Source organism: Sabethes cyaneus, chromosome 1 (genome assembly GCF_943734655.1).
Source record: "Sabethes cyaneus chromosome 1, idSabCyanKW18_F2, whole genome shotgun sequence".
NCBI lineage: Eukaryota > Metazoa > Arthropoda > Insecta > Diptera > Culicidae > Sabethes > Sabethes cyaneus.
In genome coordinates, this window is record NC_071353.1 from 95216116 (window position 1) to 95288204 (window position 72089).

At 37.1% G+C, this 72089-nt stretch overlaps 1 protein-coding gene across 1 annotated transcript; it reads right to left on the bottom strand.

The window, feature by feature from the left end:
* Window positions 1-22668: 22668 nt before the first annotated feature.
* Window positions 22669-41051, bottom strand: LOC128745974 (antigen 5 like allergen Cul n 1-like). The gene is made up of 3 exons (XM_053843030.1): window positions 41030-41051; window positions 22957-23479; window positions 22669-22894 (listed from the first exon to the last, which is right to left on the bottom strand). The coding sequence occupies exons 1-3, from the start codon at window positions 41049-41051 to the stop codon at window positions 22669-22671; spliced, it is 771 nt and encodes a 256-aa protein (XP_053699005.1).
* Window positions 41052-72089: the final 31038 nt, after the last annotated feature.

Here is a 72089-nt window from a genome sequence, read left to right on the forward strand (position 1 = left end):
GCTCTACAGGGTAATGTAAAGGTCATTATTAGTGACTACAAATAAAATGGATAACTTTTGCGCAGTTAATTAAGTAGATTTCAAGTTTTATTTCACCTGCTACTTATGACGTCAAAAAAAATCCCACCGCGATCTGGAATAGCTCCGGGAAAATGGAATCAGAATTTACCAGCATATTTTTTCATTAAAGGCCAATCTAATGTGGTTCTTTTAAGATTAGTGGCAAAAAAATCGATTGAAAATCAGATGAGATAGAGCCAAGAGTGTAACTGAAAGTACCTTCATTTTTTATGTCGGGGACGTAAAGGTTATTCTCGATCACTTTTCTCGGAGATGACTGGACCGATTTTAATGTTCTTAGTGTCAAATGAAGGTCTAGGTTGCCCATAGGTCGCTATTGAATTTCATACTGATCGGACTTTTAGTTCAAAAGTTATGTATAAAAATACGAAAAATATGGGACTTCATTATCTCATAGGTCCCTTAACTGATTTGAACCAAATTGATTGCATATGAAACGGGAGCCTTTCAAATCCTTAACTTCCAAATTTCATGACAAATAGGCTTGTGGTTTGAAAGTTTCATAAAGAAATGTGATAAAAAAGTATTTAAAACATATTTTTGTTACATATCAGACATGTGAAAGCACGCGCCGCTCCGCACGCCGTGCTAAAACATTCTACTTCGTTCATACGTCACACGCACCCGGTTTCAGTGCACTTCGCCGACTCTCGTACGAACAAATATGACTCCGCACATCGGTGCCAATTTTTTTTGTTAGGTTCGGTTTTATATGTGTTGAGTGGGCACGGAGCGGCACCGAGCGAAAACCGACAGCCGAGCGCCCCACTCTGCCTTTTTTTTTCTTTCTTTCGTGCTATCTGCGCAGCGCACTTATCTACCTATCCGAAAACATTCTGTAAATTTCGTAGCGAATAATATGGACATGAAAGTTAAAACGATTAAAGATTGAATTAACGAATTTTTAAACCATACTTTATTTGAATATTATATGCACATCTCTCAATTGAAAACCCGTTTTCGATTGAAATGCATAATTTAACCAAATCAAGATTTATAAAAGGAAGTAGGATAGCTTTTAACTCGCATGGGACATGCAGGGTCGCACATTAAATATTTCGGAACAAAACATAATCTGATGCTTTGTATAAAAATTACTTAGAAAAAAACTGTCCTTAAATCGAAAAATTACCTTGTTTCGAAATGTTTTCCTATAGGTATCATAATAAGCATTACATCGAATCAAAATCATTCTTACTGAGCAGCAGCAGCGGCGGATATGGAACACCACACGGCGTTGTGGAAGGCACCCGCTACCGTTCATAAGTTTTTACCTTATCGCTCCAAGCAGTTATATAGGTTTTTAAATTTGCGAGCGAAACGGCGTGCCAGTACACCAGCCGGCACTTGCTAGAGCACGGCAAAAGCACGGCAAGAGAACGGTGCCCGAACGTCCTGCCAACTCAGTGACGTACACCGAATATGAACGAATGAGAAAGACAGCAAAGAACGAAATCATGCAAGCCGTCATATGGCCCGTCGGTAGCACCGTGCTCGTTGGTGCCTAACCGAAAGCAAGGCACTTCGATCGGGTTTTCGTGTTGTCGGGGAGCGTGCTAGTATGTAGCAACGCCAGTGCGTTCTATTATCGAAAGCACCCAGTGTCGTGCGTATGTGGACGGGTGGCAACCGTGTCGCACCGGGCGGTGTTTATAACAAGTCTGCATATAAGTATTAATTCAATGGGAAATACTTCACAATTTATTGTTATTTGGAAATTACTGTTAGGATCAATCAAACAAAACCGAGTTATTGAAAATCGGATGATTCTTTCAAAAGTTATTCAAACTTTAACACTTAAGCACTGTATATTAAAACTTTCAAAACGTGCAAAGCCAAAATATATCAATCAAGGGTCGATTGTATATAATGTATGTATGTATACATGCGTGTATGTGTGTATGTATGTATGTATGTATGTATGTATGTATGTATGTATGTATGTATGTATGTATGTATGTATGTATGTATGTATGTATGTATGTATGTATGTATGCATGTATGTATGTATGTATGTATGTATGTATGTATGTATGTATGTATGTATGTATGTATGTATGTATGTATGTATGTATGTATGTATGTATGTATGTATGTATGTATGTATGTATGTATGTATGTATGAATGTATGTATGTATGTATGTATGTATGTATGTATGTATGTATGCATGCATGTATGTGTATACGTATTTATGTGTGTATATGTATGTGCGTATATGTAAGTGCGTACAATTTGCAGTTTTGTAATTTGCTTGAAATACAGGAAAAGTGATGAACACCAATTCCAGTTCAACTAACAAAACGGTTTGATTCGACTAATTTTGATTGAAATGAAATTTTGCTGATATGTTGGAAAACCATGATAAAAATCATAAAATGAGAGTCATCTCAAAACATGTTCCCTCAGATTTGTCTAAATTATACTCTAGATAGCCTAAATTATACTCTAAAATCTGGTGAAGTGCTATCGAAAAGAAATTTTGTTTTCAAATCGAAAAGTATTTGGTAGCACTGCTGTTAAAAAAAATAATATTTTTTTAAATTTCTTGGTCAATTTTCTTTGTAAATCTGAAGATGATTTTTTCTTAAACCAAATAATTCCGGAGATACAAGCAAAAGAAAATAAGAGGGTTTGACAAAAATTTCTTTTCTGTGAAAAGGAGGTGCTCCCATTAACCGTGGGAAGGAGCATTTAGTGCCAATTTCGGGCTTTTTTTTGACCTAAAACGAATAGTCTGACAAAACTTGCTTTAAATCCGTAATGGTCGATTACATGGTTCTCGGATACCTAGCGTAGGATTACCCTAGGACAGCGGTTCCTAACCTTTGCTGGTTCGCGAACCCTCTGTCGAAATTCATTATACTATTCTGCAGCGAAATAAATTTTTGACGAACCTTGGAGGTTCGCCAACCCCCATTTGGGAAACGCTGCCCTAGGACATAATTTTTAGATATTAACATTAACTTGAATTAACAATAACTTGAGAACTGCTGGGCCTAAGAAAAAAGTTTACATGATATATTCTGTTCAAAATTATACGTAAAATTTTATTTTGTTTGAGTTTTACTTAAAGAAAGTAAAATTTGGGTATTTTCGAAAAATTTGTCAAATTTTAAAGATAAAGTGTCCATATCGATAACACTTCACCAGATTTTAGAGCATAATTTAAGCTATATATTAAATATTGGCCTCATTTCTAAATACGCCTTTTTGAACAGTTACGCTTGACGAAAAAAAAAGTTTCATGGAAAATGAATCCTTACGTCTCAGACAAACAGACGTAACTCTTGGAAGAAAAATCTACAAAGATTATCGTACCTCACATTTAGCCTGAACTCTAGCACCATGTATGATCGACATTTTCAAATATCAAATAGCAACAGGAGTATCGCTCGAAGTAGCAAGTATTTTTTATGGGGAATTCCCTTTCTTTCGTCAAAAAGCGCCACTTTGACCAATACGGAGACATTCCCAACTAAGGTTAAATTTGAAATGACGGTTTAATCGGCACGAAGAATGGAAAACAAGTGTTATATCTGTTTGTCTGTGTTTACGTGGTATCCAACACATCAGCAAAATTGCATTTCAATTAAAAATAGTCGAAACAAAAATGGCTCTTTTTTCAGTGTTTTAAGCAGAAAGTGCTCTGAAACATTTCAATCGTAATTTTCTACTCTTACCTGCAATCGAAAATATTTGTGGCATTTTGGTTTCTGAATTATTGATTTACTACATATATTCATCCTGGAGTCTAGTAAGGAAAATACAATAGTTGCTCGTAGTAATTTGAAGTTTACAAATATAGCTAACTGAATTATAGATCCATATTCAGACACTAAGAAATCCCCTGCCCCTAATAGTCCACTTAATTTATGGACAGCCCCATATGAACTACTTTATACTGATATTTATGTGTATTGTTTATAAACATGCTAATTTTCACTGTTTAGATTTTTATCCTAACTTTATCTTTTTGGCACAATGTCACCCCCTAGAAGGGGTGAGATTGTGCCAAAGTTCATGCTAGTAAAATAAGGTTTCATTGTAACTAAACCATCTCTACGGTAGTTGTTAATTGAACAATTTAGTATAATTTTACAGGTTTGAAATCAACTTAGTTCCTAAATTGCGTGTATACTGAGCTAAAGAACAAAAACATATGCTCTTTTGGCACAATCTCACCCCGGATGACGGTATCCAACACATCAGCAAAATTGCATTTCAATTAAAAATAGTCGAAACAAAAATGGCTCTTTTCCAGTGTTTTAAGCAGAAAGTGCTCTGAAACATTTCAATCGTAATTTTCTTCTCTTACCTGCAATCGAAAATATTTGTGGCATTTTGGTTTCTGAATTATTGATTTACTACATATATTCATTCTGGAGTCTAGTAAGGAAAATACAATAGTTGCTCGCAGTAATTTGATGTTTACAAATATAGCTAACTGAATTATAGATCCATATTCAGACACTAAGAAATATAAAAATAATCTAGTAGAAAGGCCAGGTCACGCCGCTAGGTGGATTAATTCGGGTTTTTTTGCTTTCTTTCAATTTGCCTGGTCAACTTAACCGTCAACTGAGTATAGCGCTTGATCAGTTTTTAATGTGAACGCATTCATACCAACGCACAGTGGTCGGAAATTTAAAATTCTTGGCCAAAACCTCAAGATGATGAGATTCCATGTTTTTCGGGCTGCTGATTTCAAAAATGGTATTGAAAATGTGAAATTCAAAATGGCTGACCCAAAATGGCGGCTTTTTTGTTAAATTTTAAAGTTTTTGCTGTAAATTTCATCTAAAGGTGACTTTCAGGTCGTTAAGTTCAACAATAAAACTCAAAATGTAAAATGGCTGACCAATATGGAGGACCACTTTTGTATCTTTTAGTCCTTTTTAGTTTATATCTGGCTCAGCACGTTTTTGGTCCCTTTTTCAAGAAACAAAATTGAATTAAATAACAAATCAAATTTAAAATCGTCTTATTTACCCTATTAAAAACGCAAAATTCTATATTCTATTACGTTATGCAACATTACTTTAAAAAATAATATTAGTCGGAGTGATCATCGCTGCTACTTTTATCACCGACGCCGATTTTATCGCTGTCAGTGTCATTCAATGTTGTGTAGCCCAACAACGCGATTGCAAGCAATCATTCTTCGAAAAATATGTTCCATTATCTTCTCACTCGTATATTTCCTTGATGCATTATATTCATGTTGCGCGATTCCCAAGCTCCAGAATTTGTGCGGATACTTTCTAATGTTCAATAATACGTCTTGCAGTATTTTCGTCATTAGAATTGCCCAATCCTGGTTTCGAGCGATCAATAAGCAAGTTTGAATGCTTATGCATGATTGTATCTATAATTTCCATGTTTCAACCGGTTTCTTTTCAACATTCTGAGCGTACACTTAATTCGGCAAATAATAATGTGGCCCGTCTGCCTTAATTTCTCCTTTTGGAGATCCTGCTGCCAGTTATCCTCATCCATTCGTTAATTTGCAGAAGCTATAAAATGAATCGTAAGAGTTATTATGATTAATCTGTCACATTAAGAAGGATCAGGTGCTGTTAGAGTTAGTAGGATCGTTGAACTAGCCCCGTAATTGTCCTGTACTCGCGAAGTCTGTCGATAAAGAAAGGTAGTGTCTAAAGACGGTTATCCCCTAGGCTTTGCTCTGCACCATCAACGATTTATTTGTAAAGAACAGGAAAATAGCAAAAAATAAGTTAAAAGCTAGCACAAGTTGTTTGGAGCATCAAAAGCTCACACGTCCGATTTCGCCTACAAGTGCGCGTCAACACTAAATCTCCATTTTCTCGTGGAGTTGCAAATAGTTGCAAAAAAGCTACACACCCTTCGAACCGTCACAATCTGACGCTCATAAAGACATATAACATTCGACGGCACCTCGCGGCACAACAAGTAAATGCCAATTTCATTGCGCGCGGTAATTGAAAAAACTAGCATTTGCGAAGGAACCTTTAAGCGTTGTAAAAGTATATATATTACGAAAAAAAACTGAATTCCCACATAACGCTAATGAACTACATTCCTTCAGAAACGTTATCCATTTTGGTTGATTGTTAGTTGATAATGCGATAACGAACCACATGCGTTATTACCGAGAGCCACAAAACGTATGCAAGCCGCACTAGCGAAGAGTCTCTCATACACTAACGTTTGACAGTACGCCAAACCACAAATCTACATTATCGATAGTTGATATTAGTTGATATGATAAAATGACTTATTCTACGTGTAATTATGTCAGAATATGTCATGAATGATAACTTTCGATTTTGGAGGTTTTGGCCAGGTTTTTAGGGTTTCCAACCACTGTGCAACGGGGCTCAGATTAAAAATGTTCAGATTAAGGAACGTCATTCCAGCGGGGGTACACGGTAGTAGCCAGCGGCTGTAGTTTCGGTTCTGGTGCTCTCTCAGCTGCCGCAGCTGCAACATTTGGTGCGACGGGTACCACCTAAGGGGCTGCCTGGTAAATTGGGCGTGGTAGCAGTGGATTACGCAGCCAACGGCGGTACCGCGATCTGCTACCTTTCCATCTTCCCCGCCAGACCCAATAATTATCCATCTGAAAATTAAAAAAATAGCCGTAATTCTGGGCATTTCCACTGTACGAAATATATATATACTCGCCTAGATTCTCAGCCGTATAGACTAGATTCGCAGCATGTGTCGTGTTAGCTTAAGAAATTTATCAATTTACTTCACTCTTTTTAACGTTGCTGTTATACCTTTGGAATTCAAAATTCAATTGCCATCCGGAAATCAGAGCAGAGATGCCTGCTTTTTTCAAGAAGTTGCAACTGCTCGGTAACCGAATGTAAATTACTTGAAAATCAAGAAATTGATTCACGTGTCCCGGTCCCGTCCAAATATTATGTAACGTATCCGTAATCGCAAAAGTTCAAAACTGAATTCGGTAAAATTATACCGAAATCTAAAGGTCCAAACAGAATGCTGTGTCAACGCATTCGTCAGCGTAATTTGACAGTAAATCCATGGGAAAACTGTGAGAATTACGTTGACGAACGCGTGGACGCAGCATTCTGCTTGGCCCTTAATTTTTCCGAGCGTTCAGCTGTTTGTTTAAGCTGAATTTTTTAAGAAGTTGGTTTCAGAGAGGTGGTATCCAATGGGGTATAGGGAGAAGTCCTCGATGGTCAGACAGCCTCTATGTCCGGACACTAAGTTTTCTCAAAAACAAAGACTGATAAAAATTACATTACATTACTAGATTTCATGATATCCCGCATAAATGAAAACCATTACGAAAATGGTCATAACCATATCGTTATAATAATCATATTCTTTATAATCACCATAAGATCAAAGGTTATATAATATTTCAAAAACATATGTTTCAACTGTTTTACTTTACTTTACGATTTCCATTATTGTGCCTTGCAGCAATTTTACAAGACCTACGCAAATTCATATTATAATAATAATTATGCTGTACTTATAAATACATTGAAGATATGCTTATCAAGCCCAGGAAGGGTAATGACGAAAAACTGATGGTTTAAATTGCTAAATTGAAAACGTGTGTCGGACACACAGAAAATAATCACGCTAATAATTTTCACGTGAGATTTTTTTTTTCGAGTCGCGAAATCTGCTAAGCACCTGAGAAGATACGGTACTATCTGACACCTGAGAAGACAACTCAGGGAGTGGGGTTTAGGTATCCCGACTCCCTAATGGGGCGTGAGGAACCCGACACACTAAAACCCTTACTTGAGTCTCCAGCCTCAATCCTCCCAGGCACCACCTTATCGGTATTACTTCAAGGGGGCCATAGCAATGCGAAGTGGGTACACCTGTACCCGATTGATCAAAATCGGGGTACTAGACATTAACGGTCCAAAACTAATTTTTTTTTCTGACATATTTCTATATAAATCGTTAAATTTACTCAAATTCATCTAATTAACGAGGATCACGAGCCTTTTGACATTATTTCGAGAATCATATATCGAAATCGAAACTTAAAATATAAAATAAAGTACAGGCACAGACAATTGTACCCGGTTGATCCAGTGAGGGTTAAAAAATGGAACTGCTCGATAATATTGCTCAATTCGACTGCTCGACTTGATTGCTTGACTGGACTGCTCGATAGGATTTCTCAATTCGATTTCTCGACTCCCCTGCACGACTCATCTGGACTCGAATGTCCGACGACACTGCTCGACTGGATTGCTCAATTCGAATGCCCGATTCGACTGTGCGACTGTTCGACTGGACTGCTTTACTTGACTATTCAATTAGACTGCTGGATTCAATTGCTCTACTCGACTGCCCTGCTCAATTCAACTGATTGACCCGATTGCTCGACTCAACTGCTTACCTGGACTGCTCGACTCATAAGGAAACATCACTATCGGTCACAGGCTTAAAGCTTAACCATATACACCATAGTGTAGTCCTGTCGATCCAGAATATCACTGCACTGCTCGTATAGGTGTAGCCTTTGGAACTTTTTTGAGAAAACTTAACTTGAAATTTGTATGTGAATGTAACTCAATGGAGGCGCATGGTACATGAATATCCTACATACACCCTCAAGTAACAGAACAAAAAAAATTATATTGATTGATAAAGGATGATTTTATAATGCAACAAGCGTTTCTAAAATTACTTTTTTGTCCACCTGGAAGTGTTAATAAACTTTTCTCCTTGTTACGCTACACTTTCCATGTTATTTTATACCGCACTTTCCGTTAAACGGGACTCCACAGTTTGAAAGTGAGACTGCACAGAACTGTAACCAAATTGCGACATACTGAAGTAACTGTCGTAAGAAAGAGAAATAGCAACAACAGCAATTGGTATTAGGATAAATAATCCAGATTTGGCTGGCAGGCATAATAACAATTTAAATAATCTCTGACTTAAAGTATTAGTTGTGTTTGTAATCAATCGGAGTTTATCGCCACAATTTAAACTAGGAAACTCACATTTTACAACACCTTTCTATCCCGATGTTCGAGCACATCATTGAAGCAGTAGTGAAAAAGCAAAAAAATCGTACAAGATTCTTTTTCGTCAACCACGACGAATCTCCTTTCATTTACTACCTACTTATGCTACGGATACCATGTCGAGGCGTTTCCTAACAGATGCAATCCACCGACCAGAGAGCTTTTGATAAGTTAAATCATGAAATTCGATTGCCAAACTCGACAGGATGGGACTTGGCGGCACCCTACTGCTCTGGCTGAAGTCCTATTTGGCTGATCGGTTTTTGGATGTTAAAATCGGAAGATCAAGGTGGATTATATATCCAGCGAGCTTATTGTTACATCCAGTATTCCACAAGGCTCATATTCGTGCTATACTTCAACGATGTAAACTTTCCACTACGCAGTCTTGTTTGTGCTTTGGTACGTATCACATCGTTATCAGAAGCTAAAGAGCACGGCACTGATTTTGATTTTTTACCTTTGTTATACTATAACAAAGGTTTAAAAATTGGTCGAAAAACACGAAATAGATCCGAGGCCCGGAGGGCCAAATCACATATACCAATCGATAGGGTTCGACGATTTGAGCAATGTCTGTGTGTGTGTGTGTGTGTGTGTGTGTGTGTGTGTGTGTGTGTGTGTGTGTGTGTGTGTGTGTTTGTGTGTGTGTGTGTGTTTGTGTGTGTGTGTGTGTTTGTGTGTGTGTGTGTGTTTGTGTGTGTGTGTGTGTGTGTGTGTGTGTGTGTGTGTGTGTGTGTGTGTGTGTGTGTGTGTGTGTGTGTGTGTGTGTGTGTGTGTGTGTGTGTGTGTGTGTGTGTGTGTGTGTGTGTGTGTGTGTGTGTGTGTGTGTGTGTGTGTGTGTGTGTGTGTGTGTGTGTGTGTGTGTGTGTGTGTGTGTGTGTGTGTGTGTGTGTGTGTGTGTGTGTGTGTGTGTGTGTGTGTGTGTGTGTGTGTGTGTGTGTGTGTGTGTGTGTGTGTGTGTGTGTGTGTGTGTGTGTGTGTGTGTGTGTGTGTGTGTGTGTGTGTGTGTGTGTGTGTGTGTGTGTGTGTGTGTGTGTGTGTGTGTGTGTGTGTGTGTGTGTGTGTGTGTGTGTGTGTGTGTGTGTGTGTGTGTGTGTGTGTGTGTGTGTGTGTGTGTGTGTGTGTGGCTGAACCGAATCGTTCGCTATTACTTTTGTATGAAAGGTATTATTGTCTAGTAGATCACTATTGAGTTGTTTCGTGACACGACGTTTCGTTTAAAAGTTATAGCCAAAAATGTGAAAAATACGTGACACGGGTTTCTCCAGAACTACACGACCAATTACAACGATCTTAGCATCAAATGAAAGCCCTTATTAAAGCTAAATTATTCAGGATTTTTTAATTGAAAACAAACGAGTAGTTTAAAAGTTATGCTTAAAAAATCTGTTTTGACAAGGTAATAATTATCGCCTGTTTCTCAGAGATGGCCAAACCGATTTATGCGCTATTAGTCTCATTTGAAAGATAATATATCCTAATAGATCACTATTGAATGATTTTTTGATTGGACGTTTAATTTGAAAGTTATGAGCAACCGTATACATCACACCAAAATTAACAATAATTTATAATGATTTTAACCAAGATAATTTACCTAATTTCAATTATTTTAATATCAAACGAGAGGTTTTGACACTACGAATATACATGCAAAATTTCATAAGAATTGGTGGTACCGGTCAAAAGATATTAACCCTCGAACACTCGCGCCAACTTTTGTAACACAGTTACTCGCGCGCACAATAGCCTCAACCCAAAAAAAACGTGCGTACTAGAGTTTTGAATGGGAAAACTTGGTTTTAGGTTTATCCAACCTTTAGAAGAGTTTCTTGAAATTAAAAGCTCTATCGTCTGGTGGAATCTAAATTTTGATTAATCCCCCTAAAAGTGAAATAAATAAATTTATTTTTCTTTACTGTCAATATAACACATTGATGTGTTCTGCAAAGTTATAGAGCATATTATTACAAGAAATTTTACTAAAGACTGTAACCTTCTTTCTCTGCGGTGAAGATAGAAAAATCCTATTTATTGTATATGAATCAGTTTTTATATTTTTGCTCTTTTTGTAATTGTTGTATGACTTTTTCATGTATTACAAAGTTGTACAAATGATAAAAATAAACAACTTTGCTGAATATAGTATACCTCTATGTTTGCTTGTTTAGGAACTGTAGAACTTTGATTATAAAAAATACCTTAATTTTGACTACGAATTACAACGACTACGACTACCAGCAGACGGATACATTTTAAACATTTTACATTGGCTAGTTTTGCTGCATACAGACACCATTTTTCCGTATGAAGAAACGAGAGAAAATTCCAGTTGGGGTCAATTGCGGTACACCTCGCATACTGATTCTGCTTCGATTCTGTGATGTCGGTTTATGCTGACCTATTTTCCCAACAATTTAAATTATTAATGCATTGAATAATTATGATATTTTGCTCAGAATAAGTTTATTGAACAATATACGTTAGTTAAACAACGATTTGTAATCTTATAGCAATATGGCGTTGGAAAACCTACACGTGTTGTACAAAATACAAAAGCGTGAGTAACCGAAGGTTAATAAAAATTGACGAAAATTATTCAAGAAAACTCTATTGATGTGAATCAAATAGAATGGCATTACAGGAAATTATTTATAGTTCAAAAACCTATACACTAGACCTTTACAAGGCAATGTATATGTTAAAGAATAAGATTTCCTCTTACAACTTACTTTTATTTTCACTTCTCAGATTAATAACAACTTACTTATCCTTACTCAGCAATTTCATGAAAAAAGGATCTATCAAAATTTAAAAGTGTTCCTATTTTGTTCAAATTTTGTAAACGTATTCAATTTTCAAAAATTTTATGTAAACCAACGCATTACGCAACGTTAACTAATAGATGAATTATGTTCCGAAAACGTGTCGATTTCTATCTCAAATAGCAAGTAAGACCGTATAACAAAGGTTCCTTTCACCACTAGGTGGATTAAATCGGGTTTTTTTCTTTGTTACCACTTATTGTCTTGGAACAATGACGGATGCTGCAAATGTGGAGCACCGTAAGGAGCGCCGCATCAGACAATATAATAGTTCCTACTCCGGACCTTATTTGGTAATTGCTGAAGCTAAGAAAGGAAATTTGGCTATGTCTAAAATTGCCAAATCCATCATTAAAGTATTCAATTCGGATTACGTTCGTGCAACACCGATGTCGAAAAAGAAAATGAAAATATTAATGCGCACGCGGGAGGCAGCGAATAAGCTTTGTGTAAAGAAGTATAATGCAGTGAATTTTTCTATACCACAGCGTTTAGTCGAATGCATGGGAGTCGCTCATATTGAGCCGGAAGTAGATGAGGAGGATTTGTTATCTGCTGTGGCCTTCAATAGCTGTTACAAGATGGCAATCCAAAGATAGTTGAAACTCGGCGTGTTACAAGGAAGACGGACAAGGGCGTGTTATTCCTTTGTACACGGTGATTTTCACCTTTGATGGTCTGGCTATTCCCTCTCATGTAGAGATTAACAAGGTTCTTTACCCAACTAAACCATACGTATACCCAGTGCGTCAATGTTATAATTGTTGGCGCTTAGGTCATGATAAGCGCAACTGTAAAAGTGCAAAGCGTTGCAACAAATGTTTAGAAGCCGTGGATCAGGAACACGTTTGTGCTTCGGAAAATCCCCAATGCGTTAACTGCAATGGTTCTCAGCAAGCAAATGATGCTAAAAAGTGTCCTAAAATCATAATGATGAAGAAAAAAGACGGCGGAGCGTCAACAAACTTACTCTCAAGGTAGATCAGATTGGTTTATCGACAAAAAGTCTGACACGGAAGCAGGCGTTGACTGTGAAATACTGAATCATGAATTACTTCAGTGAAAGTATCGTAAATCAACAAAATCAATCTTCACTACAACACGTAGAAGGCCCAGCTCCCAAACGCAGCCGTAGATTGAAAGATGAGCTGCCCCGACTCGAGGTAAATATTTCGGAAGGGGTATGCAAATCTGTTCAGTCCGGTGTGAGGTCGGATAAGGCAGTTGAAATTCTTGCAAATGTACTGGAAGTCGACGCAGCTGATAAAGAAAGCAAAGGACATATTCTACTGATTCTATCACAAATTAACGGGGTAGTCAATGGCCACGTCAAAGAGTACCTCGACTCGTTGCGCTTATGATAATGTGCAACAACGGGCAGCCACACAAAAGAAATCCCGATAAATTGTTTGCAGTGGAATTGTAGAGGGTTAATTAGCAAAAAAGCGTCTCTTGTCAGCCTTTTCAATGACAAGGGAATCAATCTAACCTTTTTAAGTGAAACACATCTCGAACCGCAAGTAAATTTTAACATTCCGCATTATGTTGTATATAGAAAAGATCATAGGAGGAACTCGATGGGAGTAGCATTGGTTGTGCACAATAACTTGCAGCCAGTGGCAGTCGACCTTCGTGTTAATTGTGATATACAATATGTAGCGTGCCAATTCAAATGCAGCATAGGATTTGTAACAGCAGTATCTGTATATGTGCATCCACAAGCTGTGGTAAGACAAGAAGATTTTGAACGTTTTATGCGTTCCATTCCTACACCGTGCATCATAGGAGGAGATTTTAATGCTAAGCATGCACTGTCGGGAGATCAGCAGGAAGATTATCGTGAAAATTACTCAGTCAGGCACTGGAAGCATGTAATTTAGTGATATTGAACCAAGGTCAGCCAACACGATACGACGTGCATCGTTCATGGAGTTCAATTGATATTACTTTCGTTGATCCTGTGCTAAGTTTGTGCTTTGATTGGGAAGTTCTTGACTCATCCCATGGAAGTGACCATTTCCCAATAGTATTCAAGTTCAACTCTACAATTGTTTTGGAAAAACAAGCTCCCATCAACTTTAAAAAGATTGACTGGGAAAATTTCACAGATAAACTGGACCATCTGTTAGATGGCATAAAAAGCAATTTAACATACGATAAGTTTTTCAACTACGTGTGGGATTCGATCGTACAGTCTTCGCCAGCTCCTAAGCAAATACTTGGTATGAATAAGGATCCGCAGCCCTATTGGGATGAAGAATTGGCAGCTGCCAAATGCGCCACACGTGCCACTTTTAAGCACTGGAGGCGCACTCTCCCATTGGAAGCGTACGAGGAGCACGTGAATTCGGAACGGTATTTTAGAGCTCTAGTGAGAAGGTGAGAAAACTGAATATTGGCAATACTTCTGTGATAATTTAGATGGAGCTACTTCGGTTGAAACGTTATGGAAAATGGCCAAAAGGTTGAAAGGTCGTGTCAGTGCTAATAATCGAAGGAATGTTCCTGAGTCTATGCTGGAAGAATTGCTTGATCGATTAACACCGGGTTCATCGAAAAAACCTGCTATTGAATTTGATAACTACACGTCTAACAACATTGAAAGAGTGCAACAATTTTCTTTAGTCGAGCTGCAATCTGTGCTAAAAACAGTAAAGGACTCTGCACCTGGTATCGATGGAATTCCTTATTCTGTGATCAGTCACTTCTCGCGCTATGCATTAAGGTATTTATTGAAAATCTACAATGACATCTTCACAAATGGTTCGATTCCCCAAAGTTGGAAACTCTTCCAAATAGTAGCGATTCCTAAGCCGCACCAAGAATTGGTTAATGCCTCATGTATACGACCGTTAGCACTTGCATCTTGTTTCAGAAAGGTTTATGAATTACTAATCAAAGATAAAATAGAATGGTACATCGAAAATGCTAACTTGTTTCCTTTCGAAATGTGCGGTTTTCGAAAAGGAATGGGCACTATGGATGCTTTGCAAATACTTTTTGAGGAGACTTCTACGGCATTTCAATTCAAGGTAATTGTATGCAGCTTAGACCTCAAAAGTGCCTACGACAAAGTAGAAATCGATATTTTGGTCAACGAACTACGAGCTTTAAATGTGCAGGAGAATTTGGTGAAAGCAGTTTATTACTTATTCCAAGAAAGAATTATTACTGCCTCGTTGAGTGGTGGTAGAACGATACAACGAACGACATGGAAAGGATTGCCGCAAGGATCACCCCTTAGTCCTCTATGTTTCAACGTAATAATATTTTTTTTTTTCCATGTTGGGTATTTTTATCACTGCGACCATTTGTTTGATCTATTGTGATATATCCCCCGTTTTATTATAGCTATGTTGTCAAGATGACGTACCACTATCAGAAGTGATCGTCATTGTTTGACTAATAGCATTTGTCCAGCCCGGTGATGCACTTCGGATGAAGTGCACTACTGCGCTGGGAGTTGTTCTCCAAATATCAGAGGGTTCTAACAGCCCTCTTTCAAAGAACCTTAATCTTTTATTGAGAACTAGCTGACCCGACAAACTTCGTATTGCCACAAATTAACCTGTGTTGTACATAAATCATGAATCTCGGATGATCTTTGTCACTATCTCGAGTTTTGCAAGCCCCCCAGTGGGCGGCGCTTCCGACGGCGGGTCACTGGCAACACTCGCGACCGGCTCGTCCTGAATGATCTAGTGTTACTATAGATAGTTTTTGTGGTCTTGTTATTGATTAATGTTTTATGGAAGAGTCTCGAATTTCTCGAGTTGGATTAGTTTTTGAGTTTCGCAAAAATTTCTGTTTGTCATTGTTTTATTTGTATGAGAGTCCATATCCCCCTACCACAGAGGTGAGAGGTCTCTAACTATCATAAAATAAATTCAAGACTCAAAAATCTCCTACATGCTAAATTTGGTTCCATTTGCTTGATTAGTACTCAAATTATAAGGAAATTTGTATTTCATTTGTATGGGAGCCCACCCTCTTAAAAGGGAAAGGGGTCGTAATACACCACAGAAAAAAAATTCTGCCATCTAAAACTCTCACATGCCAAATTTGGTTCCATTTGCTTGGTTAGTTCTCGAATTATGAGGAAATTTGTATTTCATTTGTGTAGAAGCCCCCCCTGTTGAAGTGTGGAAGGATCCTAATTCACCGTAGAAAATATTTTTGCCTCCAAAAACCTCCACATGCCGAATTTGGTTCTATTTGCTTGATTAGTTCTCGAGTTATGGGGAAATTTGCATTTCATTTGTATTGGAGCCCCCCCTCCTAATATGGGAAGAGGTCCTAATTCATCACAGAAAAAATTCTTGCCTCCAAAAACACCTACACGCCAAATTTGGTTCCATTTGCTGGATTAGTTCTCGAGTTATGAGGAAATTTGTATTTCGTTTGTATAGGACCCCCCCTCCTAAAGTGGGGAGGGGTCCCAATTCATCATTGAAAAAAAAAATTGTCTCCAAAAACACACATATGCCAAATTTGGTTCAATTCGCTTGATTAGTTCTCGAGTTATGAGGAAATTTGTATTTCATTTGTACAGGAGCCCCTCCTCTTAAAGTGGGGAGGGGTCCTAACTCACCATAGAAAATTTTCTTGCTCTCGAAAACCTTCACATGCCAAATTTGGTTGCATTTGCTTGATTAGTTCTCGAGTTATGAGGAAATTTGTATGGAAGCCCCCCCTCTTAAAGGGGAGAGGAGTTATAATTCCTCTTATAAAGAGGGGAGGGGTCTCAATTCACCATAGCATAAATTCTTGTCACCAAAAAAAACACCCACATGCCAAATGTTGTTCTATTTGCTTGATTAGTTCTCGAGTTAGGAGGAAATTTGTATTTCATTTGTACAGGAGCCCCCCCTCTTAGAGTGGGGAGGGGTCCTAATTTACCGTAGAAAATTTTCCTGCCCTCGAAAACCTTCACATGCCAAATTTGGTTCCATTTGCTTGATTAGTTCTCGAGTTATGAGGAAATTTGTATGGAAGCCCCCCCTCTTAAAGGGGAGAGGAGTTACAATTCCCCTTATAAAGAGGGAGGGGTCTCAATTTACCATAGAATAAATTCTTGTCACCGAAAACTTGCTTGATTAGTTCTCGAGTTATGAGGAAATTTGTATTTCATTTGTATAGGAGCCCCCCCTCCTAAAGTGGGGAGAGGTTCTTATTCATCATAGAAAAAATTCTTGCCTCCAAAAACACCTACATGCCAAATTTGGTTCCATTTGCTGGATTAGCTCTCGAGTTATAAGGAAATTTGTATTTCGTTTGTATAGGAGCCCCCCCCCACTTAAAGTGGGGAGGGGTCCCAATTCATCATAGAAAAAAATTTTGTCTCCAAAAACACACACATGCCAAATTTGGTTCCATTTGCTTGATTAGTTCTCGAGTTATGAGGAAATTGGTATTTCATTTGTACAGGAGCCCCCCCTCTTAAAGTGAGGAGGGGTCCTAATTCAGCATAGAAAATTTTCTTGCCCTCGAAAACTTTCACATGCCAAATTTGGTTCCATTTGCTTGATTAGTTCTCGAGTTATGAGGAAATTTGTATTTCGCTTGTATAGGAGCCCCCCCTCCTAAAGTGGGGAGGGGTCCCAATTCATCATAGAAAAAATTTTGGTCTCCAAAAACACACACATGCCAAATTTGGTTCCATTTGCTTGATTAGTTCTCGAGTTATGAGGAAATTGGTATGGAAACCCCCCCTCTTAAAGGAGAGAGGAGTTATAATTCCCCTTATAAAGAGGGGAGGGGTCTCAAATTACCCTAGAATAAATTCTTGTCACCGAAAACACCCACATGCCAAATTTGGTTCTATTTGCTTAATTAGTTCTCGAATTATGCAGAAATTTGTGTTTCATTTGTATGGGAGCCCCCCCTCTTAGTGGGGGGAGGGGTCTCTAACCATCACTAAAACCTTCCCTGGCCTCAAAAACCTCTACATGCAAATTTTCACGCCGATTGGTTCAGTAGTTTTCGATTCTATAAGGAACAAAATACAGACAGACAGACAGACAGACAGACAGACAGACAGACAGACAGAAATCCTTCTTTATAGGTATAGATTTGTGTTTCATTTGTATGGGAGCCCCCCCTCTTAGTGGGGGGAGGGGTCTCTAACCATCACTAAAACCTTCCCTGGCCTCAAAAACCTCTACATGCAAATTTTCACGCCGATTGGTTCAGTAGTTTTCGATTCTATAAGGAACAAAATACAGACAGACAGACAGACAGACAGACAGACAGACAGAAATCCTTCTTTATAGGTATAGATTGCCGGACATCGGCATAACAGGTGTTCCGAGTCTTCTTTTTCTATGCCACAGAAGCGACATATATCATCTTGAAGTTTTCCCATTAGCTTCAGATGATATCGGCTCGGACAATGTCCTGTTATAAGACCAGTATAAATGCTAAGATCTTTCTTCGAAAGCTCCAGGATTTTGCGAGTCATTGAAACGTTTGGAGAGATAAACCGTTTCGACTGCCTAGCAATGAAAGTGTTATTCCAATTTGATTCCACTTTCGCACATTCCCATGCAACGTAATAATAACACGCCGCATCGGATTGGTACCGAGAGGAATTATAAAGATTGATTTTGCTGATGAAATTTCTATGGCTGTTCGAGGGAAAAATTTTGCTGGGAACTGTCGCTTATTGCAAGACACATTGAACGTATTGACACAGAAAATTGCTGATATTGGGCTAGAGATCTCTTCTCCCAAATGTAGCGTTATGGTCCTATCCAGAAGAGAGTTGGAAGCAGAGTCAATGATATACATTAATAGTGAGGCAGTGCAGTACGTGAAATCCATGAGACTACATGGGATGCATATTACCTCTAACTTATCGTGGGAAAAACATATTAAGCAAACTAAAAGTCGGGTTATGCCTTATATGAACTTTCTACGGAGTGTTGCCGGTCAATATTGGGGTGCACACCCGTCGGCACTATTAACTATATACAAATCATGCATTAGATCAATACTGGAGTATGGTGCAATATTTCTCGTTGGAATACCTAAAAGGCAAGCTATAATTTTGGATCGTATTCAGTGGGCTTGCCTTCGCATTTGCCTAGGTTCAACTAAAACTACACATACAGCGTCTCTGGAGGTTTTGGCTGGACTGATGCCTCTTGGCCTTCGGCGCGAGTCTGCTATCACGAAGTTCGTGAACAAAAAGCTGTCCCGTGAAGAGTGGTATCACCGGATAGCTTCTCCAGTGTTTCTCAGAGGCCATAAATTCTCAGCCATGCAAAATACTATATCGAAGCTACACCATTTTCAACCCCTGCAGTACAAAGTGCCTAGTTTACCTTGCTTCATGTTCACACCAGAGGTTCGAAGGAAATCAACTTCCATCGATCTCTCCGGCTATAATCTGCAACAACGACCTGGTGGGTTAACAGCGGTTGATTCAGTGGAAGAAACCATTCGGAAAAAGTACAGCGATAGGATGGTTTTGGCAACGGACGGTTCCAAAGATTCTTCTGGTACAGGATATGCAGTAGTCAACGATTTCGGAGCTGAGATAGAAAAAACTAAATTGGGTACAACGCAATCTATATACCTAGCGGAGCTTTTGGCAATTCGCTAAGCGGTTTACATAATTTCTCAACTTCCTTCAGGAAAATTTCTCGTTATGTCGGATAGTCTCAGTTGCCTTAAAAGTCTACAGTCGTTCAATATTAATCCATCTAATCCTATTGCGTAGTATGAAATTAAAGGTAAAATCAAAGAAATTGAATCTAGAGGGCTAGAGGTGACACTAATGTGGGTTCCTGCTCACAAAGGTATCTCAATGAATGAGTGGGCTGATAGAGAAGCCAAATTGGCGTGCACAGAAGGAACATGTGAGGAATACAACCTTTCTTATCTCGATATTGTTTTTCCAACCAAGATTTCTGTTACACAAAAATGGCAACAAGATTGGAACAACGGCATCATGGGGAGATTTTGCCATAGCCTTCAACCTTCGGTCTCTACTGAGCCTTGGTTCGCAGGAATGGTACTGAACAGAAGACAGATTGTTATTTTGTCCAAACTTATAAGTAACCACTCTCGACTTCCAACGCACCTGAGACGAAATCGAATAATAGAGGATGATCTATGCGAATGTGGAAGAGGCCCAGCTGATCCCGACCACCTGTTATTTACGTGTTCAAAATATGAAACCCAGAGGGAAAATATTTGGCGAGCGTTAATGAAAAGAAGGATCCCACCGGATCTGCATCGAATCCTGAAGGAAAAAGATACATACCTATTAACAGCGATTACAAGTTTCTTTATAGAATGTAATATAGATTTGTAGAATGTAGAAATAGTTTTATGTCCGATACCACTTGGCACAGCTATGTTTAAAGTAAAGCCATTGTTTTTAGTAAATAAAAAAAAAACTTTCCACTACGAGGACTCAGGCTCTCCTTTGCTAACGATCTTAAGATCTATCTCGCGATCAATATAGTAGAAGGCGCCGTTTTCCGAAAACGAAACGAAAATAGAATGGTGCTCAACATTAGTAAGTGTTCAGTTGTGTCGTTCTCCAGGAAAAAATCGGAGGGGTTGTGTACAAGACACGACCGCATATATAGGTGACGCAGGACTACGTAAGTCTCTTTGTAGTGATAGTAGCATGCAAATTCGCAACGCAAATTCATTCGATTCGCCCTCCGTCGCCTGTCATGGAAGCACCCGCTCCAATTTCCAAGATACGAAGCGTGCCTGATGCTAATTGGACTGGACACCCTAGCAACCAGGAGAAATCCGTGCCGAGTAATCCTTGTAGCTGATATCCTGTGCTTAACCAGGATCTTTTCGTAGCAGAAAGTTCCTCTAAGGACCGTTACGAAAAAAAAATTATACAGCAAATGGGGTCATCGCATCGTCGGGCTGCAACGAGTTTTCAGCCAAGTGTCAGCTGGGTTCGACTTTCACCTAACTTGTAACACTATTCGTCGGAATACCGAAAACCATTCATAGCAATGGGCTTATCTTGACAAATAATTAATACAACACAAACGAACTTTGTTTCTTACTGTTTTATACAACATGATACGTAACAAAGAAAAGATAAAGAAGAAAGCTTTATTCGGTTATCCAAACGTATTGTAAACATTGTTGAAAGTTTGCCAACAGAGAAGTTTGCTCCAATTATGCCACAGTATCTACTTAAATAGAAAGAAAATTTCATCCTGTATTGTAAACGAATAACTTGTAACGCAATTAACAAATTACTAGTAAAAGACAAGTTTAATAACAGTTCCAGGTGGACAAAAATGTAATTTTAGAAACGCTTGTTGCATAATAAAATCATGCTTTTTCAGTCAATTTAATTTTCTTTTTGTTCTGTTACTTGAGGGTGCAGGGTGTATGTAGGATATTCATGTACCATGCGCCTCCATTGAGTTACATTCACATACAAATTTCAAGTTAAGTTTTCTCAAAAAAGTTCCATAGACTACACCTATACGAGCAGTGCAGTGATATTCTGGATCGACAGAACTACACTATGGTGTTTATGGTTAAGCTCTAAGCCTGTGACCGATAGTGATGTTTCCTTGTCAGTTGCTTGATTCGATTACTCGATTGCACGGCTCGACTGGATTGTTCGACCCGACTGAACAACTCAATCGCCTGACTGAACTGCTCTACTGAACTGCTTGGCTGGAATGCTCAACGTCACTGCTCGACTGCACTGCTGGACGCGGTTGCTCGATTTGACTGCTCGATTCGATTACTTGGTTGTTCGACTTGACTATTTAACTCGACTGTTCGACTATACTGTTCGATTTGACTGCTGGACGTGAACTCAGCTCAGTATAAAATCTGCTTTTCTCAAACAGTAATCAAGTTTGTGTCCTGAAAATATATAAGTCAAACTTAAGAATAAAGGGTCTTCCAAAGATCCACAAGCCTGGCAATAATCTGCATTTTTGGTTTGACCAGTACGATCCTTACAATCAGATGCTATGGGTCATTCCACGCCAAGTGACCAAGAAAAAGTTCAAACGTGTAATCGACCTTCACGGATTTGAACCAAATTTTGCCAGATTATTCGTTTGAAGTCAGAAAGTAAAAATCCAAAATTTGGTGTCGGTAAGGAATCCCCTCGATTAATGGAAGCACCTCCATTTTAAAGAAATACCCGTTTTTGTTTAACCCTCTCATTTTCTTTTGCTTACCTATATCGCCAGCAATAGTTGGGTGTAGAAAGACACTATTTTCACATTTTCAAAGAAAATTAACTAAGGAATTCGATAAAGATATTATTTTTGAGCACCAGTTCTGGCAAATAATTTTTAATTCTGTTTGAAAACTACATTTAGATTTTTCTCTTAATGAGTACAATTTGGTCTAAAAAATTCCAGCTTCATCGTGTTTAAGAATCACTCATCGCTACGAGGTGTTCTTCGCCGATCGCGAGATTTTTAAAGTTTTATCCGTTTTAAAGCAAGTAAAGCCCTTATTTTTTTATGTAAAGCCAAGAGCAAAATTACTTTTTCTTTAAGCAGTGATTCTGTATGCAATGTAAAAATTCTTTGTCAGGCTTGTGGATATTTGGAAACCCCTTTATTCTCGAGTTTGGGATGCGGAGCCTTGTTGGTATATTACCAAAATGAAATGATATTACCAAAAAACATTCCGAGTTCTAAACATCGCTATAAATAATAAATGCCATGAAAAATGATTTTCTAATTTATATTTGTCATGTGAAATATTTCCAGATTTCGGTTAATTGCAGAGTCCAGGATAAGCATAGTTGGGCCCAGAAGAACACTGCGAGGCTGGAGCTCCTTTGGTGTACGTCGGTTGTCCGATTATATTTGTAAACGAATAATTGCATACGAAATAATCATTCGTCCAAACATTCCCATTATATGTTTTAAATGTAGTCATACCACAGCCAATCTTGATTGTGCGATCACTGATTATCTGCGTGAAATGACCTATTTGCGGCCTGTAATGATTCGTGATAAAATTATCAATTGTTAAGATGTACCTTAAAATATATAATCATACCCATAATAATATTTCGGATAGCTATCTACGTAAGAATAAGCGTACACATATTCGTTGAACCATGCATCCATAAAGTACTTGATCGATTCTGGTTTGGAGATTTGCAATCCAAAGTGTCTCAAAATAGCAATATTCTGACCCACATATTTACTCCAATAAGTATTACGACACTTATCATGACCGTATTCACATGATCGTGCATTGGCTTCTGCCAAATATTGTAATTCTAAATCCCACTGCAGTGTCGGCATGTTCGCAGCAGGAGCATATCCAGGTAGCTGTCCGCTGGCCAACTGAGCACGTTGCCTATTGTGTTGGTCAAGGATTTGAGCCTTGAGATCAGCGGTCATAGGTACTATTTGTGGTTGTTTTCCAGTACAACTGACGCCAAAAGGATATGAAGAATAACAGGCAACATGAGGACCACCATTTTGGCAGAGCGATGGATTGCAGTAATAGTTGGGAAAATAATAGGTGTTTGCTGGTTCTTGGTTTGTTATAGTTAATAACGCGAAGAAAAGTGCTGTAAAAGAAGAAATTAAGCTTAAAGCTTAGCTGATATTTAAACGTTATTAGTTAAATGCACGAAGGAACCTTATTATTGTAATTAATTTTCCTGAAATCCTCGGACTAAAATGCAAACAAATCCCTTGTACCACACTGATAATAAAACTTGGTTTATAGTACGAAAACGATCGTTTGCTTTACGAATTCATTCGTTGTTTTCTACCACGAAGTAGATTCGTAAAATCAATCCTGAATGTTTTGTACATAGTAACAAAGCTATATTCGTACGAATTATTGCATTATACAAAATGGTTCGTAGATTTTACGAAAGCACGAAAAGGCTGTCGATAAAAATAATACCAGATTTCACTATTTTCCGATCGGTGTCAGCATGCTATATTACCGACACCTATCGCAAAATAGCGAAATCTTTTTTATCTCTGAAAAAAAAGCTGATTTTTGATCGGGAAACGAACTAAGCTTGTTTAACTTCGCCTTCGTTGTTTTTGTCGATAATGATGCCAGACAACAACGGTGCATCAAATGGGTCTTGATGCAAGACAGCTACGAATGTGCTCTCGTAAAAATTACGAGCCATTCGTAATAACAACATTTGCGGTAGACAATAAACCTACGAAAGTTTTTAAATGGTATGAAATTATTTGTACCAGCTGCGAATATAGTTTTACGAATGTTTTTTCAAAAACAATACGAAATTATATTCTCAGTGCAGTAATAGTGGAAACTAAAAACCTTTCATAATTTTGGTCGATTTTAGTACAATTTTGAGAGAATTTCGATTGTCTATTGTTAAATATATATTGATTCGTCAACGTTGTAGAAGCACCTGCTAATGTTAAGAAAAGCAACATTTTAGATATATTAACGAATAGAATGTTATAATTTTGATAATTGTTTAAAGCCAACATTATGGCTCACCATATTATCATATAGCTCAATTTGAAACTGATAAAGTGGGCATTCAAATTATCTTTAAGTACTATCCCCCGACATAATTCCAATATTTATTTATTTACTAGCTGACCCGACAAACTTTGTATTGCCACAAATTAACCTGTGTTGTACATAAATCATGAATCTCGGATGATCTTTGTCACAATCTCGAGTTTTGCAAGCCCCCCAGTGGGCGGCGCTTCCGACGGCGGGTCACCGGCAACACTCGCGACCGTGTCGTCCTGAATGATCTAGTGTTACTATAGATAGTTTTTGTGGTCTTGTATTGACTAATGTTTTATGGAAGAGTCTCGAATTTCTCGAATTCGAATAGTTTTTGAGTTTCGCAAAAATTTCTGTTTTATTTGTATGAGAGTCCATATCCCCCTACCACAGGAGTGAGAGGTCTCTAACTATCGTAAAATAAATTCAAGACTCCAAAATCTCCCACATGCCAAATTTGGTTCCATTTGCTTGATTAGTTCTCCAGTTATAAGGAAATTTGAATTTCATTTGTATGGGAGCTCCCCTCTTAAAAGGGGAAGGGGTCGTAATTCACCATAGAAAAAATTTCTGCCATCTAAAACTCCCACATGCCAAATTTGGTTCCATTTGATTGATTAGTTCTCGAGATAAGAGGAAATTTGCATTTCATTTGTACAGGAGCCCCCCTCCTAAAGTGGGTAGGGGTCCAGATTCATCATAGAAAAAAATTTTGTCTCCAAAAACACCCACGTGCCAAATTTGGTTCCATTTGCTTGATTAGTTCTCGAGTTATGAGGAAATTTGTATTTCGTTTGTATAGGAGCCCCCCATCTTAAAGTTGGGAGGGGTCCTAATTCACCATAGAAAATATTCTTGCCCTCGAAAACTTTCACATGCCAAATTTGGTTTCATTTGCTTGATTAGCTCTCGAGTTATGAGGAAATTTGTATTTCATTTGTATAGGAGCCCCCCCCTCCTAAAGTGAGGAGGGGTCCCAGTTCATCATAGAAAAAAATTTTGTCTCCAAAAACACCCACGTGTCAAATTTGGTTCCATTTGCTTGTTTAGTTCTCGAGTTATGAGGAAATTTGTATTTCGTTTGTATAGGAGCCCCCCCTCTTAAAGTGGGGAGGGGTTCTAATTCACCATAGAAAATATTCATGCCCTAGAAAACTTTCACATGCCAAATTTGGTTCCATTTGCTTGATTAATTCTCGAGTTATGAGGAAATTTGCATTTCATTTGTATAGGAGCCCCCCTTCCTAAAGTGGGAAGGGGTCCCAATTCATCATAGAAAAAAATTTTGTCTCCAAAAACACCCACGTGCCAAATTTTGTTCCATTTGCTTGACTAGTTCTCGAGTTATGAGGAAATTTGTATTTCGTTTGTATAGGAGCCCCCCCTCTTAAAGTTGGGAGGGGTCCTTATTTACCATAGAAAATATTCTTGCCCTCGAAAACTTTCACATGCCAAATTTTGTTCCATTTGCTTGATTAGTTCTTCAGTTATGAGGAAATTTGTATTTCATGTGTATAGGATCCCCCCCTCCTAAAACGGGGAGGGGTCCCAATTCATCATAGAAAAAAATTTTGTCTCCAAAAACACCCACATGCCCAATTTGGTGCTTAATTACTTCTCGAGTTATGAGGAAAATTGTGTTTCTTTGGTACAGGAGCCCCCCCTTTTAAAGTGGGGAGGGGTTCTAATTTACTATAGAAAATATTCTTGCCCTCGAAAACCTTCACATGCCAAATTTGGTTCCATTTGCTTGATTAGTTCTCGAGTTATGGATGGAAGCCCCCCCTTTTAAAGAGGAGAGAAGTTATAATTCCCCTTATAAAGGGGGGAGGGGTCTCAATTTACCATAGAATAAATTCTTGTCACCGAAAACACCCACATGCCAAATTTTGTTCTATTTGCTTGATTAGTTGTCGAGTTATGCAGAAATTTGTGTTTCATTTGTATGGGAGCCCCCCCTCTTAGTGGGGGGAGGGGTTTCTAACCATCACTAAAACCTTTCCTGGCCTCAAAAAACCTCTACATGCATATTTTCATGCCGATTGGCTCAGTAGTTTTCGATTCTATAAGGAACATACGGACAGACAGACAGACAGAAATCCTTCTTTATAGGTATAGATTTACTATTTTATGGGGCATTCAATCGTTGGTTGGTTCGCTCCAAATAATTCCAATATTACTGGAACATCTGCACACATGTTTCTACACAGAATGATAAAACTCACATTCAACTCAATCTAAAATGCATATAAACTATTTTTATATTGTAAAATAACATATTACATGATTTGCAATCTTCCATTTATGTGTGTCCTAAAGGATGTGAATTTACAGGATGACTATGGTACTCCGCATTTATACCACTGCATTTAATTTATTAATTTGAATGGAAAGGAATGGCTTCCGTAATACGTGCCAAACAATTTCAAATTTTTCAAAATCTAAAAAGCCATTGATGGCCAATAATGTGTTTCTGAGGTCGTTTTAAACCACATAATAATGTCAAATAAATTTTCTTATAATATATTTTTCAAATCACAGAGCGAATTGCCATTTTTACCGAGTAAAGCAAAGCCATGGATATAAACGTCCTGTTGAGAACTTGACCCTTCTTTATCGACAGATTTCGCACCAGGCTGATAGAGTACAGGACAATAACGGAGCTAGTGCAACGATCCTACTGACTCTATAGCAGCACCTCCCAGTCGAGATTCGTACATACGACTACTGGCTTGTTAGGCCAGCATAGTAACCCGAGGCTAACTGGGCGGCATTTACCGAGTAGGATTGCCAATATACACTTAATGGGTCTATCTATAAATAGGTTGGATTTACCTTACCCTCTAACGGGTAAGACCGTCTATAGACGGCCTTCGCTTTTGGATCTCCAGAGCCGCATACGAAATTTGTTTTGAACTGTCAATACACTAAATGTGTTCAGAACAGATTTCTTGACATTTTGATATCAATATCACAATATTCTGGCTACGCATTCAAAAGTTATCCTCTTTTAATAACAAAAATTGCGAAAAATTTCCCTGAAAAGAATATTCCCTTCATTATTTACTTTTGAAGAAAAAGGACATCTAGAACAAAATGATTGATCTTAAAATTTTTCTATGAGTAAATTTCATGCTTTATTTCAAATTTGCAATAGGGTAAATGATTTTGAAATGGACCTAGTCGAATTCTGATCTTGAATGGACCTATTTTTAAATAAGAATTTTAGGATATAATTATCAAGTCTTTATACTGTATTTAGCTTTTATGTTTATCTTTAATCATTTCTGAACGTAAATATACTAAAATTAAATTAAAATTATAGCCAAAACTACTTTATTGCCGCGTATTTAAAAGTAGCTGTTTTTCAGCGTTTTGGCAGTCACCATAGAGTATTTTCAAACGGTTACTACCCGGAACCCTTCTGGTTTGAAATAAAACAATACTCTTAAAATTATGCTAAAATATGTGTAATTTCAATTTAAGTATTTAAAAGTTCAGTAAAACCAATAAAATCTTCAAATTCTTGAAAAATGTTAACCCCCTTTTTTGATCTTGAATGGACCTAGTATTGATTTTAGAATGGACCTAGTTTTGCGCTTCGAGACATCACTGCCGGTAGCTATCATTGCCTACCACCAACGAACACGCCGTTGTATATTCCATAAAACTGCTTGTTGTCACTATAGTATCTCCGTTTATAATTAATCTATAAGCACGGGATATTAAAAGTAGACTTGATTTATAGCCTAAATAAAAACTTAATTATATTGATAAAACTAACTATCACTCATCCTTTTTCGTAGTTGCTTCATAGTGTTTGTATATTGTAGCCTCTAGTTTTGAAACTAAAAAGTCTTCCTAATTAGTTAGCTAACATATGTCATTTTATGCCTAAAATAATATAAACTTAATTTGTACAAAATCGGTATTGTACAAAAATTTTAACCATCATTGATTAAAAGATAATATGGATCAAAAGATAAGAGGGATACTAACTGCCTTCTGTTAAGGGGGCATAGTACCTTTTCAATTTTTTAAAACCTAAATTTTTTGATTGATTATTTCGAAAGATTAACATTTTGACCATATGTGTTTGAAGTCGTTTGCATGAATTCCAAATATTGACAAAGTTACAGCTATTTGTACCACGCATGTCTGGAGCGATTAAGGGGGCATAGTACTTTTTACACCATATTTTTTGCCTTATTTCAAATATTTTTTTCTCGATAACGCGAAAAGCGAATCGATTCGGGTTTATTGCTTGCTAAACATTGCACTTTATACTAATATTTGCAGTTTTGTTTGCATATGTGAACCTCTTCCCCTCTCTCCTACGGCTCCTTGAACATGATCATTCGAAAAAAACATGATTTGCGGTACCATGGATTGGCGCTGGGGGGCTTATCCGAATTGAAAAATTCCAATACGACATGAAAGAATATTAAATTATCTCGTGTTTGACCCATCCTTTTTTTAAAATTCGAACGCATAACAAAATGGAGGACATTCAAACATAAAAGTAAGGTTTTTAGCCGAAAAAATTGACTTTAAACATTTCTAAAAAATACAAAAATTGTAATATCGAAAAAAGGATGGGTCAAACACTAGATAATTTTGTTAGCTTTGAAACAAAAAAAGAATCATGAGAATTGCTTCAGCCGTTCTTGAGATATTTATGGTACCGACTTTCAAAACCTGGTTTCGAGAAAAACGACGTTGAAGTTTTAATTCGCTGTGTAATCGCTCCAGACATGCGCGGTACAAATAGTTGTAACTTTGTCAATTTTTGGAATTCATCGAAATGACTTGAAACACATATGGTCAAAATGTTAATCTTTCGAAATAATCAATAAAAAAAATTCGATTTTTTTACATTGAAAAAGTACTATGCCCCCTTAAACAACGAGTAAAAACTTCAACGTCGTTTTTCTCGAAACCAGATTTTGAAAGTCGGTACCATAAATATCTCAAGAACGGCTCAAGCAATTCTTATGATTCTTTTTTTGTTTGAAAGCCAACAAAATTATCTAGTGTTTGACCCATCCTTTTCTTGATATTGTAATTTTTGTATTTTTTAGAAATGTTTAAAGTCAATTTTTTCGCTTAAAAACCATACTTTTATGTATTAATTGTCGCCATTTTGTTATGTGTTCGGATTCTAAAAAAGGATGGATCAAACACGAGATAATTAAATGTTCTTTCATGTCGTTTTGGAATTTTTCAATTCGGATAAGCCCCCAGCGCCAATCCACGGTACCGCAATTCATGGTTTTTTTGAACGACTATCTTCAAGGAGCCGTAGGGGCAAGGGCCAAATCTGTTCTTGCTTTTAATATATACGTTATTATTTTCCATGCAAAAAGGTACGAAAAGAAGACAAAAACGAGAGAATTTTTTTGGACGATTTTCGGAAACTACGAATTCGAATTTCCATTTCTGTTTCGTGCTAGAAGTGTTAAGTACTCTCATTTTTCGAGTTTTTCAGGCTGTAGAGCATACGGACAATTGATTTTATACTCATAGCCTACAAATTTTTTTAGCCCCCCGATTTTTCAAGCCAATTTCCAAAGGGGGGGGTGACAAAAACTTAAAAAATATTTGGCAAAGACCTTATATTCCGCCGATAAGTAAGCAGGTTGACTTCACATCACCTTTTGATCGACTGACAGATCGATTAAAAATCAGTTTAGTAAAATATTCAAAATCATGCAACCCGACTAACGTTGTACTACGTCATCCGTGGTCGCATCTTATACACAACCCCTCTGATTTTTTTCTTGGGGGATGTAAAGTTTTCTTTAAGCACCTCTCCCCTCTGACTTGTGACAAAATTAATACCTCCTTGTCCACCGAAATTGAGTGACCCTGAGATCTAAAATATTCAACTGTACCAGATAGAAAATAGGAAGGTTCACCTATTTTCTATCTGGTACAGTTCTTCATCGACTATCATTTAAAATTAAAACCTTGTATCTAACCTTACCTTTAAACCTAGTAGAATTACCAAGTCTAATTTTTTCAAGCACCATTTACAGTATGATTTCGAATTTGACAACAAATGCGTGTCGCCTATGTTGCCAAAATCGAAACCGTGGCAAAATCTAGACCATTTTTTAACTGAAAAAATTGCATATAAATGTGTCAAAAATTGAATAATTACCACTAATTAACGAATTTTTCACGATTGCAACGGTTTTATATTCAAAATGTTCGACAGGGGCTGTCGCAAACCTTTAGATAGTTTGCAGTAAGACGTAGTCCTACGTCAGTAAAAGTCTGACCTTTCGAAATATGTAGTCACTAAATAAAAACTCGAACCCCACTGTACTTAATAAACTACGTTTAATACAAGTTATATTACATATTTTTAATGAATGGTTTAAATTTTTGAAACTAATAGGCGACATAATTTTTTTATGACGTAGAAATCGTTTCAACCATATCTGAACAACAGGTAATAATAAATTTCCAATATACAAATGTCACACACAGATACATACATAACGCATATCAAGTCACTGAAACATTGTTCAATTGTTGGGCTGACATAAAAACAAGACCATCGGCGACTGTGATTGATTTCAAATTTTTCAACCGACTTTCATACCTTTCTAACAGAGTATAAGAAAGGTAAAAGCTGTTCAACCTTGTGTCCTATTAATAAATAGCAGTAGTATAGTTGTACTATTAAAAAAAAGTTCTTTGTTATTATTTTGTTCATTTACATGGAAGAAACTATGACAATCCAAATTTAGGTCCATTTCAAAATCAAAAATAGGTCCAATTCAAGATCATGTTGGGTCCATTCAAGATCAAAAATAGGCTTTGGATAAAAACGATATATTTAATAAAAGTTTCATCAATTATACATTTTTAAAGTACTGATAATGTAGAAAAACCCGAATTAATCCACCTAGCGGCGTGACCTAGCCTTTCTACTGCCACAATAATCATTATTTAATTTCTCAGGAACATCTATAATTAACTTGAGTATATTTTTAAATATCCGTTCCGTATTCCTCAAAATCCTTATTTGCCAGTAAAATTCACAACGTATTGCGTAGAATAATTCTATTTTCTTTCCTTGGGTGCGTAAATACTTGTAAGCGTCATTTATGTTATTTGATGAACACCTTATTTAGTTTTATAATCGGTCGGCCTTAACTTTTGGGTTTCAGAGCCACATACGAAACTTGTTTTGAACTGACAATATGAAATATGCGTTCATAGCATATTTTTATCTTTGTTATACAATATAACAAAGGTTTAGGAATTGGTCGAAAAACACGAAGTCGATCTGAGGCCCGGAGGGCCGTGTCACATATACCAATCGATCAGGTTCGACGAATGAGCAATGTCTGTGTGTGTGTGTGTGTGTGTGTGTGTGTGTGTGTGTGTGTGTGTGTGTGTGTGTGTATGTGTGTATGTGTGTGCGCTTCAATTTTCAATCGCCTATTTCTCGGAGATGGTTGAACCGATTCGTCTGCTATAACTTTTATTTGAAAGGTATTTTTACCTAGTATATCACTATTAAATGGTTTCGTGGTCTGACTTTTAGTTTGAAAGTTATAAGCAAAAATGTGAAAATTACGTGACACGATTTTCTCCGGAACCACATAACCGATTTCGTCGATCTTAGTACCAAATAAAAGCTCTTACTATTGCTAAACTTCACACCAATTTTTATTGAAAACAAACAAGTGGTTTAAAAGTTATGCTTAAAAAAACAGTTTTGACAAGGTTCAAATGATCGCCTGTTTCTCAGAGATGGCCAAACCGATTTACGTGCTATTAGTTTCATTTGGCAGGTAATATAGCCGGATAGATCACTATTGAATGGTTTTTTGATTGGATGTTTAATTTGAAAGTTATGAGTAATTCAATACACCACACCAAAATTAACAATAATTTATATTTATTTTAACCAAGAAACATAACCTAATTTCAATTATTTTAATATCAAACGAGAGGTTTTCACACTACGAATATATATGCAAAATTTCATAAGAATTGGTTTTACCGGTCAAAAGATATTAACCTTCGAACACTCGCGCCAACTTTTATAATACAGTTACTCGCGCGCACAATAGCCCAAAACCAAAGAAAACGAGCGCACTAGAGTTTTGACTAGGAAAACTTGGTTTTAAGTTTATCGAACCTTTGGAAGAGTTTCTTGAAATTGAAAGCTCTATCGTCTGGTAGAATTTGGATTTTGATTAATCCCCCTAAAAGTGAAATAAAAAAATTATTTTCCTTCAGTTTCAATATAGCACATTGATGTGTTCTGCAAAGTTTTAGAGCATATTATTACAAGAAATTTTGCTGAAGACAGTAATCTTCTATCTCTTCAACGAAGAGATCTTATTTATTGTATATGAATTTGAAAAATCAGTTTTTCTATTTTAGCTCTTTTTGTAATTGTTGTATGACTTTTTCATGTATTACAAAGTTGTATAAATAATAAAAATACACAACTTTGCTGAACATAGTATACCTCTATGTTTCTTTGTTTACGAACTGTAGAACTTTGATTATAAAAAATACCCTGATTTTGACCCCGAATTACTCGACTACCAACAGACGGATACATTTTAAACATTTTACATTTGCTGGTAGTTTTGCGGCACACAGACACCATTTTTCCATATGAAGAAACGAAAGAAAATTCCAGTTGGGGCCAATTGCAGTACACCTCACATGCTACTTGCTTCGTTTCTGTGATGTCGGTTTATGCTAATCTATTTTCCTAACAATTTAAAGTAATAATGCATTGAATAATTCTGACATTTTGCTCATAACAAGTTTATTGAAGAATATACGTTAGTATATACGTAATATACGATTTGTAACTATATAGAGAATAGTATTTCATCTTACAACTTACTTTTACTTGCACTTACCCTCATTAGTAACAACTTACACAGCAATTTCATGAGAAAAGGAACTATCAAAATTTATAAGTGCTTCTATTTGGTTCAAATTTTGTAAACTTATTCAATTTCCAAAAATTTCATGTAAACCAAACGTGTCGATTTCTATCTCAAATAGCAAATAAGACCGTATAACAAAGGTTCCTTTCACCACTAGGAGGATTAAATCAGGTTTTTGATATTTTTTTTGAGTGGTTTTAGCCCAAAGGGTAGATTTTTTTTGATATTTTGATATTAATACCATGCGTTCAAAAGTTAGCATTTTTGAAAAACAAGAGTTCAGAAAAATTATTATTATACTTCGTTTTGAAGAAAAAGGATATCTACAACAAAATGATTAATCTCAAAATTTTACTATTAGTTTGCTTGGCTTCAATTTTGCAATATATTTGAATTAGAAAAAATAACTGAATAGAGCATTAGATATGAAAAAGAGAAATTGAACTTTTTCTTAGATGGCGCTCCTTCAGATAATTATTTTTGCATGAAAATCAAAACTTGAGCTTCTTTTGAATGTACTTTCATGAAAAGATAGTCATTAGCTTGATCGCATCGTTTTTACAATGTTAGGGGGTTAGGAAAACGAGATGAGGTCGAAAAATAGTGCAAAAACTGCACCATAAACATGCTTGAGAATGAGAAATATGATCGATATGATTTCCAGTGCTGGTCATTTTTGATTTATTTATTAAAACATGATACATGACATAAGACATCTGTCCTTTAAAATGTCACTAACGAAAACAAATCGTACAAAGTTACTACCGTGCAACGTTTACTTCCTATTTTTCAAATAACATTTCTAAGCTCTAGTATCTATGGATTGAAAAGAGCATATATTGATGCGCAAAATTTGTATAAATTTATTTGGAAAAATCAACTCACTAGTATTTTGATCCTATAAAACACTATACTTATATACTTAAATTAACTGCTTTTCTCCGCTTTTTACTTTGCGTGCAATTGTGAGTAACAGCAAGTGAAGAAAATGACAATTGAAATCTAAAATCAAAGAAAAGAAAAAACTTTGCAATTGAATCCCGCTATTTAATATTTATTTGCGACAGATACGTAGTTCGCCTACGACGTGCAGGCTTCATCAGTGTCTTTTTTCAAAGGGTATACGTATCTGTCGCGAATAAATATTAAATAGTGCAATTTAGTCGGTAAAAGTTTTTTTCTTTTCTTTTATTTCAGAGTTCGTATTCCACTAAGAAGCTTCAAAAACTTCTGACTTTTGACATGTTTCTCACTTTTCTTGAATTTCATTGCAAATTGTCATCACATACACATACATACATACATACATACATACATACATACATACATACATACATACATACATACATACATACATACATACATACATACATACATACATACATACATACATACATACATACATACATACATACATACATACATACATACATACATACATACATATATACATACATACATACACACATACATCACGCACATTGGATACAATCAACATTTGATTGATATGGTTTGATTTCACACGTTTTAACGGTTTAATATACGGTGCTTAAGTGTTAAAGTTTGAATAACTTTTGAATGAACCGTCCGATTTTAAATAACTCGGTTTCGTTTGATAGATCTCAGCAGTAATTTTCAAATAATAATAAAATGTGTGATGTTTTTCATTGAATTAATTCTTAAATGTTACAAAAATATGTTTTAAATACTATTTTTTCACATCTCTTTATGTAACTTTCAAACTACAAGTCCAATCATCATGAAATTTGGAAGCTAAGGGTTTGTAAGGCTCCTCTTTCATATGCAATCAATTTTGTTCAAATCGGTTAAGGGATCTAAGAGATGATGAAGTCCCATATTTTTCGTATTTTTATACATAACTTTTGAACTAAAAGTCCGATCAGTATGAAATTCAATAGCGACCAATGGGACACCTAGACCTTTCATTTGACACTAAGAACATCAAAATCGGTCCAGCCATCTCCGAGAAAAGTGAGTGAGATTAAAAGCGTTACATACACACACACACACACACACACACACACACACACACATACATACACACACACAGAAAATGCTCAGTTTTCGAAACTGAGTCGAATGGTATATAACATTCGGCCCGTAGGACCTTCTTTCCATTTCCGGTTTTTCAAGTGATTTCTATACCTTTATACTATATATTTATATAGTAGAAAGGCAAAAAGGTGATACTTTCCAACAAATAGTAACATCACCACATATTATTTATAAATGACGAGTAAACTGAGCAAGAGTGCGAGTGGTGGTGTTAAAAAGCGCTAAATAGGTCCATTCAAGATCAATTACCCTATATCTGAATTGAAAAAATATCTGGGTAGAGCGTTAGACATGAAAAACTTTTTCTAACCTGCCGCTGCTCCAGATAATTATTTTTGCATGAAAATCAGAACTTAAGCTTATTTTGAGTGTACTTTCATGATATCGATCAATCGCATCGTTTTTACGATGTTGCCCGTTAGAGGGTTAAAACTTAGTTAAAACTACTCAGACTGTCCTTAAAGTGTACAAGGTTAAATTTTGAGTAGGAAATTGAACTAATTTTGGCTGCTTAGTAACGATAATTGAATTAGTCTTGATAAATAATCCACTTTTAAGTTCCTATTGCTAGTATTTTGGTTGAAAACCATTCAAGATTAGATCATACGTAAACGTATTTGTATGAGTCCGAGCTACGAAGAATTCATATGAACGTTAACGGGAAACTAGCAGTCATTTACTTTTCGTCGGAAAGCCCAATTTCAGAAGCAGTTTTTAAACCCAAAAGCGTGGGTCTGTTTATAGAAATGTATTCACTGCATTCTTCTTGCCATTCTGAACAGAGCGAATATATTTTCATGAACAAAATTTTTGTTTTAAACTAAAAATCAGAGGTGCTGTGTACAGGACACTACCGCATATATAAGTGACGCAGGACTACGTAAGTCTCTTTGTAGTGATAGTAGCATGTATTCATGCTTGTAATCATTCGATTCTTCATGTATACATGCTATATGCAACATATATAGGGGATTGTCCCCTGTTGTGAAACGGTCCCGGTTGTGAAACACCCGTAATTTTTAACATTTTTATTTTCCTAGTGCTGTCAAGTTGCTACCAACGTCTAGTCTCATAGTAATATAACTTTTGAGCAAACAACGGTCAAACTTCAACATTTACAATGCTTTGTAGGAAAAGTGTTTGAAAAAACACCCAAAAAAGTTTTTTCGCATGTTTCGCAATTGATTATTTTGTGTACCAAATGGAAGAAAAAAGCTCAGGCAAAGGCATATAAGCTAAGTTTTGGACCCCTATTTCATCACACAGACAAATTTTAGGTGAAATAATTGGCTCAAAAATTGTTATATAATTTTTTTTGCAATATGGCCGCCGCCCGGTTATGAAACAGTTCAGTTCCCCGGTTGTGAGACATCTAGAAAATCAATTAGTTTAAACTTTAATGATCGTAGATTACTTCAATTGGGGCATTATGAGTTTTTATGACAGCAGGATTTATTTAGGTTTAGCAAAAACTCAAATCCTTGTAACACATGTAACAGGCCAGTGCATTTGAAATGCGCCAATATGATTGCTTGCTTTTTTACATGCATTCATTGCGATTCAGATTTAGATGATTAATCGAAGAAATTGATTAATGATTTTGTATTTTTAGTATTTTTCATGAATAAATGATTTTAATTTTTGATTTTCCTTTGATATTTCTATATTTTCTTGTCTTTTCTAAAGATTTCCCTAGGTCACAACCGGGGACACTTTTCTTTTAGCCACAAAAAACCATGTTTTAAAATTTTGCTATAACTTTTGTGTTTTAAACAAAAACCATATACTTCCTTCGGCAAAAAGATAGGTATACGTTTTAACTTTCCAATGCTTTTAAAAAATTTAAAATTAGATGATCCGATCAAAAGCTATGGCCAAAAAACAAAACCTGTTTCATAGCCGGGGACATTCCCCTACATGCTACATACGTTGTATGTAACATTTATTAAAGTAGTAACATTACATACGTTGAATTCTGAAAAGGTTGTGCATTTGAGAACAATTTAACAAAATCAAGAAATTAAAGATTGTTTTTATTATTCATGGTTTCCCACGTTGAAGGGACTTTACCAATTTAATCCTATTTTATCAACAGCACATCTTTTCACTACCCTTCTAATGAAACGGCAAGCATGCGTATTCATACAGAGTCATATTATAACCGAACACTACAGCTGTAGCACATTTTTCCAACACAGATATCAAATTCGCCTAGGTTTAATCGTCTCGCAGTAAAGAATTTGCGATCTGTTGGGACAACGAACTTGTGTCATTTTTTCTGGCACACTTCCCTAACACAGACATCAAGTTGGACTAGGTTGAATCGCATTCGTAAGAAATCTGTTGGCACGAGGGGGCTTTGTCACTTTCTCTGGCGTACTTCCCAAGCAAGGACATCAAAATGGTCTTGGTTGAACCGCGGTGTTCAGAAATCTTGTTGAAATGAGTAAACTTTGTCACTTGTTTTGACTTACTTCACAAGCACAAATATCAAATTGGTATAGGTTTAGATCATCGTAAAGAGTCTTCCAACTAATCACGAAGCGAGCATTCTGGTAAAACATAGGTTCATTATTTTCAGTTTTTCAATAGTTCAACTTCAAGAATCCATACTTTTCTTCATTTGGGTTATTTCTTAGAAGATTTTCCGATCGATTGGTGTAAGAATATTATAAATCGATCGGAAAACCGCTGAGCTATTAGCGCTCAAAACCTTTCATTTTTCGTGACGCTCGCATTTTTCGATTTGAAATGACACCCTATCTCAAAACTTGCCGTAAGACGTAGTCCTACGTCAAAAAACTGCTTTTGAAATTTGCAGAACCGATGACGAATAATTTCACCTTAAATGAAAAATGCGATGGATACCGTTGGAAAAATGCGACGTGCCGAGTGTAGTTTTGTTATTTTGATAAGTGTAGTATTGTTATATTGATAAGTTACACTGACAAAACAAATGTTTTGACGTAGGACTACGTCTTTGTTTACTATACTGGGACTGGGTAGCACTTTGTAAAAACGAAAAAAAAGTGTAACGTTTGAATGAAAGATTTCATATGCTAATAACTACTAAACTACTGAACACAACTGAACAGTTTATATGTCGTTGGATAGATAAAATGACCAGCAATTTTTTAGGGGGGTGAGAGAGCAATTTTAAGGGGGGCGTAAGAGGGGGGGCTCCTATACAAATGAAACACAAATTTCCTCAAAACTCTGGAACTCATCAAGCAAATGGAACCAAATTTGGAATGTAGCGGTTTCAGAAGGCAAGAACTTTTTCTATGGTAAATTGAAACCCCTCCCCTCTTTAGGAGGGGGAGCCCCCATACAACTAATATTCAAATTTCCTCATAAGTCGAGAACTATTCGAGCAAAAGGAACCAAAATTGGCTTGTGGGGGTTTTTGGAGGTAAGATGTTTTTCTATGGTGTACTGAGACCCCTTCTTCTTCTAAGAAGGGGGCTCCCATACAACTGAAATACAAATTTCCTCATAACTCTAGAACTAATCAAGCAAATGGCACCAAATTTGGCGTGTGGGGTTTTTGGAGGCATGAATTTATTTTGAATTGATTTATTTTATGATGCTTTGAGACCCCTTACCCTTGTGGTAAGAGGATAATTCATTAGCATTTCAACCCTTATGATACACACAAGTGATTTCTAACCTTCCGTTACTCGCACCAACTTTTGTAACACGGATACTCGCGCGTTGTATTTTGTACAACACTTTTTATCTCGGAATATCTCGGAATCCTGGTTATATAGAAAGTTACTGTCTTCAGCAAAGTTAATCAGTAGGTTAAGACCTATCATTTGGGGGATAATATTTTATAAGTTTGTCACCAGGTGGCGCCAAAACCCGCTGTAAATTGTACATCTTAAAATTGCGGCCAGATACAAGTTGCTGCATTCGGAAAGATCCTTCAATCGTTCCTAAATGATGTAACATTCTATTGATTTTTTTTTCTAGTAGTTATCATGTTTTCTTAGATATTTTTCACATAAATCATCTCATCACATGATACCATTTCTGCAGTTAGCAGAAAGTAGGGCATCTGTGGATAGAAAGTAGGGCTGATGTGGTGTTCATCAGCCTAGCAGTTTTGGTCCACTAAAACCTTTTCTGAAAACAGGATCATACAAATAAACAGATTCCGTAGATAGAACACATTCAGAAAACTAGCCCATACACTAGCGCCGTGAAGTCACGAAATTATGAACTTTTGCACACCTGCGTAATGACGATCAACTGCTGAATAACTTTGCTGTATACAGAAACCATTTTCCCTTTTGAAGAAATAAGAGAAAATTCCAGTACGAATCAAGTGCGGTACTCCTCACACGCCGCTTGCATCGTTTCTGCGATTTCGGTTCATGCTCATGTATTTTGCTGAACAGTTTAACGCATTAATGTATAAAATAATTATGTCATTTTGTTCATAATAAGTTTATTGAAGAATACATTTTGGTTTGACATCGATCTGTTACTTTAAAACCAAATGGCATCCAAAAATCTACAAGTGTTGTACAAAATACAACAGCGCGAGTAACGGAAGGTTAAAAGAAATTTCTATGTCTCAAAGGTTGCAGGCGTTGTACTTATGAACCCCCGTCCACGTATTTTCAAAGCCACCATTGCATTAAATGAAGAATTGAATCTGAATATTTCGCTCTTCTCTTTTAAACATTCACTTGAATAATGGCAGTCACAGATTCTAATAAACATACTTATGCCAGAAATGCAGTTTACATTAGTCTTTGATCTGATGATCTGATATAGTCCTACGTCACCCTTTCGTACAACCCTTAGGGCTGTATAGCTTGTAGTTTTTTCGACAAAATATTTTTTTTCACGTTCTATGTCCAAAAGAGATCGAGACGTATATTTTTTATTTCAATGTTACTATTAGATATCCCAAAATATTATTTATGAAAGTATTATAATTTGAATAAATCACTATTATTCAAATGCTGATTGTAATCTGTTTTAAATATCAAAAAACAACTTTGTACCGAATAGCTTTTCTCGGTTATAAAAAGGAACACGAAAAAAATATTTCATCGGAAACAAAATTTAAACTGTAAATTTCTCATGGAATGACCCATATGTTTTGTCAATGTAACTTATTACAAAATATAATGGATTTTTATTTAAAATATATACCTATATTTTTCTAACAGAAGCCACCAATAGTAATATTGATCGTTTTTTAGGTTATATCAATACTTATGTTGAACCTTTGGGTATAACATCAAATCACAAGCACTTTTCACATTTTCTGTTTCTTTTCACTACAATGAACACTGACATCTATTGATTGTTACATGAATACTGTAGAAAAAGCACCTTATTCTACTGTTCAGTAATTTTATCTACACTTAAATCAACATGTGTAAAAATGTAAAAAAAAATTGAAACCCAACATTAAATTTCAAGAATTAGTAAAAGAGTTAAAAGACTGCATTCATTCATTATAATAAAAACTACGTCAGAGAGCAGACGAACAGTTTATGATCATGCAGCTGACCTGCAGACATACGTATAGCCAGCTAATAGCTTCTGAGAGCCAAACAGTCTACAGACGGATAACTTACCGGTTAGTGTTAGTAACCCCATCGTGTCGTTCAGCAGACGGCTGGGATTTTCTTTGAAATTATAATATTAAATTACTAAAACAAATAATACAAGTCTGCAAACACGTTAGAATACGCGTTGCGTGAACCGCTAGCGTTTAGAGAGCAACTTAGAGATTAGACCATCTCCACCCAAATTCTGACCAGTACTGACCTTGTGCAGATCTCAAAACTGTCCATTTCTCTCATAGTCAACACTAACTTTTCGCAGATAATGTTCTGATATCCGGCTGCTCGGGCGAGCCGGTTTTTGGTTCAGAATTTATCCACTAATATAAATCAGCATTTATTGAAGAAGCACGATTTTCTGGATAGAATTCATTATTATTCAACATTTCTTTCTTAGTTTCGCTATAGCAGCTGATTGTGAACGATGAAACCGTACCGAATGTCAACCATGCCAAATATTAGTCTCCATATATTTTATGCATAGAATCAGGTTTTTCATTTACTTGAAAATGGAGAACAAATCATAATCAGTGTCGTCATCATCATCATTATCATTAACATAATAATTGTATTCAGATGTAGAAAAATGAAACAGTGTTTGGGACATTATCCACCAGGTGGGCTCGATTTCTAAACAATTTCATTATACTGAAGTTTTTGGAGCGTCTTAGTGGAATACGAAACCTAAAAATAGAAAATAAGAAAACTTATCCAATTTAATTCTACTATGTGTATTTTATTCACGACAGATACGTATTTCGCCACGACTTGCAGGCTTCCTCAGTGTCTGTTTTTAGTTCGAAATTTTGGGGTTATTTTCAGTTTGCTTCAAAATGTTTTGCTTGTTATTGCAGCAACACATGAGCAGAATCAGCATACATAATTTGATGGTTTTTCTAAAAAATGAAATTCATTTTATGTAAAAAATAATTAAATCATTAAGACAATTGTAAATTTAAAAAAGAAATAATATTTTTCACGGCGGCTTTACTCTTATTTATGAAAAACTAGCTGATCCGACAAACTTCGTATTGCCACAAATTAAAATGTTTTGTACATAAACTGTGAATCTGTCACAATCTCGAGTTTAGCAAGTTTCTGAGGAGCTCAACCTTAGATAGCTCATTTTGGCAGTTACGTCACTATGAAAGCACGGGTAGTTTAATTTACAAATTTTCAATTTTTTAACGTAGGACTACGTCTTTGTTTACTGTACTGGGACTGGGTAGCACTTTGTGAAAACGAAAATAGAAATGTAACGTTTGGATGAAAGATTTCAAATGCTAATAACAACTAAACTACTGAACGAAACTGAACAATCTATATGTGGTAGGATAGATAAAATGACTATCAATTTTATAGGGGGGTGGGGGGGCAAGAGAGCAATTTTAAGGAAGGCGTAACAGGGGGACTCCTATACAAATGAAATACAAATTTCCTCAAAACCCGAGAACTAAACAAGCAAATGCAACCAAATTTGGAATGTAGGGGTTTCAGAAGGCAAGAATTTTGTCTATGGTGAATCGAGACCCCTTCCCTCTTTAGGAGGGCTCCCATACAAATAATATACAAATTTCATCAAAACTCGAGTACTAATCAAGCAAATGGAACCAAATTTAACATGTGCAGGTTTTTGGAGGTAAATTTTTTTTCTATAGTGTACTGATACCCCTTCCCCTTCTAAGAGGGAGGGGAGGGAGGCTTCCTTACATACGAAATACAAATTTCTTCATAACTCAAGAACTAATCAAGCAAGAATGGAACCAAAATCGGCAGGTGGGGGTTTTTGGAGGCATGAATTTGTATATTTTATGATGGTATGAGACCCCTCACCCCTGTGGTAGGAGTATAAGGACTTTCATACAAATAAAACAGAAATTGGTCATTCATTACTGTTTCAATTCAACCCTTATGATGCACACAAGTGATTTTTAAAAGAAATCTCTATGTCTCAAAGGTTGCAGGCGTTGTACTTATGAACCCTCGTCCTCGTATTTTCAAAGCCACCATTGCATTAAATGAAGAATTGAATCTGAATATTTCGCTCTTCTCTTTTAAACATTCACTTAAACAATGACATTCACAGATTGTTATAGACATACATATGCCAGAAATGTAATTTACATTAGTCTTTGATCTGATGATCTGAAATAGTCCTACGTCACTCCTTTGTGCAACCCTTAGGGCTGTATACCTTGTAGTACCTTGTAGTATACCACACCACAATAGATCAAAGAACTGGTCGCAATAGTCCAAGGTCCCCAACAAGGAAAAATACCTTGTAGTTTTTTTTTGCTGATTGTGAATATTGCGGTCTACGTTAATTTCGCAATCATAGCACCGACGAACCGACATAACATCCCATACATTTTCGTTGAAAAACTTGTGTCCGAAAATTTGAATCAAAATACGTTAAACAGTAACACCACTGAAGCATATCGCTCACTCAATAGCGACTATAGCCAAAATAAATGCAGTGCGGGTTATACAACAAACACCCGGGCGATATCACAATAGATCTAACCATACTGGTCGCAGTGATGAGTCCATACAGGAAAAAAAAAACACCACTGACGAACTGACATGACACATAGAAGAAAATATTTTTAAAACCATCGTCCTACATATTTTACTTGCACACTAGCACCCTCTGTTATGCACGTTGCGGAGTAGCTTGCATTTGCAGGGTTTTATACTGTAAAGTTTTTACATTTGTATGTTTTTGTGCTGAAAACTCGAAGCAACACTCGCGCGCCGCGGTGTGGCCATGTTGCGCCATGCTTTTTTGAAAAATGAGTGGTTTTTTATTGGACGATGGAATTCGCGCGAGTGTCTCGTCTGCTTGTCTGTGGTAACGCCATCTTCACAACGGATCGCTATTTATCTTGGAAAAGTAGAGAACAGGGGTGACATTGCGATTCTCGTTTCGAGTGCTTTCGGTTCGTTTCGACCACGTTAAACAAATGGGTGAAACGAACCAAAATCACTCGAAACGAGAATTGCAAAGTCACCCCAGTTTTGGCAGAATGTGATTCGCTAACTATGTGCACAAACAAACAGACGAGATACTCGCGTTCATTCCATCGTCTATTCAAAAACCACTCATTTTTCAATAAAATCTGAGGAGTTGAGCACAAGACACGACCGCATAGGTGACGTAGGACTACGTAAGTCTCTTTGAAGCTATAGTAGGATGTATCCAGGTATGTAATAATACGATTCTTCACGCAACGTTTATCAAAGTATGTAGTAACATTGTATACGTTCAATCCTCAACCGATTTTGGAGTTATATCCATGAATAGATTGAATCTATTTTATTAAAACGAATCGAAGTCACACTAAACCAAACAGTAAATAAATTACTATGAACGCAAGCCGCTGACCGATGATGACGACGCGCAGTAAAAGGCATAGGACCTAAAACCATATCGTTCACTGGCGGATGAGTCGATGGATTCATCGGTTTGTTGGCGTCTCGCTTGGTGAATTTGGATGTCTTCGTTGCCTTATCCGGGGAAGCAGCAACAGCTGAAGCTCAACAATTTTCGATCGGATTCTATAGGGCGTAAATTAAATACAATCATAAGGAAGCTTAACCCATAGCTCATATCGTATATATTTTTGCCATCCGTGCTAGGGAAGCACTGAAGTGGGAAGGCAAAAATATGAAAATAATTCAATTTTTCAATTGACGTATTGAAAATCAATAGTTTTCTATATTTTCAATATTTTCCAAATCGATTTTCCGATGAAGTGGTGTAAATATCTTGGAAATGGATTGAAAATTGACTGAATTATAAGCCGAAGCGTAAAGCGCATTTCCACTTTGATGACGTCATTTCCAACAACCAATCACGAAGCGAGAATTCTGGTAAAACATAGGTTCGTTATTTTACAATTTTGCAATAGGTAAACATCAAGAATCCACACTTTTCTTCATCTGGGTCAATTCTTAGAAGATTTTCCGATTAATTGGTGTAAGAATATTGAAAATCGATCGGGAAACCACTAAGCTATTAGCGTTCAAAACCTGACCACTTTTCGAGAAAGATTTTTTGGAATGACTCCCCGTACCAGCTATCTTCTTGAAAGACGTAGTCCTACGTCAAAAGCATGTTTTGTTACCATAGAAACGGGCAAAAGAGTACAGATGTTGAGTGTCAAGTCGCCTCTGTAATCTATAGTCTCTGTACTGATGGACATTTCAACCATTGAACAGTGAAAGAGATTTCAAAGGCTGCTCGCACTTACAGGAAATTTCGTGCCGAACTGTCAACGCGTGAGTGTTGACAAAAGCAAAAATACTTACCTTATTTTTTCTCCGCAAAACCTCGAACAATATCAGCAAGGCTGGTATGGCCAATAGTTCCTTTGTTGCTAATTTCCCACCCTTTCCTATACGATTATTTATAACCGTCGCGGGCGAAACCGTCGCCAGAATCGTCGCGAGGGCCAATATCGCTTGTTTTGTGAAGTAAATCAATAGCTTACGTGCTAGACAAGCATAATATATACTTATAACTTACATACAGCCAAGCAGATTCTTTTCGTGACGATTTCAAGCTGTCAAAAAAGTGAACAGCGCGTTTTGTTACCAAAGAAACGGGCCATATTTTATGCTAAACACGTTTTGTCTTGAGATGAGAAGTTTCGTTATTCGCAATAATGTACATTATTTATACATAAATTAAATGATTCATTCGACACAAGCAGAGTTTTACTGACTGATGACTTGTAATTGTTTTTTTTTTTAGTTTTTTAAATACATTCAGGATCCAAAAAAAAACTTCATGGTAATAAATTAATACAATAAACTAAAATGGGAGAATTGAATTGAATTTTGATATTTTTATACAGGTGTCGTTCAACGATCGTCACAGAGACCTTTCGTTGAATATTCTTAGAAATGGAATATAGTGGCGAACAGTGTGAATCAACCGGATCACAAAAGGGTCTGTCACAGCTGTATCCTATATTATGAGAGAGCAGTCGAAGCGGCGGGTGCCCAAAAGCCGAACGACGAGATATCTGGTTCATTAGCATTTGTGCGGTAGAACCATATCACTGAACTCAATGAATAGCAGTTCCAAACTTGTGAAGTGGCTGTTGCCATCGGCTAACGCGGTTAACATCAATTATTGAATATATGAATGGCAATCAATCGTAGTGCGTCGACTGTGATGTAATAAAAAGCCAGAAAACAGGTTTCCGTTTTCGAAGTCTTTTTCAACAGGAACAGAGGATTGTCTTGAATATCGAAGAGTGGAACGACACTATCAAAACCACGTTTTTTTTCATATGGTGAAAATACGTAATTTTACAAGGATGATGTCTTTGAAGAAGTATAATAATAAAATATAGTCTATCTTTGTATATCATTAGTGTGACTACGCATCCACTCATTTAGGGTGATACAAAAAACATACAAAAACTGCAAGGTGGATGTACAGATGGGATGTCACACCACGAAAAACATCAATTATCCTTTATAAGTTTTGTTTGTTGACATGTACATGCGAATCATATAACATTACGTGCTTATTTAGCAATATAAAGTAATGTAGTGTAAGTTTTATACACAAAAATTTTCATGCTTTCCAGCCACCAGCACACTTGTTTTCATGCATATTTATCAAGATGGGAAATTCAGTAATTGGCCTTTCTTTCAGCGATTGTACCCTTTGATAACTAATTTATCAGTTGAAGTAAAGGATTCTTTCTCTGTTTTACAGCAAAATTGTGAAACTATTAATGTTTGGCAGGGCCGTCTTCAGAGAAATTTATCAGCATTGAGGTTTGACATTTCGACACGTTGTTGGTGTCTTTTCTAAGGGATAATATCATTTACGTCTTTTCTTCTATTTTGGGTAGTGTACATATTACGGTCATGGAGGGTAATAGCTGATACATAAAGGCATATTCTACGAAGATCCAAATCCTGATTTTGGTCCAAATTTTTAGACCTAACAGAAAAACGTTTCCTCACCGGTGTTGTAAATCTAATTTTATATTGGAGCGAAATTGTAAATTTTTTACAACTCGTATAACTTTTGGTCTATTGCTGACTCAATTTAGAACAGCGAGAAGATCGTTTTAAATTTTGCAAGTACGGTGGAGTGATATTTGACAGGAAAAAACAACAATAAAAGTGATGAAGTTTGAAAAGCTATCGCCATTTCTTTAGCTAACTAATTGTGTTATACATTCTTTAATCCATCTTAAACTACACAGAACGTAAAAATGAATCTCACATTCGGCGTAAACTGAAATCCGATGTATTTTGCCATTAAATAAAACGTAAATAGCCTACACCGTTTTTAAAGACATATTTTTACAACAAATCAAACGTAATAATCAAACCTTTAAGTGAAATAACAAGTAATTCGAAGTGTGTAAAATTACTTCGATTTTTTCACTTGGAGTTAAATATGCATTTCTCATATCTGGCATAAACAAACGAAAAGGCGTAATCGAACTATCTTTTGGTTTATTTAAATCATGCTCCGTTTAATCGATTCGCATCAGGTAATATTTACATCACTGCGGCGGATTGATCTGAATTGAACTATTTCGCCAGTTCTATTTTCAATTTCGCTGAGAAACAAAAATGCACAAGGGAAACGCAAAAGTGTTGCTGGAAACCACAGCAAACACTGAAACCATCAAGTTTTTCACGTTACTAGGTTTTTAAGAGTTTGTTTATCGAGGCGTGTTAACATAAAACAAACCAAATCGAAATGTAAGTGTTTTTCGATCAGATTGGATCTATTTTTGTGTAATTAATGATCAACTAAGACAAGTGGCATCATAAACTGCAGCTACATTCTTGGAAACACTTTTCGCTTGCCGTAGTAAATTTGGAAAGGAAAGAGTAAGGAGTCACATGTCCCGTCTTGTCCTAGATCTAAATATAGACCACCGTTGAAGATGCCTTAAGTTTGAATATATACCAACTACTACCCTCCATGACCGTAATATGTACACTCCCCAAAATAGAACAAAAAACGTAAATGATATTAATCCCTTGAAAAATCAGAGGGGTTGTGTACAAGACAGGACCGCATAGGTGACGTAGGACTTTGTAAGTCTTTTTCTAGTGAGGACAGAAACATGTATCATGTATGCATGTAGCATGTATGATAGCATGTATGAAACGGCGAACATGCGCATCCATACAGGATAGGACACTGTACGAACCGTTGCTTTTCAAGAGATGGCGCTTTTCTAGTATGTAGCAGTAAAATCAAAATTTCTCACTTATCTATGTTTACATACCTGAAAAACAGTCACTACAGCACGATATATCCGAAAGCACTTATTATTTAACTTTCATGCACCTCAGATTTTTCTTCACAGAATGTTAGTATTGGTTAAAACGATTAATTTAAAAAAGGTCTGAAAATATTCTATCTTGGGTTTTTTGAAAACCTCAATTTTTAAGTATACATAGGAGTCATTTTCTCTCAAGTGACCTTACCCGTTGTAATCGACCACCTCCGATTTCAACCAAATTTGGTATAATTGTTCATTCCAACCCTATATTTAATTTCCCACACTCAAAAAAATCGACACGTGGCATCCACGTGAAAAATCATGTAAAATTCTGTACAGCAACTTACGTGAACTTCATGTACTAGTTAATGGGAAAATTGATAAAATTTACCGGGATTGCACGTAAACTGGTTAGTATGAGTGCGAGTTACCAACAATTCACGTGAATGTTACATGAAAAGTGTGATGGATGAGAATTACCTATGTTTTCACGTAAACTTGACGTGCTGATTTTTTTGAGTGCAAAGTTTTTTACGGATTGATCAATCCCCCTTGCAATCGTAGAAAAATCATTGATTAAATAAATTTAACCTATTTTTGACCCATTTTTATTAATTTTTTGCATATGAAATATGGGCCTCGATTTAGGTAGGGTTGCGATATTGGCAACATAGGCGACACGCATTTGTTGCCAAATTCGAAATCTTTAGACCATTTAAACTATTCAGAAAGTTAGTTTTTCGAAAAAATTAATCAACGCAGTTCCATTTCGATTATCTTTTTCGAGAGCATTAGGCTTGTGTCTTCACTTCAAGCCGTACCGCCCCGAAACAGCAAGTGGATTTCTCTTTTCATGAACGCAGCGAACGCACACGAATTGCCCATATACAGGTATTGCTCCGGCTGATGAGCTCTGAAAAGTTCTAAATTTTTTAACTGTCAGAAAAATTAATTTTCGGGTTCGGTTCGGGTACGGGTTCTTATTTTTTTTAACCGGATACGGGTCGGGTTTGGGTATCTCTATTGAACACATTTAACACTGAAGATGATCTTGTCGGGTCAGGTACCCGTTCGGGGATTAAAAAAATAAATTTGCACATTCGTGCCGGGTACGGGGTTTTATTTTTTTTTCTTAATCGGATACGGATCGGGTTCTGGGATTCAAATTATCCTGTACAGGGATACCTCGATATAAGACAATTTATAATTTCTAAAAGTTGTCTTATATCGAAATTGTTTTATATCGAAACATAGTTTTTTCCAAAAAAAAAATGCATTAGCGGTCGCTAGTTTTGCTCTATGTTATGTGTTTACTGTTTTTGAACTATTTATATTGTTTGAACTATTAGTGTTTTACTACTATTGGGGTTATTTTGAAATAATGAACATCTTCATGGCGCCGATTTCAGTATGGAAAATCAGCTCTGGTATCGTTACCAGCTATGTCAAAGGGATTTGTTTCGATATAAGACAAAAATTGTCTTATATCGAATTGTCTTATATCGTGGTTGTTTTATAACGAGGCTGTCTTATATCGAGGTATCCCTGTATATGTATATCCTGTATTATTACTGTATATGGCCTTTACAGAGACTGTAGATTACAGAGGCGCCGAGACACTCAAAATCCGCTTAATTTTGAAACAAAACGGAGAGTACCATCATAAATAAAGGTGACTCTCCGCTTTCGTTCAAAATTTAGCGGTTTTTGAGTGTCTCGGCCTCTGTAATCTACAGTCTTTGTAATGGCCTTATACGCCATTGCTCAACGGAAACATAGAGAAAAAGAATAAAACACAATAACAGCCATATCAACTAATAGAAAACAATACCCATAGTCAGACTGGCATAAAAAAGTGTACCAAGCCCTAAAGACACGTATGCAAGGTAATATGGCAGCAGCTATATACATAATTTGGACACTTACAACAAAATCCAATGGAAGTGGCCAAATTATGTACAGCAGCTGATGGGATCCAAAATAGGTCGGTTAGCATGCTGCTTGTTTTGTGATATTTCATCATTGAAAAATTCACTTGGACGTTGGATAGACAAATCACATACTGATTTATAGATAGCGTGATTTATATATTTTGGACAGGCGTTACGCGTACTCTATTTTAGACTTTTACGGCAAAATCAAATGGAAAATGTCCAAAATAGAGTAGGCATAACGCTTGTCCAAAATAGATAAATCACCCTGTATATGAGGTATATACAAGAGACTGACAACCCTATCCTTACTCTATGTCTTTGACAGTAGCCAACATCTACTGCCGGCGTGGGTATTATTTGCAAAAATCTATTGAATCTATCTATATATTGAAAATAATACCCATCTGCCAGCATACTGGCTTTGCAGAGTGAAACGAACAGAACGTATAGCAGTGTCATGCTGTCTCATTTACGCAAATGGTTAGATGTTGACTGCATAAACATGGCTGCCTAGCAGTACCGTGGGTATATAGATATACTACAGCTTGAATTCGTTAATTGGGTCACAACTGTACTCCAACGATTCGCTAATTAGGCCGACTGACAGTTGTTAGAAATTTCTAAACTCAAAAATTCAGTAGAATTTAGACATTCAAGTTGTCAACTAATGTTCATGGCCCAACTAACGAACACCAAATTAACGAACCATCCAGTTAAAGCGAATCATGTATATTCATTATTGAGCGTGTTACCAGCTCGGCAAAATCCGGGTGGTACCTTCGCGCAACGTAGTATATACCGTTTTATATGACAGGCGACAAGATAACGTGCTGATATTGATATTGCGCCTTCCCGTGCTGGTACTTTAACAATCCACAGATGACCCCACGGGAAAGCAATATCAATATCAACAATGTTGTTATTTCGTAAAATGGTCTAATACATCGAAGTCTCCAGAACTCAACACTGGACCTCGATTCGCATATACACAGCAAAGGACGATAGTACTAGCGCCATCTCTTATCTGAAGAGAGTTACTACCGCTTATAAGTGTTAGTGGTCGGAATCATCTGAAAAAATGTATGCGTGTGATGTTGATGTATATGATATCATGCAATGATATCAGTGTAGTTGTGATGCTGTGAAGAGTGATGGCACATATGCAACCTAAAAGTTACCACCGTCATCCGTAGAGGGCGTACTAACCCTGTTCGTCGAGATATGTCAGAATGCCTAGTCTTGTGCTCTGTTATCTTCGATTATAATAATTCGGAATACAAATCACTAGACAAATCAGTAACGCACATTGCATGCAAGAAAAATTCAGGAAATATCATAGATAGAGCTGAAGGCAGAATTTTTGTTCCCAAATCAAAGCCATACTTTCACCACTAGATAGCACTGGTATGAAGAACAGTTATTGATTATCTCCAGACAGGACAGCATATCAAGGAAACTTGGTACACATATTTATTTGATATAGGACACCGCCTCTAGTTTCTGATAAGGCGCAAGTGTTTCATCATGCGCCATGCGTGAGTGTATGCCTGAAACTATCAATGTTTCTCTGTTGAATACAACAGATGTCGTTACTTCGTAACGTATATTGTACATTTGCGTAACAGGTGAATTTTGCGCGACAATAAATTTACTGAACTCTCTCTCTCATGCATCTCAGTTTCTTTTGTGTTTATCGCTAATCGCAATATAACCTTTGACACCTGAAGCAATAAATAGTTGGTAAACATTGTTTTATTTATTGCGTTCATGTTGCGAAGTTTAATTGTTTCGAATTGAAATGTCGCAAACATATCAGCTCCTAGCTCTCCGCCAGGCTTTTCATAAAGCCCTATAAATGTATCTTTATTAGGCTTTAGCTTTTCAGGGCTCTCGGATGACTGGTAGTAAGATGCTATGGAGAGGTATAGGAAATGTTTGTTTTTATCAAAATTAAGCAGAAGTCATGAAAATCAAGTATAACAGAGTAACTGTACCACAAATATAATATGATTAGTGATTGTTTTTCAGGTAGGTAGGTATAAATAAGTGAGAAACTTTGATTTTACTACCACTAGAAAAGTGCCATCTCTTGAAAAGCAACGGTTCGTATGGTGTCCTAATATGGATGAAAAGTAGTAAAACCATCATAGAAAATATTTAATCATCGCCTGCTAAAACAGCAGATACATCTGCAGTCAATTTTATATGTTCTTTTTTGACGTAGGACTACGTCTTTCAGGAAGGTAGTTGGTATAGGGTGTCATTCCAAAAAATCTTTCTCGAAAAGTGGCCGGTTTTGAACGCTAATAGCTTAGTGGTTTCCCGATCGATTTTCAATATTCTTACACCAATCGATTAAAAAATCTTCTAAGAATTGGCCCAAATGAAGAAAAGTATGGATTCTTGATGTTTAACTATTGAAAAATTGAAAATAATGAACCTATGTTTTACCAGTATAATCAATATATATACAGTACCGCCCCGCTAATCCGACAAATTTATAGCCGGATTAGCGAATTTTGACTCGATAATCCGACAGTCAAACTGACGTCAGTGTGAGTTTGAAATGTGGTTTTGTTTACATCCGTACGTAAACAACTCCGGAAATTTTTGAAAATATTTGTCGTAAGTACGCAATAACTATGTTTTATACTCGGTAATGCCCAATTTCGTCAACAAAATACTTTGAAATTCTTAGTTAGCGTCGAAATAAGCGCAGCGCACATCAGTCTATTGAGAGTAGCAATGAAAATATTATAGCCATGGCACAAGTGAACGTAGTTAGAAGCAGCACCATGTACCATTTCCATTTAGTTAGAACGAGTGCCATTTTGACTTTAACGGAGACGTCAAACGAAGGTAGTGTTCGATTGAAAGAAGTCAAGTACAATACGTTTTAATTCGGAATTTTCCGGAGTAGCGAGATCCGGACTATTGAGTCGTCGGATTATTGGGTGTCGGATTAGCGGGGGGATACTGTAGAATGCCAGTGTCGCTGGTGTTTCATGGATACCGTGGACCCCCGTTCGTTTGACCATTTTTAATCTGAACCCCGCTGGTTTGCACGACGTGCAAATTAAAAATGGTTCAAATGTCATTCTCAACATAACATCATTTGTTTATGCAGACAATGCACATAAACACGATTTGTTTGTACTGACCTAGCGTGTTTAATCGGTTTCACATTTCGTTTTCCTAAGGATTTAGATAGAAATTCGATCGGAAAATGCAATATTCGCACTTGCAACTGCCGACTAAAACAAGCCACCAAAACAATAATAAAGAGCAGGGCGGCCAGTTCACAGCGGTTTCAGCATATTTCGGGTTACCAGTTGTTCAAATTAAAAAGTAACCCCGTTAGTTTGCATGAGGAATCGTTCAAACGAACGGGGGTCCACTGTATTTTGGTGGCAAACATGTTGCTGGTTCGTGTCTTGAATGCGGGAACTACATTGTCAAATGGCCCAATAGAAAATTTTCCTGCCGATGAAATACCCCAAAACGATCAAATCGGGTGGTTTATCCTACGTGATTCACGGAAAAGCAGAACGATTTTTTATTGGGTTGCCTTTTTAGTTTGACAATCAGATTCCCGTTTCGAATCGATCACTCACACATATGCGCATACAATGTAAATACATAATTTTCAAATGTGTGATGTTTACCACGAGCACTGCAGCGACACTGGCATTCTATATATATATATATTGATTCTACTGTTTTACCAGAATTCTCGCTTCGTGACTGGTTGTTGGAAATGACGTCATTAAAGTGGAAACGCGTTTTCACGCTTCGGCTTATAATTCAGTCAATTTTCGATAGATTTCCAAGATATTTACACCAATTGATCGGAAATTCTATTTGGAAAATATTGAAAATATAGAAAACTATTGATTTTCAATACGCGTCATTGAAAAATTGAAAATAACTCTAACTCGGTCGTACTAGAAATTGTCGCTATGTGATTGGTTAGAATAATTTGCAATTATTATCAAACAAGTCTTGGTACAATTCAGGAATCAGTTGGTACAATTCAGTTACAAGGGAACTAAATGAAATTCTACTATTTCTCCTTGATTGCTATTTGCCTTGATAATTCCTTATTGTGCTCAATATTCAATAATCATCACGTCACGTTTAGCAAAACACCTCTAGTAACTTCGAAGAAAAGTTTGTTCATTTCTCCGTCGAAACGGACAGCCAGCTGCAGATTGGTCTTCTCGTTACCACCCAATCTTCCCACCTGCGTGCGGATAAATTCAAAATTCTATCTGCGAAATTAATATGACTTATGGGCGCACGCAATTTTTCTTTGGCAGCAAAAGGCGAACGGCTCACTGGTATATTTGCTCTTTTGTTCAGACTGAAATTGAAATGCTCCATTTTATTCAACGTAAATGAAGAATGAAGGACTACGAAAAATAGGCGGGACCGATTCTTGTCGCTTGCTCTGGTACATAACACGAGGTAAGTCGGCGAACAGCATTATTCAAACGCTAGCTGAGCTACTACCAACATATTACTGGCATGTCTAGACGCGACAAAGGAGAAAGCATCAAGGGCAAACGAAAGTCACGCTCGAGTCGTGCACGTCTGCAGTTCCCGGTCAGTCGTATTCATCGGCTGCTGAGGAAAGAAACTATTGAAGCTGGAGCTGGCTGCTGTGATCGAATAATTAACTGCGGAAGTGCTGCTCACGACAACAAAACGACCAGAATTATCCCACGTTGCTTGCAGCTGGCCACTTGGACGGGAATTTCATCGTGACTCATGACTATACACGAACGAACGGTGTCGTCGATCGCATAGTTGCTGTGGCTTTCCGGTTGGTTCGTTGCAACAAGCCGTTTACCGAAAAGAAAATTACGTTAAGTGCGCTAGTGCAAGTTTATTGCAAACTGGAGTTATGATAATCAAACAATCGGTTCTTTTAAGGACCACACAACAATTGAAGAGTTTATTATATTTTCTTGTCCAGTTAATACGATAATAACACAGGCAACAAGGGAAAAGTTCAATTTTTCACCGTTGCGGAGGACTAACAAATGGCGGGAATAAGTTTTATGGTCACGAACGACAATTTCTACCACTTCCAAATAGAGGTGTGCGCCGCCGCCGACACTTTTGCACGCGCCGCCGCCGCCGATGATTTAGAACCGGCGCACCGCCTGGGTCCTTTTTCCCACGCCGCCGAAGCCATTTACCCACGCCGACGATATAGCCCAACATTGACAGAAATGCGGGACAAAATGTTGACAGCACGTAGTGAACCCGTTTTGTGAATTCATTCAAACATTGTAGTCGTTTATGTCACTTTTTGTTTGGGAGATATGATTTTTTTCCGAGGCGGTGCGGGTAAGACCGGTACCCCTTAATTTTACTAGATAGCATCAATTAATTGTGTTTTTAAACGCTACATATGTTAGTATTCATTATTTCAGTTATCATGACCGATATGAATCGTCAATTATCGAAATATATAACAAAAAAATGCAAGTGCCGCCGAAGCACAACTGAATGTAATTACTCGCGAGTAGGTTTTAAGCTCTAATTCTCAGAAGGAGTTTCAAGTTCATTTTTAGTCTGCGGCCTACACGCCTTGGATGATCGGTAACTCGTTTACAGTCTTTTACAGAGAAAACAGATGTTATTCAATGTTACGGCTGTTATGGGTACCTCTTATATACCGTATATACAATTATTGTAGATAGACGTCTATTGAACTAATTGTTTTATCTTGGTGTAACTTGAAGTCGTATAACCCATTATACGTTTTCAAGTCAAAGGACTGGCCACTTTGCCGGTGGATACGGAACTAGCTCGGTTATTGAGGCTCAAGTACATGATTTGACTTTTATCGTGCCTGTCTTTGAATTGTAATGTGATTTGTAGTATCACATAATACGTTTGGTTAATTTCAAATTGCGTCCATTTTTATATTCCCTATTTATCGAAAATTACGCTGGCCATATATTCGGAACTGATTAGCCGAATCCAACCATAATCAATAGTGACATATTGGACATTGTTGCTTTTCATTTCGCTGTTGTAAACTAACTGGTGCCAAAATTAGATGCCGGTCTTACCCCCATACTAATTTCCAGTGTTGCAAACCCGCACTCGTGTGGTCTAATTTTCTCACACGCGCGTTTTAATTTTAACGAACACGCCGGCATGAGTATCTGCTACGGATTCTCGGTCTTATTTTTTCATGCACTGCGACAAGTTTTTGCGAGTGTGTATTTAGCTATCGGTTACAGTCGCCGCTCTCGCTCGCAATCCAAGCAGCTGATGCCGATCCGCGTGTCCGCGTGTGTAAGTGAGGGCGTAAGGTGAACGGAAAAGAAAAATATGCAAAATAAGTATCCATATATCCTAGTATGCCGCTAGCCCGCACGGGCTGTTGGCTTCTCACAAGTTGTTGGCTTTGTAAGCGGGCTGTGCCGAAAGACATTCGAAGCTGTGCGGTCGCTAGTAAGTAGGTAGCAGGATGTATGCACGCCATGGGCGTAGCGACGGAGGGGGGGGGTGGGTTTGGGGGCTCAAACCCCCCAGAAGAAATTTGTTCTACACTTTTAAGCTTGAAATTTCACACCCAGCTGTTTAGAGCACAGGAAAATGTACGAAGCTGGTCGTACAATCCTCGTCCGCGTCATCAGCAGCTAAAAACCGGGATGGTTCGTGCTATTTTAAGCTCCATTCAACTCGCTATTGGATTACTCGTCGCCCATTTCCCAGGCGTCTCTAAGGTCGTAGTTTTTTTACTAAAAAGTGTCGCATTAGACGTGGACTAAACATCTCGAACGTTGAGTCCCTCTGCGCCGATGTCGGTAGGGATGTTGTACTGAAACGTTTTACTTTCAACGTGTCCGGTTCACTGTAGTTTACCGACTTTCGACAAATGTACATTGGCAGCTACGTTACTCTTAGCTTTCAGCTTGTACTCCGCTAAATGTAGTTCGCAAAGGTGCGTAAGTCCTCCGTGAGCACAGTCTATCGATCTAATTGAGGGTTTGTACATTGTCAGGTGCGAGGGTTAATCGCAGCGTTTTACGAAGGGTAAAGTAACCGGACGAACCAAAAAGATTCGCGCAGAATCTCTAGGATTTCTAGCGTTGGAATCGTGTGAAGGAATTCTTCAGAGGATTCGCACTAAATGCCTCGCTTATAGAACCGGAATTCTTATATGAGAATCCATGAGTTGAATCCACGGGATACCTATATATCGCGTGCTATTTGAAATAAGAATCCTCTGGAGCAGGAGTCTTGCAGTATTAGTAAGGGCAGGCTCGATGTTCTGCTTATTTAGGTTGTCGTCTGCGGCTGCCAGCGATCCCACATACACGAACTCAACTATTACTTCTGGTTTGTCGCCGTCAACGATTACCGTCCGCGAAAAATGCACGTTAGTCTCATTTGAGCCTCTGTCACTTATGCATTTGGCCTTCGACACGTTTATTTTAAGCCCAATCCTACCCAGGTAACCAACAGCATTTCCTATGCAATTTAAATGCAAGTCAATAAGCATTTAAGGTGCCTTAAATGCTACCTAAATGCTATTTTGGCAAAATATACGGCTACTTTACTGCTAGCCCTCTTATAGTGCTGACAAGGCTTATTTGCAGCTAGTTACCGACAAGAAGAATTTAAATAGAATTGTGGATGCCAATTTACCACAGTTATGCAATCAAAATGCTGATAAACAGCAACCTGCAGTATAAAACGCCAGGGATGCTAATAAACGATTGATTTACTGCTTATACTAATGCTTATTGGTTACCTGGGTAGTATCCTAGATGTTGAAAATTATGCAGGATAAGCTATCAGTAGCACCCACGTCGCATGCTCTGGACTCTAACAGTCTCTTCCAGCCGATATTCAAACATACAACGTACCTCATGCCAACTGGGAGGCCAAAATTTTGTCTCTTATTATTTCAATTTGATTTTAAGTCAGATAAAGATTTCAACTCGATTTCATTAAAGATAATAAATAAATAAATTCAATAAAGATTTCAATTTCACTCGATATCAACCAAAATAACTATTAACTGAAAGTAATTCCCCATTTCCTAAATAATCTTCTTCCTAAATAAACTTCTTCCTAACTAAACGGTTAGGTTCTGTGAGATTTTGAAGTAGGACTACTACTACGAGCTAATAAAGCCGACGGCTATTCTACTGGAGTTGCTCTTCTAGACATAGAAAAAGCATTCGACAGTGTGTGGCATAAAGGTTTAATCACGAAATTGCTAAATTTTAACTTTCCAATTTACATTGTAAAAATTTTACAAAATTATTTAACTGATCGATTTTTACAGGTTGTCTATCAGAATTCTAAATCTGATAAATTTCCTGTTAAAGCAGGTGTGCCTCAAGGCTCGATCTTGGGCCCAATCCTGTATAACATATACACATCTGATCTTCCTGAATTACCGGCTGGCTGCACAAAGTCGTTATTCTGCGACGATACAAGCATTTCCGTAAAAGGAAAAAGTCTTCGTGTCATATGTAGTCGACTGCAGAAAAGCTTGGATATTTTCTCCAAATACTTGCAAAAGTGGAAAATTTCTCCCAATGCTTGTAAAACTCAATTAATTATTTTTCCTCATAAGCCTAGAGCTTCTTCCCTTAAGCCAAATAGCAATCACATTATCAAGATGAATGGAGTTGCTTTGAGTTGGTCTGACCAAGTTAAATATTTGGGATTAATTTATGATAAAAAACTTACTTTTAAAGACCACATCGAAAGTATTCAAGCAAAATGTAATAAATATATGAAATGTTTATATCCTCTTAATAACAGAAATTCTAGACTTTGTCTGAAAAATAAACTATTGATTTACAAACAAATTTTTAGACTGGCGATGTTATATGCCGTTCCGATTTGGTCAAGTTGTTGTATTACAAGGAAGAAGAGTCTTCAGAGGATTCAAAATAAAATTTTGAAAATGATTTTGAAGCGTCCTGCTTGGTTTAGTACATTAGAATTACATAGACTTACTGGTGTTGAAACCCTAGAAACTATGTCAAACAAAATTATTTCAAATTTCCGTCAAAAATCGTTGCAATCCTCTACGCCAATAACCTATCTGATGGACGAAAGTTGACAATGGACACCACGAGTCAAAAATTTGATAATTCGAGATTAACAAACGGACTTTTTCAGGTGCACCATTTAAATTACCGCCATCCGGGGTGAGATTGTGCCACGGGGGTGAGATTGTGCCAAAAGCCAAAAATGTTTATTTGTGAAAATTTATTATATCTATAGAAACTGGTGACCTAAATTCAAAATGATGATAAACATAACATATTTATTCATAACTTAGAATGGAACACAGATAATATAAGCAAATTATTTAGCCTAAACAGGGTTTCAAAGTTCACGATCAAAAATACTCGGAAATAACGCTTGTAAAAAATGTCCGGCATGAACCAACCCAAACAAGAAATCGCATCAACTCGCTATTTTGAAGGCATATAAACTAATCATTTACAATGTATTGAAAAGTTATTATGCGTTGGATAAGTTTTGATTACGAAAATAATATTTTTCGAACTTTGTACTTTTCAAGCTTCACGGGGGTGAGATTGTGCCAAGCCATAATGGTCGGTCCATTTTGTGGATTTCACATACACAACAAATATACGTCAGTACACTCACATTCTTTACTATTGAGCAGAATATTTCGACAGATTAGATTGCATCATCCATTTTGGAGCAAACAGCATCATAGGTCTGATAATAATTTAAACAATTTTTAATTTTTCTCCGGAAATTTCAGATACTTTGAATAAACACTCTAATATAAGACGAATATATTATACCGTGTATAAACTGCCAGTTTTGAGGAGGTTGAGGGGGGTGGGATAGATCACATGTTCTGCATCCGCGGGTTCTCGAACGAAGTAATGGTTACTTTTGTTAAATGATCAAGTAGGTATGCCCCCTTAGGATACACTCCTTCATATATCTCCCCCTCGTTAACCCTAGAAACGTTACTGGCTATATAAAGGCTGTCCATTGACTACGAACTCATTTTTAGTTATTTCAGACCTCTCCGGGTTATTTTCATTCATACTTTTTGAATGATGCGTTGTTTTTGGCCAACCCCCTACCCCTAATAGTTCACTTAGTTCATGGACGGCCCCATATGAGCTACTTTATACTGATATTTATGTGTATTGTTTATAAACATGCTAATGTTCACTGTTTAGGTTTTTAGTCTAACTTTATGTTATTGGCACAATGTCACCCCCTAGAAGGGGTGATATTGTGCCAAAGTTCATGCATTTCCAGTAAAATTAGGTTTCATTGTAACTAAACCATCTCTACGGTAGTTGTTAATTGAACAATTTAGTATATATTGACAGGTTTGAAATCAACTTAATTCCTAAATTGTGTGTATACTGAGCTAAAGAACAAAAACATATGCTTTTTTGGCACAATCTCGCCCCGGATGACGGTAGCTGAAAAGTTGAAATTATGCATTTCTCACATGTAAGAACACAATCCTTTACCTTTCGTTACTCGCGCCAACTTCGATTTATAGGCATGCTAAAACGTAACAGAATTCACTCGAATACTAATGCCACTTGGTGAAAAGCTTATGGAAATTTTTCCACCATTTGAAAGATCTTTGTCTGCGGATCGACTTTACAGAAAACAGTAATTTTATTTATTGCTGGATTCCCGAGATATACCGAGATAAAGTCAACGGTTCACAGGCGTTTACAAAACTCAAAAGTTATAAAAGTCTTTGCCAAGCTCCTACCAACAAAACAAAAAAAAGTTTGTTCCAATACGTTGTGTAGTTTCTGAGAAAAAGGTACATTAAGTTTGCAAATCGTGGGTTTTCAGGAGCGGCGTTTTATTCCGTCGGGGTTGTTACACGCCGCATTGGAATGCTTATGTATATGATCGTTTTTCGGCCACTTCCCGTGGTCGGATCATTACAAAATTAGTATCAAAATAAGCGGAAAAGACTGCAGAATCAAAATCTGATAGAAAAACCTTTGTTAAATAGTATAACAAAGGTAAAAACTACAAGGTTTACAGCCCTGAGGGCATGATATATAAAAATGTGCAAAATAGAAAAATGCGAGTGTCACGAAATATGAAAGATTTTGAGCGCTAAAGCTTACCGGTTTCCAGATCGATTTTAAATATTTTTACGCCAACCAATCGGAAAAGCTTCTGCGCATCCACACCAATAATGAAACCTATTGATTTCAAAGTATGTACTATTGAAAAAGTTAATTTAATGAAGCATTGTCCAACTGGAAATCCTCGTTTCTAAATTAGTTGGAAGATTGTTTACGATGATCTAAACCTATACCAATTTGATATTTGTGCTTGGGAAGTAAGCCAAAACAAGTGACAAAGTAAGTTAAGTGACAAGTTACGTATCTTAACAATTAAAAAATACTATTTTTGGCGAACAAAAATTTTCATCTACCGTGAAAGTTATCGTCCTTTTATGGTAATTTTTCAAGCGAAAAAATAAAATATTATAAAATCTGAGGGGTTGTGACAAGACACGACCGCATAGGTGACGTAGGACTCCGTAAGAGTCTTTGTAGCGATAGGATGTATCCATGTATGTAATAATACGATCCTTCATGTATACAACCTACATTCGCAACATTTATCAAAGTACCCAAGCAACAATGTGAGTTTTATTGTACTCTTATGGTGGTCTTCAAGACCAATTTTAGTCTTAAATACCATCATAAGAGTGCAATAAAACCCAAATTGTTACTTGGGTAGTAACACTGTATACGGTCAATTCTCAACCGATTTTGGAGTTATATCCATGAATTGATTGAATCTATTTTATTAAAACGAATCGAAGTCACACTAAACCAAACAGTAAATAAATTTTCATGATCTGTTTCTACGTTGACTGTGTTTTTTCTCTGGTAATCGGTAGACGGCACGCGCGAGTTTCCAAAAAGCTGAAAAATTTGCGCAAAACTTTTCTGCAGTTTACAAAAGAAGAACACTAACAATAAAGCATTTACAAGTTGCAGACGTTTTGGAAGTGGCAGAAAATGTCGCCCGTGACCAAAAAACTAATTTCCGTCATTTGTTGGTCGTCTGCAACGGCGAAAAGTTCAACTTTTCCCTCGTTGTCTCTGTTATTATGGTATTAACTGGGCAAGAAAATATAATGTACTCTTCAATCGTTGTGTGATCCTTAGAAGAACCGATTGCAACGCCAGAAAGCCTCAGCAGCTATACGATCGACGAAGCCGTTCGTGTATGGTTATGAGTCCCGATGAAGTATCAGTCCAGACCAGGTGGCCAACTGCAAGTGATATGGCATGATTCTGGTCATTTTGTTGTCGCGAGCAGCATATTTCCTGCCAATTCCAGAACTTCCGCAGCCAGATATTCCATCACGGCAGCGAGACGAGTGCTCCAGCTCCAACACGCTCAGCATACTTTCCTTTCCTCAGCAGCCGATGAACACGACCAACTGACAACGATGTGCACCGTAAGGCAAACAATTTTTCAAATACAACCTTTAAAATTATACCACGGATGTGACTCGAAAACTGCCTGTCCGATCCGATGTGTCGCAAGCTAGCTGCTTGACGATGTGTAGCCAACGAAAGCCGCTGACTGAATGATAAAGTAAAAGACATTGCAGCTAAAACCATATCGTTCACTGGCGGATGAGTCGATCTCGATAGATTCTTCGGTTTGTTGGCGTCTCGCTTGATGAATTTGGATGTCTTCGTTGCTTTATCCGGGGAAGCAGCCACAGCCCACAGCTGAAGCTCAACAATTTTCGATCGGATTCTATAGAGCGTAAATTAAATGCAATCATAAGGATGCTTAACCCATAGCTCATATCGTATATATTTCTGTCATCCGTGCTAGGAAGCACTGACGAGGGAGGCAAAAATATGGAAATAATTCAATTTTTCAATGAGGCGCATTGAAAATCAATAGTTTTCTATATTTTCAATATTTTCCAAATCGATTTTCCGATTGATTGGAGTAAATACCTTAAAAATCTTTTGAAAATTTCCAACAACCAATCACAAAGCGAGAATTCTGGTAAAACATAGGTTCATCATTTTCAATTTTTCAATAGTTAAACATCAAGAATCCATACTTTTCTTCATTTGGGCCAATTCTTGGAAGATGTTCCGATCGATTGTTGCAGAAATATTGAAAATCGATCGGGAAACTGCTAAGCTATTAGCGTTCAAAACCTGACCACTTTTCGAGAAAGATTTTTTGGAATGACACCCTACTCAGCCAAACCTGGCCGTAAGACGTAGTCCTACGTCAAAAAGTAGTAATTTTGTGATGAAATATGACCAATTCTATTGCATAAAATTAGAAACAATAATATGAAAACATTTGAATTTGAGACACTTTTACCACAGACAAACAGACGAGACACTCGCGTTAATTCCACCGTCCAATCAAAAACCAACTAATTTTCAAAAAAGCATGTTTCTGAATCTCTACAAATAATCCATGCTGCTTGGCTTACACATTTTCATTAATTATTTTGCACACTTACTTGATCGGGGTAACACGGTTTTTACACTACGCCATATTAAATTCAACCGAGTAACAATTTTCAATGCGGGTGTTTTAGTAGAGGGATAGCCAGGGTCAAGGTAATTTGTTTTGCATTTAGTAGTATTTTTTTTTGTACTTTCACGTGGGTAATAAATGGCTTAAATGCATTTGCATGTTTAGGAGTTATTGCTATTGAAAATTGTATGATTTTAAAAATAAAACTTTAATTTTCTCCGCAAATATTGACGATAGCAAGTTTCTATATTCTAGAAAGGTATGTAAATTGATTGTTTGAAAATCTTTGCCGATAACGGGGGTGATAAATACTGTAGAAAGAACTGTGGTCAAAAAATTGATTTTCGTAAAGTCTCCACAAAAATTGTTCCTTATCTCTAAAACCATAATAGATAGAAGGTTATTTTCTTTGGCAAAGTTCTTTATAATAATCTTTCCAAAAAATTTGTAGAACATTGTTTTGCCGTATCTCTTACTGTTCAGAAAATAATTTTTTTATCTTACTTTTAGGGGGATTAATCAAATAATCGTTCATGCCATATGAAAGAGCTTTTAATGCTGAGAAATTTCTCTGAACATACTTAACCAGTATATTCAACCATTTCGGCGCAATTAAAAAAACCTTACACTTGTAAAAACCCTGCAAATGTATGCTACTCCGCAACATGCATAACAGAGGGTGCTAGTGTGCAAGCAAAATGTGTAGGACGATGGTTTTTAATGGATTTTCTTCTATGTATCATGTCAGTTCGTCAGTGCATGAAGAATCGTATTCTTACCTGCATGTAGGGATACCAGACTTGCGGATTTGTCTGCAAATTCTAGATTTTTTGAACGGTCTTGCAGATCATTATAAATTTGCAGATATTTGCAGTTTTTATGACTTTTATTGTTTTGGCGCAGATTTTTGTTCGAAGCTCTTTAAACTTTCACAGACTTAAAAACTGCAGATTTTCGCAGATTATTTTCAAACCAGAAAATTCGAGTAGCTGGAAAACTGCTCGATTTTTCGGTGTTCGAGCAGTTCTAGGCATTTTTTTATAAAATATGACATATCTGCATGCATGGATACATCGGATACATGCTAATATCGCTACAAAGAGGCTTACGTAGTCCTGCGTCCCCTAGGCGGTCGTGTCTTGTACACAACCCCTCTGATTTTTTATTACGGAACAGTGGCATTAATGTTTCCATCGATTTTGTGTCTTTTCATTGCAAAACTGTCCATTTTGCAAAAAAAATCTGATCGTGATGAAGATAAATGGAAATCAATTTTGAATTCAGCATTTCGAAAAACATAGAATCTCTTGCATTCGGGAAAAAATATTGTATTATTGCAGTTCTGTGTTATTGAGCGTGTTACCAGATCGGCAAAAATCAAGGGGTGCCTACGCAGCTTCGCACAACGCGGTACAATTCGGTATCTAAACAAGTAACGCTTATTGCATACAAGAAAAATTCAATAAACATCACAGATGGAGCTGAACGAAGAAGTTTTGCTACCAAACAAAAGCTATGCTTTCACCACTAGATAGCACTGTTAAGAAGAACAGTTATGGATTACCTTCGGATAATCTAAAGGTAAGAAACGAAAGTAGCTTGTTGCATACTTTTAGAATATTCATATTATGGCTGAACCCTGGGCTGTACTATCAAAAATCATAGAAAATATTCAAACATCGCCGGATAAACTAGTAAACCGTCAAGAATTATAGAAAATTTTAACTACGCCGGATAAAACAGTAGACACCTCTATGATTAATTTCATATGTACTTTTTCTTTTAAGCGCTAGTTGCCTAAAAATAGAATTATAAGGTAGCGGGTAGCGCCATGTATATGAAATATAACAGATATCTTCAAATTTCAACATCAACCGGAATTTATGAGTTTGGTATCACGGCACGGCATCGCGCGACTTCTTTTCAATTCACAGAACTGCCGTAGCCCGTAGCTCGCACTGTTACCAGGTCGATTGCCCAGTTTCCCGCTGCCCAGAGGTTGATTTCCCGCTGAAATCCCGCTGTCTAGAGTCTATTTCCCGCTAGAAATCCTGCTGAATCAAAAGTCATATTATTCTTTCGTTTCTGGTGCAGAATAAAAAATAAAAAATATTCATTTCAGTAAGGTTTGCATTTGAAATTAGCAGTCATCAACTTTTCGTCGGAAAGCCCAATTTTGGAAGCAGTTTTTGGGCCCAAAAGCGGAGTTTTGTTCGTAAAATTGTAAATACTGCATTCTTCTTGCGAATCTGAACACTTCAAATATATTTTCATGAACAGAATTTTTGTTTCAAACAAAAAAGCTGCTTTTGAAATTGGCAGAATCGATGACGACTAGTTTCACCTTAAGATGATCTGCTGAAATTGAGAGGTTGCAATTAAGGGGGCATAGTACTTTTTACACCATATTTTTTGCCTTATTTCAAATATTTTTTTCTCGATAACGCGAAAAGCGAATCGATTCGGGTTTTTTGCATTCAAAATATTGCACTTTATACTAATATTTACAATTTTGTTTGCATATGTGAACCTTTTCCCCTCTCCCCTACGGCTCCTTGAACATGATCATTCGAAAAAAAAACATGATTTACGGTACCATGGATTGGCGCTGGGGGGCTTATCCGAATTGAAAAATTCCAAAACGACATGAAAGTATATTAAATTATCTCGTGTTTGACCCATTGTTTTTTTAAAATTCGAACGCATAACAAAATGGCGGAAATTCAAACATAAAAGTAACGTTTTTAGTCGAAAAAATTAACTTTAAACATTTCTAAAAAATACAAAAATTGTAATATCAAAAAAAGGATGGGTCAAACACTAGATAATTTTGTTGGCTTCAAAACAAAAAAAGAATCATGAGAATTACTTGAGCCGTTCTTGAGATATTTATGGTACCGACTTTCAAAACCTGGTTTCGAGAAAAACGACGTTGAAGTTTTTATTCGCTGTGTAATCGCTCCAGACATGCGCGGTACAAATAGCTGTAACTGAAAATTTTTTTGGTGAAGGAGGGGAAGAGCGGAAAGGAAGGAGGGGGGGGGGGTATTGGTAGCTATGCTTGACAAGTAGTCATTTTGACTCCTACCTTTTGTCCAATGCTGGAAGGTGCATGAGTCGAACCAAGCTGTTATAATCTCAGATTACAGCTTGGTTCGACTCATGCACCTTCCAGCATTGGACAAAGGGAGGAGTCAAAATGACCCCCTTCCTTTCCGCTCTTCCCTTTCTTCACCAAAAAAAATTTCATTTCTTTCCCCTGCCGTCCCTTCATGAATTGTAGAACCATCGTTTCAAAAAGACCTTTGATGCTGTTTGCTCCAAAATGGATGATGCAATCTAATCTGTCAAAATATTGTACTCAATAGTGAAGAATGTGAGTGTGCTGGTGTATACTGACGTATTTTTGTTGTGTATGTGAAATCCACAAATTGGATCAATCATTATGGCTTGGCACAATCTCACCCCCGTGAAGCTCGAAAAGTACAAAGTTTCGAAAAATATTGTTTTCGTAATCCAAACTTATCCAACGCATAATAACCTTTCAATACATTGTAAATGATTAGTTCATATACCTTCAAGATAGCAAGTTGATGCGATTTCTTGTTTGGGTTGGTTTATGCGGGACATTTTTTACAAGCGTTATTTCCGCGTATTTTTGATCGCGAACTTTGAAACCCTGTTTAGGCTAAATAGTTTGCTAATATTATCTGTGTTCCATTCTAAGTTATGAATAAATATGTTATGTTCATCATCATTTTGAATTTAGGTCACCAGTTTGTATAGATATAATAAATTTCCACAAATAAACATTTTCGGTTTTTGGCACGATCTCACCCCCGTGGCACAATCTCACCCCGGATGGCGGCAATGATTTTTATCGATTTCTTATTTGGTTTCTAAAATGGTTCATTAGTGTTCTTCTCTTCTGTTGGGTACTCTCACCACTGCGTCCATTATTTTGAACTATTGTGGTATGCCCCATTGTTTCTTTTGCTGTACGCTTCAGGCTTACCTATCACTTATTGAAGAAGTGGTAGGCTGGTAGTTGGAGCGAGACAGGTGCCAATCAGGGATGACTTGGTTTATAAACCTTATAGTCCTGATCGGCGACGCAAACCAGATCTCCCTAGGCTCTAGTAGGGCCTTTTTGATATACTGCAGTCTGCGTCCTGTTAGTGCTCCACAATTGCAGAGTAAGTGTTCCGAGGTTTCGCTCTCGGTATTGCACAGGCGACAAATATCATCTTGCACGAAACCGAGATTCCGAAGATGATATTTTCTCGGGCAATGTCCTGTCGCCAGACCGGTAAACGTGCTGAGATCTCTCTTATTGAGACTCAGCAGCTTCTGAGTAACCTTAATACTAGGCATTATAAATTTCTTTGATTGTTTGAGCGACTCCAATTGGTCATAATCATTCGGCTCTCCCATTGTTTCAACCCACTCTTTTTCTAGGGGGGCTAAATGTCTCCTAGGGGGGGCTTAGCCCCCCCTAACCCCCCCTAGTTACGCCAATGGTTAGAACCACATCTGGCTAGTTCGTCTGCGACTTCATTTCCATCTATTCCGCAATGACCAGGGACCCAGTACAGGTTTACCGAGTTTACCTGGCTCAGCTGCCGTAAGACACAATTGCAATCCCAGACAAGTTTTGAGAAACACTTAAAAGCTTTAAGCGCTTTTAATGCCGCTTGACTGTCAGAGAAAATGCAGATATTGGCATGTCTGTATTTCCTTTTGAGACAGACGTTTGCACATTCTATTATAGCAGCTATCTCAGTCTGGAAAACTGTTGGCCAATCTCCCATTGCTATAAATATTTTAGTTCTGGGGCCGTATACTCCAGCACCCGTTTTGACTCCCACCTTTGATCCGTCGGTATAGAACTTGATTGAACCACTGCGGACGCTAGGTCCCCCCTCGTCCCAGACCGAACGTGATGGTTCGTTCACCGTGTATGGGATGTCGTAGTTGGTTCTAGCTTCCATCCAATCACTGTTCATTTCCGCAACTGGGCCAACAGGTAGAAGTTCCAGGATACTCAAGTGTCCGATTTTATCCCCGTCGAGCATTGTTTTCCATCGTTTAAGTGTTAGTAGTAGTAGTAGTAGTAGTAGTAGTAGTAGTAGTAGTAGTAGTAGTAGTAGTAGTAGTAGTAGTAGTAGTAGTAGTAGTAGTAGTAGTAGTAGTAGTAGTAGTAGTAGTAGTAGTAGTAGTAGTAGTAGTAGTAGTAGTAGTAGTAGTAGTAGTAGTAGTAGTAGTAGTAGTAGTAGTAGTAGTAGTAGTAGTAGTAGTAGTAGTAGTAGTAGTAGTAGTAGTAGTAGTAGTAGTAGTAGTAGTAGTAGTAGTAGTAGTAGTAGTAGTAGTAGTAGTAGTAGTAGTAGTAGTAGTAGTAGTAGTAGTAGTAGTAGTAGTAGTAGTAGTAGTAGTAGTAGTAGTAGTAGTAGTAGTAGTAGTAGTAGTAGTAGTAGTAGTAGTAGTAGTAGTAGTAGTAGTAGTAGTAGTAGTAGTAGTAGTAGTAGTAGTAGTAGTAGTAGTAGTAGTAGTAGTAGTAGTAGTAGTAGTAGTAGTAGTAGTAGTAGTAGTAGTAGTAGTAGTAGTAGTAGTAGTAGTAGTAGTAGTAGTAGTAGTAGTAGTAGTAGTAGTAGTAGTAGTAGTAGTAGTAGTAGTAGTAGTAGTAGTAGTAGTAGTAGTAGTAGTAGTAGTAGTAGTAGTAGTAGTAGTAGTAGTAGTAGTAGTAGTAGTAGTAGTAGTAGTAGTAGTAGTAGTAGTAGTAGTAGTAGTAGTAGTAGTAGTAGTAGTAGTAGTAGTAGTAGTAGTAGTAGTAGTAGTAGTAGTAGTAGTAGTAGTAGTAGTAGTAGTAGTAGTAGTAGTAGTAGTAGTAGTAGTAGTAGTAGTAGTAGTAGTAGTAGTAGTAGTAGTAGTAGTAGTAGTAGTAGTAGTAGTAGTAGTAGTAGTAGTAGTAGTAGTAGTAGTAGGGGAAAGCCACCATCATTTCAAGGACTTGCCAATGTATGTGGGTAGAATTACAGTAGATCCAAATTTGATTATCAAATGAATTTCACACTAATGTTGTTACAGAAGGGCCAAAAGGGATTGGGCGGACCCACAAGCAGAGGCACTTGTGCGCATTCCGGGGTTATAAGAGTCGCCTTCCAGCATTAGGATCCTTCCATGTAATAATCAATTTCGCTGTACCAACTTTAACCCACGTGATGATTTGTTTGTTTTTAATTGAGAAGTGCCATATTTGCTTCAGACCTTAAGGATTCAGGTTGGCAATCCACTCCGTCATCCAGCCTTCCACATTTATGATATCAATAATAATACTGTTAATAATATGATATTAAGATGAAATGTGGTATATATGGTAAAAATAGAACAATCTCACCAGCAGTCCTCCGTATGGAATAGAGTAGCGTCTTGAGGTTCCATAAATGCTTCTAATAGTTAAATTAATTTTTCATTCTGGTATCCATGTGCAGTTTCAAAACTTGTTTTGGCCAAGGTTTTTACTATATAGTTTCATAAGCTAAAACGAAAAAAATAATTAAAACAACTTATTAGGCTTACCTGTTAGCTAGGCCGTGTGGCTCCGCCGTCTGCCCAAAACCGCGGTTTTGAGACCAGGCAGCCGGGAATCACCCAGCAACGCACCTCCTAGCTTGGCTACTCAATAGAGCATTACCAGGTATGACCACGTGGAGGCGCTAGGTAGGGGCTTGGGATGGCTAGAGCTATATTGGGCGCTCCTCATTTGCCTTCCCCATTTCATACCCATTTTCCATCGTTTAAGTGTTAGGGCGCTTTTCTTAGCCTCTAACTGAACGTGTTGATTCAGAGGTAGCAGGTGGAGAATAGCTTCTAGAGTCTTCGAAGGTGTGCTTTATCATTGCTCCGGTTATGGCCATGCATGCTAATCGTTGAAGTTTGTTCAACTTTTTAATAGCCGTGGCTTCTGAAGTTTTTGGCCACCATACCAACGAAGCATAAGCTATCCTAGGTCTCACAATGGCGGTGTAGACCCACAACACCATTTTTGGTTTGAAGCCCCATGGTTTTCCCACCATTTTTGAACATACCCATAGGGCAGTGTTTGTCTTGCTGATTATTGAATCTAAGTGTGCGTTCCAAGATAATTTAGTGTCTAGGATTACTCCTAGATATTTAACTGAGACGCTACATTTAATTTCTTCTTCCCCAAGGTGCAGACCCAAGTAACATTTTTGTTGTACAATAGCTTATCAAGCACTTGTTCCACGTGAATCAGCTGTTCAACAGTTTAATAAGCTATTATACAACAAAAATGTTACTTGGGGAGACTGTAACTTCAGTTTTCTCTTCCTAGTGAAAGGAACAATTCTTGTTTTTGAAGGATTAATGCCCAGGCCTTCTTTACTACACCAAGATAGTGTAAGGTTTAAGGCCCTTTGCATTCTATCCGATATCACGTCGTCGAATTTTCCACGAATCATGATGACTAAATCATCAGCAAAACCCACAACTTCGAAGCCTTTTGCCTCTAAGCTTCTCAGAAGATCATCAACTACTAATAACCAAAGAAGGGGTGAAAGAACCCCTCCTTGTGGGCAACCTTTGGTTGCAGTCACCGTTGTTGAGAGCCCTCCTAGCTCCGAGGTGATTTGCCTATGTGTGAGCATACTGTGGATCCATTCGACTATACAGTTATCAAACTGTCTTTTCTTCATCGCATTTACCATTGATAAATGAGAAGCATTATCAAACGCCCCTTCGATGTCGAGAAACGCGCCTAATGCTGTTTCTTTCGTTGAAAGAGACTTTTCAATTTTTGTCACGAGCGTGTGTAGTGCTGTGATTGTAGATTTCCCAGCTTGGTAAGCAAACTGGTGTTTCGATAATGGATATCTGATCATGTATTCAGACTTAATGTATTCATATAATACCTTCTCCATAATTTTCAATACTGATGATAAACTAATTGGTCTGAAGGCTTTTGGATGTGATTTGTCACGTTTTCCTGGTTTTGGTATAAATACAACTTTTACCAATCTCCATGTAGACGGAATATGATTTAGTATCAGACTTGCCTTAAAAATCTCGATTAGAGATGGAATTAGCGCTGATTCTCCATTTTGAATCTGCGCTGGGAAAATCCCATCTGCACCTGCCGATTTAAAAGGTTGAAAGGATCTCACTGCGTTTTCCATCCTAGCCCTAGTGAAAGCCATCCCTGCGACTCTGGTTGCAATCTCTTTTGTTCTCTCAGATCCCGAAGAGTTTCTTTGAGAACATCCTATGTCACAATCAGAGTCCGAG

Bases quoted from the DNA above. Each gene is read 5' to 3' on its own strand.
- LOC128745974 (XM_053843030.1), bottom strand. From the start codon at position 41,051: ATGGGGTTACTAACACTAACCG. The intron at 23,480-41,029 runs GTAAGTTATCCG...CTTCTTTTACAG, and splicing joins GGGGTTACTAACACTAACCG to CACTTTTCTTCGCGTTATTA. The intron at 22,895-22,956 runs GTATGATTATAT...GAATCATTACAG, and splicing joins TATCCGAAATATTATTATGG to GCCGCAAATAGGTCATTTCA.